Here is a 71,425-nt window from a genome sequence, read left to right as displayed (position 1 = left end):
TTCCCTTGAACCTGATTAGCCCATTTGAGAGTGTATATCCTGGGTTCCCAACTGGCTGAACAGTTAATAAGTCCTTCAGCCAACCTGTCTACTCATAGCTTTCAGCAATATCATTCAGCCAATCTGGCACAACAGCAGTGATGGTTGTTGGGTGTGCAAACTTAAGTCCCACATCGGCTAAACATGGGGAGGATCAAGGGTATATAAGTGCGGACAATATCTCCATTGGTATGAGGCTTTTTGGGTAAATTCCAAAAGAAAATCTATGAGGGCTTAAGCCCAAAGTGGATAATATCATACCAATGTGGAGATTTGGAAGGTCCATAGTCCCAATAAGTGGTATCAAAGCCCAAGCCCCAGACTTAGCCATGAGAATGTGTGGAGAAAATTCTCGGAATGCCAGACAAAGGTGGTGGGCCCCGATTAAGCTCACGATTGGATCTGTGGTTGGGCTCTATTTGGAGTGGGCTCTTGAGGTAAGGGGTACTCTGGAACTTCACGGACGTGTTGCTGGCCCACGGTGAAGATGAGTAATTAATCTCGATGAAGTAGACGAATGGATGATCGTTAGAGAGGAGGCCCGAAAAAATACCACAATGATGTGGTCCTTTATTTGAGGGGAGGATTGTTGGGTGTGCAAACTTAAGTCCCACATCGGCTAGACATGGGGAGGATCAAGGGTATATAAATGTAGACAATATCTCCATTGGTATGAGGCTTTTTGGGTAAAATCCAAAAGCAAATCCATGAGGGCTTAAGCCCAAAGTGGACAATATCATACTGTAGAAATAGAATATTCTATGTATATCTTAGATTCTATGTATATTCTATGTATATTCTTATTTCCTTTTTTGTTATTTCCCTTTTGTATTATTCTCTTCCTCTATAAAGAGAAAAGGGAAATCATTGTATTATTATCAAGAAATAGAGAATTATATTTTCTCAATCTTGTTTAGATAGTATCAGAGCAGGAATTAGGATTAAATCACAGCCGTTCAACTGTGAAACCCTAATTTCCTCTATTCCTCTGCCATACCCTAGAAGTCCCGCCGTTCTTCACTGACCACCCTCCAGCGGTCGCCCCCTCTGAGATTCGGCCATCCCGACCGCTGCTGCTGCATCTTCAGCCGCCCCCTCTGGTTCCCACCTCTGGAACGGTCGCGATCTCCTAGCCTCTCGCAAAGGTCGACTTTCATCAGTCGCGCCTGTTGCTATTCTCGGTTGCGAAGGATCGCGTTGCACTCCAGAGCCGCTCCTATCCGTCGTTCGTGCTGCTTCTCCATCGGACGTCCGCACTTGTTGCTGTCGAGAAGGTCGGCTCTGCATCGCGCATCAGAGCCGCTCCTATTCTTCGCTCTTGCTGCCTTGTTTGTGCTTAGTTCGTGCGATTTGTGCTGCTGTTCGTACTGGTCGTTCGTGCGATTTGTGCTGCGATTTGGGCAACTGGGTACCCAGATTCAAGGATCCAGATCCATGGGTCTTTGCTAGGGTCTCCATATTTGTACTGATCCAGATCCAGATCCGATCCAGATCCAGATCCAGCTAGTAGTGGGTCCTTACTTTTGCTGCCCTAATCCGTTTCTTCAACCATCATGAATGACTCTGCATCCTCAGTCACTCCGACCCAGCAATCTCAGTCTTCTCAAGCTCAGTTTCGAGTTTCTCGAAACTCCTCCGACTCACATCCGATACAGATTACGACCATTCGTCTCAATGGTACTAATTTCCTACATTGGTCGCAATCTGTTTGTATGTACATTCGAGGTCGGGGAAAGATTGGCTATTTGACTGGCGCCACATTAACCCCAGACAGCAAAGACCCGCTATATGACATTTGGGACGCCGAGAATTCGATGGTGATGACGTGGCTTGTTAACTCCATGGAGGAAGAGATAAGTTCAAACTATATGTGCTTCTCTACAGCAAAAGAACTATGGGATGAAGTCACTGCCATGTATTCCGATTTGGGGAATCAATCCCAAATCTACAAGCTCAACTTGAAACTTGGTGAGATTCGACAAGGTAGTGATACTGTCACCCTATATTTTAATTCTTTAAAGCGCATTTGACAGGACTTAGATCTCTTCAATACATATGAGTGGAAAAACACAGAAGATTGCAAGTATTATCAGAAAATGGTCGATGCTAATCGAGTATTTAAGTTTCTTGCTGGACTCAATGTTGAGTATGATGAAGTTCGAGGGAGGATCGTCGGTAGAAATCCACTTCCGTCTCTTAGTGAAGCCTTCTCTGAAGTTCGGCGTGAAGAAAGCCAAAGACTGGTTATGTTGGGCAAGAAAAAGAGTGGAGAAAGTGGGTTATCTGAAAATATGGCACTTGTGACTGCTGATGCTAATGAGGGTGGACGGCATATTGCGAGTCAACGAAAGGCAGAAGAAAAACCTCGTGTTTGTTGTGATCATTACAATAAACCACGCCATACTCGGGAGACCTGTTGGGTGCTTCATGGCAAGCCAGCCAATTGGAAGTCTAGATCAAAGCGATCCCAACCTACTGCACATGAAGCTGATACAGGACCATTCAACAAAGAGTAACTTGATCAACTTCTGCGACTGCTAAAGCCTAATCTGTCCCCTGGTACACCCAATTGTTCTTTGGCCTATTCAGGTAGAAACTCTTTTGCCCTATCTAGCTCTTTTCAATCTGTTCCATGGATCATTGATTCAGGAGCATCTGATCATATGACTGGTTTATCTCATCTCTTCAACTCGTATGTTCCCTGTTCTGGTAGTGAAAAAATAAGAATAACCGATGGTAGTCTTTCACCTATTGCAGGTAAAGGACTCATTAAACTTTCTGAGAATATTGATCTTCAATCAGTACTCCATGTTCCTAAACTTGCTTGCAATCTTCTTTCTGTTAGTAAACTCTCCAAAGATTCTAACTGTCGTGTTATCTTTTTTGATTCCTATTGCATTTTTCAGGCCCAAAACTCGGGGAAGACGATTGGCAGTGCTAGAGAAATAAACGGGCTCTATTATTTGGATGGGGATGTCTTGCGTAATAAAAAAGCTCACGGGCTGAGTGGTATTAGTTCTACTTCTGTTTCTAATCAAATAATGCAATGACATCTTAGGCTAGGTCATCCCAGTTTTCCTTACTTGAAATATTTATTTCCTACGTTGTTTAAAGGAGTGGATCCTTCTATGTTTCAATGCGAGAGTTGTCATTTATCCAAAGATCATCGTGTTAAATTTCTTTCAAAACCTTATTGTCCTTCAAAACCATTCTATTTAATACATAGTGATGTTTGGGGTCCTTCTAAAGTCTCCACTTTGTCTGGCAAAAAGTGGTTTGTTACTTTTATTGATGATCATACTCGACTTTGTTGGGTTTACTTACTTGCAAAAAAATCAGATGTGCCTAGAACTTTCAAGGATTTTTTCCATTTGATTGAAGCTCAATTTAACACAAAAATCTGTATTCTTCGAACTAATAATGGCACTGAATATTTTAATGACTCTTTGGGGGTTTTTTTAAAAGAAAAAGGAATTTTACATCAATCCACTTGTCGTGAAACTCCCCAACAAAATGGTATTGCTGAACGAAAAAATCGACATCTACTCGAGGTTGCCAGGGCCATCATGTTTTCTATGAATGTCCCTAAATACCTCTGGGGTGATGCAATTTTAACTGCTTCCTATCTCATTAATCGTATGCCCACTCGTGTTCTACAGTTTCAAACCCCCTTACACTCTTTAAAACAACTCTTCCCTCTCTGTCGTATATATTCTGAGTTACCCTTAAAAGTTTTTGGATGCACTTGCTTTGTTTATGTTCCTCACATTTTTCGTTCTAAATTGGATCCCACAGCTGAAAAATGTGTCTTTCTGGGCTATGCACCAAATAAAAAAGGGTACAAATGTTTTAATCTTGTTACCAAAAAAACTTATATTAGTATGGATGTGTCTTTCCTCGAAACTCAACCCTACTTTCCCAAAAATCATCTTCAGGGGGAGCATATTGAGAAAGAAGATAATTTTTTGAATTCTAATGTTGAGGATCCTCGTCCTACCATGATTGGTGCTCCCCTCCACTCTAATAAACAACTCAAGGATATAAATGTTCCAAATATTGTGGAACAAGGTGTGTCTGGTTCACAGGTGCCTAGCGTGATGGGATTGGAACCAAGGGGAGAATTACCACAAATGGATCAAAATATTCCAAAACCGGAGCTTCAGTTTTATACTAGAAGACAAACCTTGAAAAATACTATCAGTCCAAATATTCCTCTAACAATTGAACAATCGACGTCTTCGAGTGATGGGGTTTCCGATAGTTCTTCTTCTTCTCATGGTAACTCTAAACTCACTCCTACAGATTATTTTACATTTGATTTGTCTGATCTTGATGTCCCTATTGCTACTAGGAAAGGAGTGAGATCTTGTACCAAACACCCAATTGCTAAATACCTGTCATACCAAAAATTGTCCAATCATCATAAGGCCTTTCTTTCAAATATTTCTAACCTGCATGTCCCAAGAACAATTCAGGATGCCCTTGGTGATCCAGATTGGAAGTTAGCAGTCCAAGAGGAAATGAGTGCTCTTAGAAAGAATGGAACTTGGGAGATTGTGAACAAACCAGAAGGCAAAGCAACAGTAGGTTGTAAGTGGGTATTTACTATAAAATGTAAGGCAGATGGGAGCATTGAAAGATACAAAGCAAGGCTGGTTGCTAAGGGTTTCACCCAAACATACGGCATCGACTATCAAGAAACATTTGCTCCAGTAGCTAAAATAAACTCTATTCGAGTTCTCCTCTCCCTTGCAGTGAATCTTGATTGGCCACTCCACCAATTTGATGTAAAGAATGCCTTCCTAAATGGTGATTTAGAAGAAGTTTTTATGGATCTTCCACCAGGGTTTGAAAAGAGCCTCGGGACAAACAAGGTATGTCGTTTAAAAAAATCATTGTATGGTCTAAAACAGTCTCCGAGAGCGTGGTTTGAAAGATTTGGAAAGGCGGTGAAAAGTTATGGTTACATTCAGAGCCAAGCAGACCGCACACTATTCTTCAAGCACGCCAACGACGGTAAGAAAGCAATCTTAATTGTCTATGTGGATGATATAATAATGACTGGTGATGACAAAGGAGAGATTGAAGAGCTTAAGAGGAGATTAGCTCATGAGTTCGAGATCAAGGACTTGGGTCCTCTAAAGTACTTTCTTGGGATGGAATTTGCAAGATCTAAGGAGGGCATCTTTGTCAACCAACGCAAGTATATTCTGGATTTACTCAATGAAACAGGAATGCTTGGGTGTAAGGTTGCTGAAACTCCCATTGAACCCAACTTAAAACTTCAACCTGCCGAGACTAAGAATGTGGTAGAAAGGGAGAAATATCAAAGACTTGTGGGTAGACTTATCTATTTATCCCATACTCGACCAGACATAGCCTTTGCTGTAAGTGTTGTAAGTCAATTTATGCACTCACCTGGTTCACAACATTTTGAAGCTACCTACAGAATTCTGCGATACCTAAAGGGAACCCCTGGGAAAGGTCTACTTTTTAGAAAACGTGGACATCTTCATGTAGAGGCTTATACAGATGCAGATTGGGCAGGTAGTATAACTGACCGAAGATCTACATCAGGGTACTGCACCTTTGTGGGAGGCAATCTTGTTACTTGGAGGAGTAAGAAACAAAATGTGGTGGCCAGAAGCAGTGCTGAAGCTGAATTTCGTGCAGTTGCTCATGGTATTTGTGAGGTCATGTGGATAAAGAGGCTTCTATCAGACTTGAGGGTCTCCACTTCCCTTCCAACTAAAGTTTATTGTGATAATAAAGCTGCAATCTCTATTGCTCATAATCCAGTTCTCCATGACAGGACAAAGCATGTAGAGGTGGATAAACACTTTATTAAGGAAAAAATTGATAATGGAGTAATTTGTATGCCCTACATTCCAACAGTTGACCAAGTGGCTGACATTCTTACAAAAGGAGTACATGGAACTCAGTTTGAGAAACTTGTGAGCAAGCTGGCCATGGAAGATATCTTCAAGCCAGCTTGAGGGGGAGTGTAGAAATAGAATATTCTGTGTATATCTTAGATTCTATGTATATTCCTATTTTCTTTTTTGTTATTTCCATTTTGTATTATTCTCTTCCTCTATAAAGAGAAAAGGGAAATCATTGTATTATCATCAAGAAATAGAGAATTATATTTTCTCAATCTTGTTTAGACATACCAATGTGGAGATTTGGAAGGTCCATAGTCGCAACAATGGTCTAGCAGTTTCCCTTTTCTTCCCTTCTTGAGAGAGCATCGACTACTACATTCTTCTTCCCCTTCAGGTATTGAATGGTACAATCCAACCCCAATAGCTTTGAAACTCCATTCCTTTGTAATTGAGTGTGTAACCTTCATTGTAATAAGAATAGAAAGCTTTCATGATCTGTATTGGTCACAAAGGGGTTCCCTTCCAGGTAGTGTCTCCACTTATTGATTGCCACCAACACAGCAATAAGTTCTTTGTCATATACACTCAGATCTAAGTGTTTTGGGGCCAAAGCCTGGCTGATATAAGCCAATGGCTTCCCTTCTTGCATTAGTACAACCCCTACACCACTGTCACAAGCATCTATCTCTACTACAAAGGGTTTAGAGAAATCTGACAGCAATAAAACTAGGGCTTGGGTCGTAGCCCTCTTTAGTGCCAAGAAAGCAGCTTCAACCTTAGGGTTCCAATGGAAAATGCCTTTCTTGAGTAGCTTTGTTAGGGGTTTGCTGAACACACTATAGTGTTGTATAAATTTTTTGTAATACCTTGTTAGCTCCAAAAATCCCCTTAACTCCTTGATTATTGTAGGTCTAAGCCACTCCACCATGGCTGCTATCTTTTTAGGATCAGTGTTAACACCCTTACCTAATATCACATGGCCCAAATATTTCACCTCCCCCTTAGCAAAAGTACATTTCGATAACTTAACATGCAGATGATTAGATTTAAGGATCTCAAAGGCTATTCTTAGATGGGATAGGTGTTGATCAAAATTGGGGTTGTAGATGAGAATGTCATCAAAGAAAACAAGTACGAACTTCCTCAAGTGAGGGCTGAAAATTTGGTTCGTCAGAGTTTGAAAAGTGGTCAGGGCATTAATGAGGCCAAAAGGCATAACAATGAATTCGTAGAGCCCTTGATGTGTCTTAAAGGCTGTTTTTGGAATGTCGAAGGGTTTCATACGAATTTGGTGATATCCAGCCCTTAGGTCTAATTTGGAAAAAATTGTGGCATCGAATAGCTCATCAAGCTAGTCCTCAGTAATGGGTGCAGGGAATTTATTTTTAATGATGTTGGCATTGAGTTAGCGACAGTCAAACACAAAACCTCCATGTGCCATCTTTCTTTTTGACAAGGAAAACGAGTGAAGCAAATGGGCTTTGGCTAGGTTGTACTATGGACGTTGCTAGCATGTTCTAGACTTGCTTTTCTATTTCTGCTTTTTATATAGGGGGATATCTATAAGATCTAATATTCATGAGTTTTGAATTTGGCTTGAGGGGCATGGAATGGTCAAGTGGTCATGGGGGTGGTAGGGAATTAGGCTAAAAAAATAGATCATTAAATTCTATCAAAAATAAGTGCAAAGAACAATAAGGAGTTGGATGGCAACAGAGTTTGTGGCCAACTTGTGCTCCTTCTTGACAACTGCTTTTTCCTCCCATTCCATATCCTATATAGAGTACAGCTGTGAGATTCCTCCCCCCCCCCCCCCCCCCCAAGTTTTTTCTACATCAACTTTTGTAATTTCCTGCCTGTTATCATCTTACACTCCCCATTTTTTAGGCTTCCCGCCACCAATCTCCACTGTACCTCTAACTTGTTGAAGTCAAAAGTTAAGAAACTAACAGTTCTCATCCAATCTATCCCCAAAACAATATCACATCCTCCCAGCTCCAGGATTCTTAAATCTACCGTAAACTCTTGCCCTTGCATCAGCCATTTGAAATCAGCACACTAGTAGTGGTTGTTTATTTTGTTTCCATTTGCTACAGTCACCGAAAGGGGGTAGTGGCTATTAATCTACACTTCAACTCTGTGGTAGTGGCCTTATTTAAGAAGCTACAAGTGCTACCATTGTCAATCAACACCATGAACCTCCTATTCCAAACTTGTCCTTTCACCTTGATGATTTTTCCTACTGGGCCTCCTTTTAATGCATGGAAGGAGATCTCTCCACCTTCATCCACGTGTACTTCTTCTTCGACATTTTATGTTTCCTCCACCATCACCTCTTCTTCTTCTTCTTTTTCCTCATCAGACCCCTCCATATTCAACAACTGCCTCTTACACTGATGGCCGGGGCTGTACCTGCCCCCACATTTGTAGCATAATCCCAGTTGCCTCCTTTGCTCTAGGGTTGGATTTCTTGTTGCACTAAGGTTAGTGTTCACCTTAGGAGGGCCTGGAATTAACCCCACAGCTGCAACTCGAGGCTCTTTGGTTGACTAGTGAAGGGACTTGGTCTTGGTAAGACCTTGTGCTTCTTGAATATGGCTTCCAAGGCAAGTTCTTACAACCTTGCCTTTTCAGCCGCCTATTTCATTGTTGCAGGCATCTTCATCTTGACCACTGGTCTCAATTTGTCCTTTAAACTGCTAATAAAACTTGACAAAAAGTAAAGCTTCGTCAAGGCTGGTTGAGAGGTCCACATTAGGGACCTTAATTCCTCAAATCTAACTTGATATCCTCAAATCTAACTTGATAATCAGTCACCAATCCCTCCTACCTTAATTTGCTTAACTCCTCAATCACATCAGTCATGTTCTTCTCTCCAAAATGCTCACACAAATCTTCAGCAAAATCAGCCCACCTAGCCTTAATTCCCCTAGTCCTTGTCCACCTTTGGTACCAAGAGTCAGTCATATCATTTAGATGGGTTGCTGCCAGATTAATTTTATGCCCCTCAGCCATGTTGTAAAACTAAAAAAACTTTTCACATCAATTGATCCACCATCTAGACTTCGATCCTTCAAACACTGATATCTCCAACCTTGGCATTGGGGTGTCATTGGGGATGTGAGAGGATGATCCTCTTACCTGAATTTTAGGTTCCAAGACTGGTGGTTCCTCTATCTCCTACACTCCAGAGGTCCTAGGGAGGATGCCATGGCTGGACAGAATTGGATCAAAGACTGCCCAGGGAAGAAAATCCGATGATAACCGGAATTGAGGTAACGAGGACAGCATATTGAATATGTTGTTGATCCTTCAGCCATACTGATCCATTGTCTCCTGATGTCTCTCCAATTCTCTCTCATACTCTCTCAAGATGTAGCTAGATCCTCCCGCATGCTCTCTCTTATGGCCAAAACATCCTCCATGATATGGGTCACGCCTCATGCATCTGTAACACCACAAATTCCAATGCCTCCATCCTCGATTCCAGCTGTTTCATCCTTATGCCTTTGGCCATCAATAACCTGCATTGAATTCACCTTCAATTCTACAACCAAATTCCTCCTCCAAACTGCCCACCCAAGTCGCACCAGCAGTGGCTCTACAATTCCCCTCCGATCTGATCGACGAGGCTACTGCAACCGGTCATCATGGACCAGCGACCAGCGTGATCGCAATCATTGTGATCCCGATCTCTCTGATTCGCACCCGCTTCGCACCTCTCTCCTCGCTTCCGATCACAAATTAATGGTCAGGGATCGCCGACTCTGATACTAGATGTTAAGCATCACAATTGAGGCTTGGTGTTTGTGGGAATTAAAGATGATAACGAGAACTGGGTGGAGAATTTGAAAGAAAGGGGGGAGAATTCAGAGAGAGAAAAAGGGAGGGAAAGAATTTGTTATTAATCTCAACATAATTCCCATCCTCTCACATGGTACCCTTTTATAGGCTCTTCCTTTCAGTTGTAAAGCATAACTGAAAGGGTACAATCAGGTATAGCAGTAACTAACAGTTACAAGTAATCTATGTACTAACAACCAAAAGACAGATTTGCCCCTAGGGTCATAACAGCAACAAGACATATACATGCATGTTTGTATGTTATTACTTGTAAGTTCTAATCTACCACAAATAACATCGTTTTTGAATTGATATATAAGAAAATATTATTTGGCAAATTCCAACTAGGAAAGAATTTTTAACACCATACAAGGGAAATAGGTATCACTTTGCCAAAATTATGCAAAACAAGTCAAGCTACAAGGGAAAGGGAAATGTTTAATTATTTCATTATTTGCATTCATCAATAAGATCCATTATTGAGCGAACATTTGGAGTTTGGAAGGACAAATCTAATATTTTGCAAGATATGCACTCCTATCCTCACCAGGCGCGAGTGAAATTTTTTTTAGCTACCATAGCTCCTCATAATTTTATTAAAAGTCATGCCATAGATGATGAAGAGTTTCATATTGCAAATAAAGGGCCAAATGCATATATGTGTGATAATGGGTATGGAGATTACATGGATGACAATTGTACAACCATGTAAGAAAAGAGAACTAAAAACAAGATTTTCCATAATAAAGAGTAAGGCTGCAGGATCACTCACGAACTGCTCGAAGCTCAACTTAATTAGGGTCATTCATTAAGTTACATAACAAGCTTGAGCTAGATTGTTAAGCCTGTTTAGTGAATAAGCTGAGCTTGATCAGCTTTAGGATGCTCAGCTCGTTTAGGCTCATGAACTAGCTCATTCGTGGTTGTGTATAGGCTTGTTCTAAAACAATGTGTGCTTTTTTACAACATATATGCCAGATCCAAGAATTCTCTTAAGAATTCAGTAGAAACAGAGGGTTGAGAGGAAGAATGATGGAGAGGGAGAGTGAAAGAGGGAAAGAAGGAGAGAGAATTGGAGGGAGAATTTCAGAATTGTACTAAAATGAATCTTCTGATGCCTTCCAAGGGTGAAATAAGTTTATTTATACTGATTTTCCCAAGTCACATGGGAATCCTTTCCCGCCAAAAAGCCATAATCATCAAAGTATAACTACACAGCATTTTCTAAGTACAAGGCATATCAGCCTATAACTACCCCCCTTATTCACGTGTTTATCGTCCACAAGACAGGCACGTGACAATATATTGTTTTGTCATCCTATTTATATTATTCAAAATTTAAATATATATTGAAGTACACTAATTTTATGTGTTTTACTAGTTTAAAATACATATCAAAACATACTAATTTAAAAGGATTTAAATTTAGAGCTCATGAAAAGGCTTGTTTTAAAGGTCGTTTCATATAAATGAGCCAAGCTCAAGCCTCAAAAATTTAAGCTCAAAACGAGCTCAAGCTCAAAAGCAGTCTTAATAAACAAGCTTGAGCCTAGTTTATTCCCTAGTTTCTTCCCTAGTGTTAAATTGTTTTAACTAAATTCATGCACTGCTTGGGTTCACCATTCTCAAGAATTTGGATCACATTCCTTGTGAGCCAAGGATGCAAAAGAACCACCACTCAAATCGTGATTCCAAGGGAGAGGAGTAAGTATGAGCACAACCAAAAAAAACTTAGTAAGCAACCCTAAAATGTGATATGTATATAATAGTTTTACAAAAGATATGGTCATAGATAAAAATGATTCAAGAGTTCAAAATTTAAGAGCTACAAACTTAAGGCTTGTGATATTGTTGTTGCTAAAGTATAAATTAGCACTATACTTCAGCAAAAACAGTTTTATCATTTTGAAGTTAAATTTCATGGTCTTGAGAAGGCAATAAATTTTATACAGTTGAGCATGGACATAGCTACGAGATTCACGTAATATGATACTCAATTAGTGGATTGTTCATCTGCATTATATGAACATCCTCTAACTAAAAAGTGTCTCCAGTACACAAGATTCATCACTTTGTGTACACAACCTTTGAAGCCAATCTTAGTAGACAAAATGCAATAGAAGCAAAAGGCTAAGGCCCTGTTCTCTTTGCTATTTTTAAGCCGTTTTCAGTTTTCTACAACAGTGAAAATGTGTTTGCTTTCATATTTTTAAAAACGCATTTTTAAAAGTAAGGAAAAATTTTGTAAAGAAAATTCAAAACAATAAAAATTCGTTTTGTCTGTTTTCATCACAAATATGTTCAAAATTTTCAAAACACGAAAAACACTATAGACAAAAAGAACTCATTTTCAGCAATATCAAAACAGACACTCAAAATATAAAATTGAAAATAAATTCAAAACTCAAAACTCAAAACTGAAACACAAAGAGAACAGCCCCTAATATCCTAGAACTAGCTAGGTGATAAGCAATAACAGTATCACTTCCATGTCAAAGGTCCAAATGATCATGGAAAATTAAATAATTTCAAGCACCCAAATGGATTGAAAATTAGCCCTGGGAGCTTAAAAGATATTTGAAATTGATTATTTGGCAAGGCAAGATTACGCAAATTGTGAACATTAAGCATTGAAACCTGGAAGGGGCGTAGAAAAGGGAATGTAGGATCTAACGGTATAAGAAAGGTCATCTTCCAGGTTGTCAAGAGTTTGTACAGCTGCAAGAAAAGTATATGGATGAACAAAGATAAGAAACTAAAGCTATTATGAGTAATCTTATACTGAGAATGAAACCTTTACAATGTGATATAAATCATAATGCTTGACAAATATGAGATTATCTTTTACTAGGTGACCAAAGCCTGAGACTTGATGACCAAGTTCCAAAACCTGGTAACCAAGCTAGAAGAACTTGCCTTCAAGTTGTACAAACTATAAAATACTTACCGTTAGAAGCCTTGCAAGGAAAAAAGGGCAAGCAAGCAAGTTGCCGAGTTACTTTGCAGGTCTTTCCATTTTTAATTTCACTCATAAAATCAGCAACTCTCTGTTCTGTCCATGTGGGCATCTGATGGGTCATAAATGGTCCTCTATTTAACCCACCTTCCTTTTCTGCTCTTTACTATACTTTTTCCCTTTCTCCCTCTAAACATCTATTACCCTGTACCTTCTACAAGTCATAAATTATCTTTTTCTTAGACTTCCCTACTTTATTCCTGCTCATTCTCTCCTTTCTTTATTTGAAGAAGCCAAGTAGGTTAGATCATAAACTCTCAGAACTCAACCGTTATTTATATTGTAACAGTCTAATTTACTTTCTTCACTATTACATTCTTGGCCCTAGATCTGGGCCCACACAACTAACATGAGCCTTCACTTTACAAGCATGTAATATGTTTTGATTAAGACAAAGAAAGTAGAACCTATGACAAAAATAGAGATGATTAAATATGAAAATTGAAAAAGGATAAAAAAAAAAATAGTAGCAATAAGATCAGAGACACCGAACCCGCCATCTAAAAGCTCCCCATCTACAGCATATGTTGCCATCAAAGCAAGTTGTTTCTAGGAATAATGTAGGGAAGAAAAGTCAGCATCAAGCCGACCCAATTCTTTGACTTGAAAGTCGGATGGAAGATTCCCACCCCCAACACAAGATGTACAAACCATATAAGCTCAATTTTGAAACTAAAGATTAAGTTCTTTGCAGAAATATAATGAGAAAGGGTCAGTTAACAAGAAACCTGTCAATTGAAAAACAACTGAAGTAGGTGATAAACAGCCTCATGATCATGACTCATTCAGAAAACAAGTCAGGGTAAATTATCCCAGGAAAAAAAAACAAAAACAAAACAAAGGATAAGAAACAAGCATCAAAGTTTAACAAAATAAAAAAAAAAAAAAAAAAGGAAAACCCACGAAGGGTTCTCAAAGCATTACCTTTGCCTTTGTACACAACTTCCTTTGCTTTGCAAGAGACTGATTCCACGTCTCAAACTCATGAGGCGTGACCTTCGAGTCAAAAAGGAGTAATCTTAACATTGTTACATTGATGATAACACTTGGTAGTGAGAGTGGTAACAACGGTAAGGTTGCTCTTTAGTGACTAGAAGATCACGAGTTTGAGTTGTGGAAACAGCCTCATTGCAAAAGAAGAAGGAAAAGTTACTTACAGATGCTACTCTCCGAGTCCGACGAAACAGCGAGTCAGTGTTTAGTTTCCGTTGTGTTCAACTGCATAAAAACAAAACAAAACAAAAAGAATAACAAATGAACTTCGCTTTGTTGCCAACAAAAGGCAGGAAAAGGATTCTACTTTAAACTTTAGTTAATCTTCTTCTGGTTGAAATGGGCCCTTTCCGGAAGCAAAACGCATAATTAAACCCAAACACCACACCGGAAGAAACATTCAGAGTCATTATTTCTCAACCAAAGTAACAAATAAATAGAATACAAATAACCAATAATAAATCCCCTAATTCCGATTTGGTGTCTGAGAAAGCGTGTAACAAAAGAAAACTTGAAAATAAATAAAACGGAATTTTGCATCGCAAGCGACGACGAAGCGGATAAGGTTATTCCTGTGGCAACTGTTCTCTTCCCCCCACTTCTTCGCCCCCTGATTCCCTCCCTCTCTCTCTCTCTCTCTCTCTCCCCGTCGCTGTGTATGTGAATATGTATATTCTAGCTGCGCGGGAAAAGGAAGGATTTTTTACAAGGGAACCGGGAAGAACAGTGACATCCACCCAGAAGATTTTTGATCCAACAAAAAATAAAATAAAGGGATTTTCTAGGGGTCTGTTTGGTTGCAAGTACATGTATTCTCCAACCAGGAATAAGGTCGCCCTGCAATGGCTCGCGACATATCCCTTTTCCTCTTAAGGTAATTTTCTTTTTTATAAATTTAACTGGATATTCTTGAAATTTGGCAAAAAGAAAAAAAATGCACAAATTTTAATATGAAAATACCTCCCATGTCATTAAAATCAGTGGTAACCAAGTTCACAAGCTGGCTCGGTTGGGTCTAACCCAACCCAGTTTGGTTGCCCAGCAGCCGAAGTGGGCCTCACCTGCCCTGGGCCATGGCCCTTGAAAGTTTAAATCAGCCTAACCAAAGTAATAAGGCCCAATCATAAAATGCCAAACCCATTTAGATTAAAATATCTCCGGCCCAAATTCATAAACAACAGGCCCAGTGCAAAAACAACCCAAGGCCCAAATGTTTAAACCTTGAACACCTTAGCTAAACATGCCCTTAGGTTTAGGGTTTCTTGGGATTCTGATCGCCGTCATCGACCACCTTCCACAATGGTGTCGGCGATAAAAGATCATTGCCAAGTTGTTTCATGACCATACTAGTTCGCTTACACTTGATCAGTATTACCATGGACTAGTAGTCCACATAACTCACATCCACACTAAACCAATAGCTAGATCTCTATAGATCTGGGTTTAATCCCACGATTTAAGAGGAGTTTTTCAAAAATTATCAACCACCACGATGTCCAATGGTTCTAATGATCAAAATCGATCATCAGGACCCTTCGATTACAATAAGCAATGTATGCATCTTGATGCAATAGTTAAAAACCTATAGATCTAGGTTTTTAATAAGTTTCCAAAATTGATAAAAATCACTACATAAGTGCGCATACACATATTATCGAAAATTTAAACAGAATAATAGAAAGAAATCAAAAGGGTTTGTGGAAACCTTACCTTGAGGGAAAACCCTTGATATCATAGCATTATCGATGACAAATGTCTCTGGGTGTTGGCAAAAATAGTGTTGTTGGGAAGATTGAGGAATCCTTCACGATGCTTCTCAAGTAAAATTGACAATCAAATAATCAAGTTATTGAGAATTTGATTGACAAACCTTAATTCCAGAGAAGGAGAGAGAGAGAGGGTAAATGCACTGAACGAGGAAACCTTAGGTTTCCGCTTGTTTAAATACTCGACTAGATAGGTCAGGTCTAAGTACCAAATAAGATTTAAACTACTCAAACTCGGTTTGTTTATTATTTTATGTAGTTTTTGTTTTTTTTTTCTTTCTATTATTATTTTTATTAAATTTCCCAATAAAAATAAATAATATTTATTATTGAAATTTTATTTTATATAATTATGAATGTAATTATTAGAAAAAAAATAGATTTTACAGAAGAAAAAGATTAAATAAACCAGTGGTTGCCAGCATGGCCGAAAAGAGCAGCACGTGATTCTAGAATAACAAATGAAGAAATCAAAATTATCAACAAGAAAGGAAGCAAAGAGCCAAAATCACGTGGCCATCTCAAAGTTGCTCGCAGGATTCGAACATAGAAGGAGAGATTGAGTGGAACATGTGTCTGTAGAGATGAATGCAATTGAGAAGAACATTCCCACTCCATCAATTGGCAGAGGAATTCGATTTGAAATTTAAGACACTGATCAAATCGAATGATGAACGAAAAGGAATGGACTCGGGCTAATTTGTCGGGTAAAATGTGAAATTCGGCATTCTAATTTAAAAATGATTAAATAAATTATTATATTTTTAGACATCAAGCAATATTAATCAATAGAATAGATACAGTACCAAATTGATTGAATAAATTATTAGACACCATTTGATCTAATGACAGTACCAAATTGATTATTATATTCCCAATCTAAAGGCCAAATTGATAACTTTCTACTTTACGAAAGGACAAGTAAATAACTGTATTTTTATATCTAAAGCCACCATATGGTAAATGTTTTCTTAACGTTGTAGAGGGTTTTATAATTTCATTAATAGCATCAATTATATTTATGGAGCATTATTTGTAAATACACCCAAAATTACATTCTAAATTAATTTGATTGCGATCTAGGGTTATTGTGTTGTGAGACAATTTGCAATTATGGGATGTTATTTAAATCTCAATTTGGGTTTCCATTTAGTCACTTTGCTCTTGCTTCTTTTTGAAAAATCAAAATAGTCACTTTCATTTCTCTCATTTATTTCATAATGCAATCGTCTCACAACACAATAATCTTAAATCACATTTATGAAAATTTAGAATATAATTTTAAGTACAATGATTTTTATTTGAATTTTGGTAGATTTTATCATAGATTTGAGTTTAATTTATCTTGTAAATAGACCTTTAATCTTCATAGTTAAAATCTCTATCTTTCATATAATTATGTTCCAATAATTTTAACCATAAGGAGTAATCTAATACAATTTTTAAACAATAAAGGTAGTTTGTCAAGATACTCTTTATATTTGTATTAAACATTAAAGGTAATAAGTATAATTTACCCTAATTAAAAGAACACTCAACCTTTTGGCATGCTATGAAAAAAATGTACCCTTGGTTGGCCAATGGATAGCATGTGCTACTCAATTTTGTCTAACTCATGCCCCATTCATAAATTTAGGTACATTACAACTAACAACTTTATTAAGAATTCATATAATTGGACAATATGTAAGTGTTATCTATAGATCCAATAATACATTGTTAGGCCATTGTTGCAGTGTTTTTAGCCCCTTCACTCCATAAATTTGTCAAAACATGGCAGGGGACCATATCGAGACCCAAAGAGAGTGCATCTAAAGCTCATAGGAGTTGAACTTGAATCTCTAAACTCACGCTCAACTACCACACAATGAAAATGCCAACTTATTTTTTCGCCAAGGATAATGTCAACCTTTTAAAACTATATAAAATAATAGAAACAAATGATCGAATCTCCCATAATTTGGTACATAAAATTACAAAAGAAAAAAAGTTGTCACATATGTAAGATCTTAACCAAGACATGCTTAAAAGCAATTATTTTTAAGAAGTGAGATGGGGTCTTCTATTTTTAAATAATAAATAGAATGCTCAATCTTTTTAAGAAATCTGTATTATTCCACAAGTTCTCAAGGGTATATATCAATGTTTTAAAAATCAGATCGGAGAATGAATCAGTTTATTAATTGGGTCACGGGTCAGTTGGTCCAACTGGTTAGACCGGAGTGGCCGACCGGATGATATCATATATATATTTTATAATTAAATAATATATATATTAAATATATATTTAAAATACTAATATTTTATATATTATTATGAGAAATGCTATTATTAACTAATATACAACTAATATTTTATATATAATTGTTATATATGTTATTAAAGAATTAATTAAGAATTAAAAATTTAAAAATAAGTGTGAGGGTGAAAAAAACCGGGGTCAACTCGGTTTCCGGTTCGACCGGTTTTGATCGAGTTGAAGAAGATTTGAATTTTTATGTCAAATCGGACCAGATAGGCCACCGATTCCCAGTTAAATCGGTCCAACCAGCCGGTCCGATTTTTAAAATAGTGGTATATAGAGACTTATGAGAATTTATGGTAAAAACACAGAAAATTGTCTTCAAAATTTTGCATGTGTTCAGAACTGGAACAAAATATACAAGGATCGATCTTACGTAAGATTCTGGCTTTTGGGGAATCTGTTGGAAAGATGTTGTCACCATTTGGTAGCTGCTGCTGAATTAATGTTGCTTGTACATCCATAAACCCTTGATGAGAAGTGTAAGCCACTGCTTTGATACATAGCCTGTAGTGTAAGATAAGTCCATCTGAAGCTAAGGAACCACAAGATTCTGATTGAAAAGAACTACTCTGCTATTTCTTGTATGTGAGATATCTAAGTGAATTTCATTTCATCCATCATTTTTATTTTTATTTATAATCTCATCTTTCGTATGATGCTTATAACTCATATTACGGTAGATATTGAACACCAAAGAATCATTGTTCACAACAATCCCAACAGTCATTCGGTAAGCAACTGGGTCAAATGTCTCCTTCCAACTCTAACGTTTCAAGTCTTTTAACTGAAAAGGGTAGAACAGAAAACAACATCAAGTACGTAGATCGGGTTTATAAAGTTACCCTAAACCAAGATAAAAAGTGCAGACTTCTTTTCAATTCCTTGACATTAAACAGCAAAAAACAGAGAATGATGACAGGTCAGGTCAAACCACATAAGTATCATGTATGGGTTCACTTAAAGAGCAATCAAGGTCAGAGTCTGTGTATTCTTCCACAAAGCCATGTTAAGAAGATGGATGTTAATATAGTATTCAACATAAATGCGCATCAGCAAGACCACATTACAAGATTCCAAAAAGAACAGTTGTTTTATGCTGCACGGAGATAGACAGATGATACATCTTTGACATTGAAAGACAAAATCATTCATGTTTAATGAAGAAGCATCTATAGAAACATCTGGAGTGGCAAGAAATCGTGACACATGTTTCATAAGACAGCATTTGGCAGAACATCTCGATGAAATTTGAGTAGAGATTCAAGTAACTGAAATAAAGAATGTAACTAAAAATATACAACTCAAACATCTGAAGTGTACATGCGTAGAAGAAGAACACAATCAGTAGCCAAATTTCCTGTTCCACATAGAAATAGTATAGTATTCAGCCAAACTCATCAGCATCAAGGCCCATGGCTAACCATTTTCAAACATGATCTCTTCTCTTAACCCTTTTCTTCATCATCTCAGCCCGCTTTGCAAATGCATTTGAGACCTCAAACTTTCCTGAGAACTTCATCTTTTGGGCCAACTCCTCTAGTATGTCAGGTCTGCCTGCTCTAGAGAAATCAGCAGCAAACTTGTTGTAATCAATTTGAGGAGCTTTCATACCTTTCTCTATCATTTCCTCCAGATATCTACAAGCCTCCTCCGGTCTTCCTTGCCTTATGAGCCCTCCAATAAGAACAATATAAGAATTATCATCTGGACAACAACCCTTCTGAATCATCTCCTCCCAAACTGCAAGACCCATCTCATAGTTTTTTGTCTGGAAGTAGGATTTCATCATCATATTGTAAGTGTGGATTGTTGGTTGTAAACCACTGCCAATCATCTTTTTATAGATCCTAACTGCATCATCAGGCATTTGCCTATTTGTCATCAATTTAATCAAGGCATTGTAGGTTTGGGCATCTGGCGGACATCCTTTTTCTTTCATCTCCTTCAACAATCCATAAACTTTGTCCACCTTCCTTCGATTCCCAAACCCTGTAATCAAACATGTGTAAACAGCAGCATCTGGTTCACATCCAGAATCAATCATCTCCTCAAAATATTCAACGGCTTCTTTCATCTTCATCTGCTTGCACAAGTCCCTGATCAAGATTGTATAGCTTCGAGCATTAGGACTTGGGCCCTTGGCCTTCATGACCTCAAACAACTTTATAGCATCAGACTTCTTTTTACACCTTACCAACCCTTCGAGCATTGTGTGATGGGCCACGATATCAGGTTTAAAACCTTTATCAATCATCTCATTCCACACCCTCCCCGCCTCCATTAGATTCTTCACTCTGCACCACCCATTTAGCAACACTGTGTAGGTTCGCAAATTTGGTGTGAATCGCCCTTTCAACTTCTCAAACAAAAGTTGACCTTCCTTCCCAAGTTTTGCTCTCCCTAGAGCATCAAGCAAACAGTTGACGGTATCCACCCCAATTCTAAAATTATACTTCTTCATCAGCTCGAACATCCCAACCGCCTTCTTCCTCTCCCGTGCCTCGGCAAAGGCTTTAATTGCAATCTCAAATGTCTCCATTGTGAGTAGGCCTCTCTCACCCATCTCTTCAAGCACTGCCACCATTGTCTCGAATTGCCTCGCCTTCCCAAGTATCAACATCATCTTATTGTATGTCCTCGAGTCATGGGCGTACCCAGGCCTCTGCCCAGCCCAGCAGAAGAACCGAAGCGCCGGCCGCCTTGCATGGCGGAACCGCTCCAACACATCCACAACTAGATCATGAGATAGATTGACCCCACACTCATCCAAAACCGCCTCCATGTTCCGATCCAAAGCAAACAATTCCTCGATCACCTTGCATACATTATCAACGTCTTTCGGATCCGACTTAGTCTCCACATTCCCACGTTTACAAACCCCAACATTCTCATCATCCAACTCAACATCAGCATCAGAATCCGAATTCCCGTCTGAAATTGCACAGAAACCTCTACCTGAACTGGGATTTGGAGCTGGAAAATCCAGACAACCACTAGAAACCACAAAAAAACCTCTACTTTTACATGGAATCGGGGCTAGGGTTTGCAGTGTTTCTTGTACAAGAGAGATGATACAGAGTGGAGAGGAGTGTGGCACAAGATGTGGAACTTGACAACGAGAACAATCGAAACGACAATTAGAAGTAAAATGAAGCAAACGAGACAGGGGCAGAGAGCTACCACCAAAAACCCGGACTTGTTCCTCTCCTCCTCCTCCTCCTCCCAGCGGGGTGGTTTGCGGCCGGACATCGGCGGGGGAGGAGAAGCGGAAAAGTTGGGCGTGGAGGATGAGATCGGAATGCGAAAGGGTCAGAGTAACAGTGCGTTTCTTGAGTTTTGTGAGATAGCTAAGAGCCATGCGAGCTGAACTCTTATCTGTTGGATCAGATTAATAAGAAAGAAACCCACTGGGTCCTGGCTGGCTGCGGTTGAATCGAGTTTGGTGATACCATAAAATTGGTGGCGGGGGGGTAAATTAGGGTTTCACATCATAAATTAGTTCCAAAGGCTAGTTTAGTTTGGTAGATGCTTAGATGAAAATTAATATTTTTTAACATGACATTATCAGGTGTGTAATGTAAGTAATTTTTAGATAATTTTATCTAATTGAAGTGAAATAAAATAAAATAATACCACTATTCAACGAGGATAAGTTATTTGTAATATTTGGGCAATTTTTTTTTTTTCCCTTTAATCATAACAATCGGTGTCACTAACATTGTTCTGCAACAAATTAGTTTTTGGGTCGCCACCGTCCGCCACCATTGTATTTGTTGCCCGTCCTTCTCATAAATTTTGCACCCTTTGTGCAAGCCAAATTCTAGATCTATTATATATATATATATTTGTATAAATTTATAAAAGATAAAAAAAAATATTTATATTTTTTTCAATCATTTATAGAATGAGTTTCTAAATCTTTTGTGTGAAAATCTTATTTTCAAAATATTGAGACTGTGTGATAGGATTTTCTGGTAAAAAAATTTCTTAAACTATTCATAATCTTTAAATTCCTTAGATGAGAAGTCTAATTAATCGAGTATGTACTAATATAGGGGTTACTATCTCGTTCGAAATGGAGATACCAATGAAAGGATGGTGTTTCATGCATCATACAACGTGAGATGTCGCTAGTAAACCTATGAGTGGTCATTGGAAAACGATTATGAGTGGTTATTGAAAAACGATTAGCTGAATGTGACATCGATGACTGATCACATGGCCTGGTAGATAATGATTGAGTTATCAGGTTGTAATGGTGTGTTGATTATTAGACTTAAACATGTATTGTTGTTTTGTGTATTAGTGTGCGAGCTTTGTTAATGAGCCGGACCATCCAATTGGGAAATGGAAACATTCATCTATATGGTTTTATATTGTTGGTATATGAAGATAAGTGTTAAAAATATGATCCATCACCCTCGTCGGTATTTGATGAGATGAACGTCATATGCGATCTATTATTGATATGATGAATAGTCTTCGGCCAAGGCATATTGAAAATCAATAAAAGTGTTTTCTGAGATATCATCTGGTCATATTAATGAGATATGACATACAATTACTAAATTTGAAAGTTTGTCATTTCATGGCTCTCACTCAGTTAGGACGTTAAGTGATGAAAGGATTATAACACACGGTAATTGTCAACTATAATAAATTCACTTGAAGTGAGACTTCACTATTATTTATACTGTCCTGAACCGTTGTTATGCTATATTTAGGAACTCTCAGAATATCGTCGAGTTTTGGAGAAGTTTCGATAATGGATTAAGGGGTTGATCAATACCGAAAAAGGCTTTGGTATTATCTGATTGCTAGCGGATAGTGAACCTAAAAAGTCAAATATTATATAGTGTTGCATTTTGGTATTGACATCGTGTGCCTAATATGTCTTTGAAAATAGTTGGTTAAAAGTGACCATTGTCCATTTTTGCCAAAATTGCATAGTGCATAGTAATAATTTATAGTGTATAGTGTGAAATTAATTATTGATTGCACAATAAGAGACGAATTGCAAATAGTGCATAGCGCATAGTATATAATGCATAGTAAAATCAATTATTGAGTGCATAGTAAATCAATTATTGATTACATAATAATCAAGGGCAACATACGTGAAAAAGTATGAAATTGGGAGAAGAAAAAAAAAGAGAGGGAAAGAAAAAATTAATAAATATAGGGGTAGGGCCTCTGTCCCTTCATTTCTCTCGCTCTTTTTCTTTCCTTCACATTTTTTGTTACGCGTGTAATTTTAAGACACGGACTTTAGTGATACGTAGATCCTTTGTGTTTAGTATAGAAAAAGATGATCAGAATGATATCTTACTGTATACTAAGTGTGGATAAACTAGAACCACCATAAATCTCATATCGGGCAACAAGTATGTATTTATTTATGTATTCAATTGTTAAATATACATGTTGCTTAAATAGCCAAATTATACATGACGTGTATATTATATTTCGTTGCTTATTTTTGATACATGATAAAAATTTTATTTTTACTTGTACCGGCGTACTAGTGATTCTCTTCACCAAATTTATTAAAGTTTTTTACATTTGACAAATTTAATCTTTTTCTAGTTAAATAGCTTGACTTAGCATTGGATTGTACCAAGTTCACCATGAATTATGGTTTGAGCTATAATCAGATTAGAAGCACATGTGTGTGTAGGTTTGATTCAAAGGTCAAAAAGGTGAATTGGTTATGTTATTTAACAATCAATGAGTAGTAATACTTGATACGCAATTTAATGTACTGAAAATAGTGTAGTAATACCCTTCAAATAGTACTAAAACGCTTCAACTGTTATGCTAACACGCATCATATAATGACGCTTTAATATGGTTTAAACATCATATAATGACTCTTTGACAAGGAAGGATATAGCTCTCCAGTTCGATAATGAACCACACCCAATAGACAATAGTTTGTTTCCAAGGGGTAAATTGTTAACTAATCCATTAAATTGGCAGATTTTGGGGCCGACAAACATGGTTCCGCTTGCAATGATAAACATCACGGATCGTTGGAGTTGGACATAATATATATATATATGTATTGTGAGGGTAAAACAGCAATTCTACGGCATTAGTGTTTTTTATCCGGCAAATATAAAAATAAAAGTGTCTCAAAAGGTCTCGGAGACGCAAATCCCACCTCCTCTCGTTTTGCCTTCCGCCGAGGCCTCCCCGTGTTTAGGGTCGTCTCTGTGTCGGTGCTTCCCGCCGGCGAACTTACATAGTTGACCGTTCTGATCGTACAAATACAATACGACAATTCCCTCTTTCCTGATTATTCTACCGACAGATGGTAGAGGTGTATGCACATATATACGTATGCTTATAGAGGGGGGGAGGCATTTTTCTAGAGCGGTCGATTGTTCAACCCGTGCAAGATCGTAGCTTCTTGCTCTTTGAGGCTCAATTCATTTGGGTTTTTCCAGTTTTTGGAATATTCTCTGCTGAGCCGGAGAAAATACTGGTGGGTTCATTGATTTCTTGAGTGCTTCCCTGCATGCATTGCTGTAGATTTATTCACTTAGTTTTTTTCTTTTTCTGAGGAACGTAATTTGGTTTTTTGTTGGGTAAGAAAAGGAAAGTCGATCGATGTTCTATAGTTGATCGAATTGGGGTTCTTTATAGTCTTGGTTCTTCTGGTAAGGCTTCATTTTTATGGTTATGCTAACTTGAAGCTAAGTTTTTATTTTTTCAATTTTTTGCTCCTGTTTGATCTGTGGTATTTTGTTTACCCCTTGTTGTTCTCGCTCTGATGGTAGTGTATAGGAATTCTTTTCTTAAGTTGGTTTAAAATGTTGACATTATTTGTACTTGAGAATATATGCTTCTAGTATTGTGCTAAAATATAATTCTCTACGGCTGTTTGTTTCAGAGTTGTGGGTGCTTGATTTGTAGATCACTCCTGAACCTTTTCACATTGGATTGGTCCATTCTCATCGAGTATGAGATCAATTGTTCGCTCTGTTCAACAATTTCGATCGGCTTTTTGGAACAGAGGAGAAAATATCTTAAGTGGATTAGCAAGAAGCCGAAATTATTCGTTATCTTCTAGTGTTGGGTCTGTTTACAAACTCACGTACAATGTTGAAATTGGTAGATATGAACATCCCTCTTATATGATCTCAAGAGCCCTGTCTGTTGATGCTTCTGAATTAACCAATGGAGGTGAGAATCCTGTACATTTCATTATAGCTGAATAATCTTTAGCATCTTTTTCTGGTTTCTTTGATTTGATTTGACTCGGTAGCAGAAGCAAGGAGAGCAGGGCCTCTGGTTGAGTATGAGCGTAGAATTGCTGCAGGGGAACTCGTGGATGGGGATAATTCTCAGGTGTGAGTGAGAATCCTGTGCATTTCTCTCCTTGCTGGTTTACTATTTCTCAAAAGAAGAATTAAGTAGTTTGTTATGTTTCTTTAATCTATGTTATTTTCATGAGTATGACTGGATACTTGCAGCTTGCTCTCTACCAAAATTTTCTCCAACACCAGATGGTTAAGTTTATCAACTTTGATTGAAATGGATTAGTGTTATGGAAGTACACATGTTTCTTTTGAGTCCCAAAAAGAATGCAACTTTAGTTATTGGACTTCTGACTTGTTATGAAGAGGATGCTTAGAAATTAGAATGTTAAAGGGGTCTATTATCTTCTTTGTTTGGTTTCCTGTGTCCTTTGGACATACTGATAGTGCAGGTAGGCACCTTAAGGGAGCTTCAGAGGCTTTATGATGAACTTGTTGAGTCAGCTGAAGCATGCCGGTTAGATCGATATGCTGCTTCTCAGAAAGCTAGCAGGTAAACGGTTATTTGGCTTCCAGACTCTAGCATACTGCATCACTTATTTGTAAGGCAGGTCTCATGGTGTCCTTGCTTTGAGTTTTACTTAATCTTATGAACTGGTTTTGTTCCATTTTTAGTGGTATTTGTTACTATGTCGTTAATTATTCACTGGACCTTTCATTTCAGGAGGAGGTGGTTGTGGTCCCGTTTGATTCCTCAGCCTTTGTACTCACCTGTGAAGGGACTCTATCTCTATGGAGGAGTAGGAACAGGAAAAACTATGCTGATGGACTTGTTTTTCAATGAGTTGTAAGTTTGATGCTCGAAATAATTTACTATAATTACCTTGTAATAACCTCATTGACTTAATCAGAGAAACCTATATACCAACCTCAAAAGCAAGTAGCATACCAGCATGAACAAAAAGCAATTACCATCTACTGGTTTTCGGTCTGATTGTTGTTGACATTTTATCAGGCCCAGCAGCTGGAGGAAAAAGAGGATTCATTTTCATGACTTCATGCTGGATGTCCATAGTCGATTGCGGGTAAGAGTGGTACAACATGCAATGTTTTGTCTGTGGCTGGTCATGTGCACCATCAACTAATTCATTGAACTATTAATCAGGTCAAGGACTGTTTTAACTTTTATTTGTAAAAGAAAAAGAGTATTCAAGGGGCATTTTCAACTCAGTCTCTATTAACAGTCATTAGATCAATAAAATATGTCTAATAACATAAAGAAAATAATTAAAATTCATGAACCCTTTGGTCCATTTTCCTATCGTGCTGACCCTGCCTAGTGGGATTAAGGCTTGGTATAGTGTTGTTGAATTTCTCTATACTGAAGATAGCATCCAGATTTAGTTGAAATATCTTTTTGTTGGACCACTTTCCATGTTGTTCTCGATGACTTCATGTCAAAGCAAGTGTTGTGTTGGTGCTGAAGTGCAATAAATATTTCATGCTGAATGTGTATAATTGCAGAAGCACCAGGGTGTGGAGGATCCCCTTGAAGTTGTTGCAGCAGAGATAGCCGATGAATCAATTTTATTATGCCTTGATGAATTTATGGTATGTTACTTGGAAAGAGCAGCACTGTTACTGTTTTTTGTGAAAAAATGGATTGCTCCTGCTAGTTCTTTTAAACACCCCAGGGTTCTCTCCTGTTCAGTTATATTTCTTTGGCCTTTGATAGGTGACTGATGTTGCTGATGCATTGATACTAAACCGTTTGTTTGGACATTTATTCAGTAACAGCATAGTAAGTGTTTTAACTTTCTATATTTTCTATTTTCCAAGTCTTCTATGTAGTTCAAAATGTAAAAAATAAAACTTAAGTGTGTCTGCAAATACAGATTCTTGTTGCCACTTCAAATCGTGCTCCAGACAACCTTTATGAAGGTGGATTGCAGAGAGATCTTTTTCTGCCATTCATTTCCACTTTGAAGGTATGCCCGATAGTATTCTTGATGTTTGGAGCATTTGTAAGAGTAGAAGCACAATTAACGCTTTGCACACATCAAGTATGGTGAGAGCAACACAAAGTTATAAAAAGCCAAAGATGGTCATGAATTTTTACCTCCTAAAACTTTTTGTTCGTCTAGAGAAGAAAGTAGTTTAGACCTGCAGATTTCTCTTAATGAGAAACTTAAAATCCTCAAGGACTGTTCATTTGTTTCTTTAACTTCATTTTTTATTTAGTTAATAACCCGGAACATTTCCTTTGATCTAGGAAAGATGTGTAGTTCATGAGATCGGATCATCAATAGACTACCGTAAAATGACATCGGTAACATTGTGACTAGTTTTTGAATTTTGAATTACAAAGTTGCAATTTCCTTTTAGTTCCTCTTATAAATAATTCTTCCCTTCAACTGCAGGCTGAACAAGGTTACTACTTTGTCGGAAAAGAGTTATCTGGCCTTCTCAAGGAAAAGTTTCAAGAGCTACTAAGGGAACACACAGCCCACCCACAGCAGGTGGAAGTTGTTATGGGGAGGACACTGCAGGTACATGGTGTAAACCCCTTCCCTTCACTGATGCACAGCGAAAGCAGTTCACTTAGTTGTTTTATACATCTTTTATATCCTTTCCCTCTTCAGGTTCCATTGGGTGCTAATGGATGTGCATATTTTCCTTTCGAAGAGCTCTGTGACAGACCCCTTGGTGCTGCTGACTATTTTGGATTGTTCAGTAAGTCATTTCTAGTTTGAGCTTGTTCAAATTCTTATCCACCCTAAAAATCATTGCCGGGCACCAAATAGTTTGCACGAAGCCTTATTCATTAAATTCAATGTAAACATGAATAAAGTCGAATAGTTCTTATGTGATGCGTTTGATGTTTTGATACAACACAAGGAGGGAACACACGTTTTTGATTTGCCGAACCTGTAACTTGTTCCTTTCAATACGTTTAAGTACAAGTTTTTTTTGTGGTCGTATGAGACTTGCCAATTCAGATGGGTTTCATTCCTGAAGTTGCTAGTTGTTGCCTTGATGGGCCCTCTCGGCTCTCATATCCCTGCAAAATTTGTCGTCTATCACTTCTTTTGCATATTTTGTCCTGTTACCATCCTGCAAAATTGACAAATGCTATTTCTTCCTAGCAGAGAGCTTTCATACACTGGCTCTTGAGGGAGTGCCAATTTTCGGAGTCCACAACAGGACAGCAGCATACCGGTTTGTTACTCTAGTTGATGTTAGTTCTTTTCATCCCAAATTATTTTTATTAGTTATTAGTTACCCGTACGCAGCTTTTTCTTTGCCTTTTTTGCATAAAAATTATTTTCACTGACTTGAACAGATAACCTTTCTGTCTGAGTCAGTGAGATCTACCTAACCCTTCAACGTTCATATCCACACTTAAACACCTGTACCCGAGCCAGTCAGCCTCTCTAGGATGGCCTAGTGACTGCTATTTTGTATGGGAAATTAACACGCAATTGATGCTTCTTTTGTGTCCTATTCTACGACTGCATTTGCTGCAGGTGATGTATGAAAACAAAGCCAGACTGTTATGTACAGCTGAGGGGACTCCTGTCGAACTTTTGGAAAGGATCGTCACAATCGCCGATGCCGAAAAGATTGCACCGAGGACCTCTTCAAGATCAAGGAGAACCGATGATTTGGATCTTTGCGTGGACAACGAGTTAGGGTTTGCAAAGGAACGCACTATTAGCAGGTATGGTGTTTTCCGGGTTCATTTTGTTGATGGACGCACCAGAACTTGAAGGGTTGCAGATGGAAACTTTCTCGTGTGTTCTCCTATCGGTTTATGCCATCCAGCAGAATTGTTAACATACATACATACATACATACATACATTGTCGTCACAGATGATCATACATACATACATTGTCGTCACGGATGATGTTGAGAAGCATTGCGTCTTGCAGGTTAACAGAGATGAATAGCAAAGAGTATTTGGAGCAACACCACGTGATGCTAGTCGAGAAACAGCAGGTGCTGGAAGATGCTAATGCGGGGGCTTTACGCGCTTGACAAGGAAGAACAAACCATTGGTTCAGCTGCCATGGAGATGGGATTGGTTTTAGCCGAGCCCAAAATTAACTCCCACTTCCAGTCACTGTTATGTAGCTCCCCACCAAATTCAGATAGAATAAAGACTATTTGGGGAATGAAGTTCGTTTTTCTTTTTTGAAATTCATATCCTCTTAGTTCCAAACATAGCATCAATGGAAGAAGGGAAACCAGTCGAAAAAAAACAAGAACCAAAAGTTAAGGAATTTCATGGGACACAACTAGGCATTTCCTCAGTTCATTAACCATGTAAGCAATGCATGCAGAGCACCAAAACCAGTCTGGAGTTACTAATATACTTTGTGCAGTTACAAGCACTTCACCCTCTGAAACTCATCAAGGGCATCCGCATTCATTTTACCGTTTTCCAATGCCTGACAAGATTTGCATCAAGATGACTACGAACTATACCCCATTGTTGGCATCCCTATAGTGTTTTTGAGTAATGACAAGAATGTGTGAGATGGGGACGACCAGCCATAGTTAGCGTTGAAATGAAATTGAATAGGAACCAGTATTTGGATCTTTGACAGCTTTGAAGTTGTCAACGCTCATCCCAAATCGTCCCAGAATGGAGTTGCCCATATCTTTTAGCTTATCTGCTCCACACACACAAAAGGTACCATGAAGTTAACTTTCTTTATAGTCGAGAGTATAAAATTGCACGGTACTATCATTTGCAGCCATAAAACAACATTTGCTATACCAAATGTTTTCAAAAGAATTTCAACAGTTCTCTAAGGGTTGAAGAAAAATACTCGACTACAACAGAAATTAAATATATCAAACGTCAGCGGAACTCATGGTATAAAGTCTTGGTTAGAGCAGAAAGGAAAGAATGGAAATGCAATCATGGGGCGAGTTTGTATGCAAACTTGGAAAATAAACTAACGAGTACTTGAGTGCAAGGGATATTGTAAAGTCTTTTGTGCACAAAATAAGCATATTCAAAGCAGAAACGGTGCAACGATTCTAGCAATTTATTAACAATACTCCAGTTTCTAGATATCAAGTGCATCCACACAAAATTTAATGCTGTCCAAGCGTTCGTGTTCCTTTACATTTTTTTTGCAATCATGAGAAGAAAGAGACTACAAGAAAGACTAAGATAGTAGGGGTGTCAACAGTTCGGATTGACCCAATTCTATAAGAATCCAGTAATCGAACTATTTTTAATAGTTCTGAAAAAATAAGAACCGTAACCGAATCATTACATATATAAAACCAAACCATGATCAATCTGTCACACTAGACCGGTTTTGGTTCTATCCGATTAACATTTAACTTCTAAATATTTTCGCAAAATATGAAATTACAAACAAATTTGTTAATTAAAATAAACCCATAACTTCATTAATGCTTTAAGTCTTGAAGTAAAAGTAGAATAAAATAATTCATAGACTACCTTATTAAATGAGATTATATCGACCATTTAGTATAGCAATAGCGCATAAAAGTTTAGAAATAAAAGAATTCATAAATAACAATAACCAACAACAAAGAACTGATATATTTGATTTTGTTACTGATTTTTTTTTTTCAAACCGTGGTTTGAACCGAACCGAAACTGATATTATACTTATATCAGTTCCGGTTCGGTTCGAACCACGATTTGAAAAAAAAAATCAGTAACCAAATCAAATATATCGGTTCTTAATTTTTTAGAACTAGAACCTAACCTTTGAACTATAGAACCAATCCAAAAGGCACAGTTTGGTCCGATTTACCGGTTTTCGAATATTTTTTGACACCCCTATAAGATAGGCAATAAACTTAATCCATCGAGAAAGTTGATAATGATACTTCACTCTTTCCCAAGGTGTTGGAAGGGAAAGAGAGCATTCAGTTTAAGAACAAATTTAGGCATTAAGATGGAAGAAAATATTTTTAACTATTTCATAGTCTCATATCTTGTGTTCCTCTCTACTACATTGCTGTAAATACTGAAATGGACAAGGTATTGAATTTATTATTGGTATGGTACAGTGCTGGTACTTGAGTACTGTCTTGAATATGGAGCTTTGGCCTTGTTTGAGCTCGGTTCATTTACATTTTGAAGTGCTCAAGCTTGGCTCATTTAAGAGCTGATCCCTATGAGATTGTTTGGGATTGATTCAATAAAAAATGAGCATGTAATCGAGCTCAACAAATACGTCAAAACCTTTCTTAAATCTAAGATTTATTCAAACACAGATCTAGTCTAACCCAGGTCAATGGTTGAACCCAACAAATCTAGTTTCAAACCCAGACCTGGCATGGAGCACAAAAAAAGAGGGGAAAAAAAAAGGAAAAAAGAAACAGATGAAAACAAGGAAGATGAAGACCAAAAAACAGAGTCAAGGTGAAAACACTAAAAGAGAAAGATGACGAAGGGTCTCTGAAGATGAAGATGAAGATGACATCGCAGAGTTTGAGTCAGAAAGAGAGAGAGAGAGAGACACCTTTCTCGAAGATGAAGATAATTTGCAGAAGTTGTTTGAATTGATTTTGCCTGCTGTTTGGATTAAACTTAGATTGATTTTGATTGTTTGGATGGTGTGGTGTTTGGATTAAAAATTTGCTGCTAGGTTGTGGGTTTAGGTTGTGGCATCTGTTTGGTTACAGGGAAGAGATATTAGCATTTTTTATTAAATTTCACATACACCACTGATAATTGGGTTTTCTCAAGGTCACCCTACATAATTTTAATTTTGTATTATAAAATTCTATATCTTATTTTTAACATAATTTTAATTATTATATTTTTATTTAATAAACTATAAACAAGTTTTAAACGAATCACAAACAAGCTTATATATAAACAATATACGAATTTGTTCATGAACATAAACAAGCAGAGCTAATCTATGCTCAAACTTGGTTTATTTATTAAACGAACTTCAAAATTTCGTTCACTTTCGTTCAATTATCCAATTAATAGACATAAATGACCCAAAATTGAGCTTGTTCACGAGTGGTTCAATGAATGTATTCTTTCATTTACTCCCCTACTTGAATATATCTTAGTAGGCAACATTGTACCAGGAAAGGTATTGGATTTATTGGTATGATACAGTACTGAGTATCTAGGTAACCACTGTCCTAACCAAAATCAAATGACAGAAACTATCAAAAATGATTTATTAAAAATATTCTGCCTCAGTGGGCCAGTACCATCCCATACCACTTTAAGACAGGCTATTACCATCTGGTACTGCAGGTATGGACTGATATCCTAACCAATATGATACAGAATTCACAAGTATGCTATGCAACACCAGCACCTTGCCTAATCCAGTTCCATCCACGCCTCCTAGCTACATGGCCTAAGAAAATACAAATCAGAAGATATCTTGTAAAAATCTTGAAGCCTATAAAGTATTCTTGAAAAAATCTAGGCCAACTATATTGCACATTTATCCAAATATCAATTGTGCCTTGGACCCAGACATCAACCTTGTGTTGATGTGGCATGTTGAGCCATCACACATCTCCTCGTGCTCCACATTGTTGGTTGCCCCACATTGACAGTGGTTAACAAGCAGTACTATAATCTTGAGCCTAGGCACTCAGAAAAATCTCCAAGATGCACCCCCTCAAGGTTGCTTGGTAAAACTTGAACAGGTAGCCCTCTCAACTTGGCCAAGCAAACCTCTATTCAAGCACACACTAGATGACTTACTTGTAAGACACTCGATGCCCTAGTTCTAGTCAACCAAGACTCTGCCTAAGCATTTGATTCTAAGTCCTTATGCCACAATCCCACATCCACCTTATGAATGGTGCAACTGTTGGGGGCTGCAACTTGTTACATGAGCTCTTCTATTCCCCAGTGTACTTGTGTCTGCATCCTTTTCATTTAACCCTTGCATGCAACCTCTATCCATTTTCATGGCTCCAATCAATGTGCTCAATCCTCCCGAGAAACGTGTTGGTCTAATTCTTCATGCATGAGGATAGCAGCCTCCCTCCTCTAAGCTTAGAGATTTTGGTCTCTTCCTGATAGAGATTATAACTTTTTAAAAGGATTAGAAATTAGAAATTTTTTGTTCTACTTTAATTTCAAATTTAAGTTAGTTAGGATTATGATGTTATATTTTTATTTCCTAGTTTAATTTGGATTTCTAGTTTGGCAAGATTGCAGGAGTGTATCAATATTATCTCACAACTGTAGAGATTATTCAGATTTTAGATTTTCTTGGGTATTCTTCTTCAATTCTCTTCTCTCTATTCATGTTCTTCTTCCCTCTTTCTCTTCTTCTTCTTTGGCTCTGCTCCACCCCACTTCAATCTCATTCCTCCTTCCATGACTACTTTAGCTATCACCCCATTAACCTTCATAGTGCCACATCAACTGAGTGCTTACAATACTAGATCCACACCCAGACTGCTTACTCACTCAATCATAATATCATCATTTTTTTTCTTCCTTGAGTGATCCTCCATGCATAATCATCTTACCTATGCGGTAGTATATTGAATCCTTTCTGCTTTCAAACAGAAGATGGGATTTGAAAGCTAGTATATGCTTAACATTGGGCCCACATACATATGTGCAAAAGAAGAGGCTGCTACACATGCTTAAGCACAGAGAAAAAGCACTGGAGGACCAACATAAAAGGAAAAAAAAGGAACTCAAAAAAATAATTTAGATGTTAGGATCCAAATCAATTTTTTACCAATGCTTTTGTTCTATTAAGGAGATCATCTTGGATCTATTAGTTCCAGTTATTTCTCCAGAATCAAAAAGTATTTCACAATCCAGAAAGTTGAAATAAGCATGAAGCATGAAAGGAGAATGCCTACAGACAGTACAGAATTCCTGGAATGTGAAGTAGTATATTTTTGGGGAACCAAAGGGACACATCCTGCTTCTAAAACAACTACAATGCAGAAGAGGCCTAAAGATACTTTTTACTAATCACAGGGGCCTTGTGGAAGATGTAATCATAGACAAAAATAATTACAGAACTAGAATTTATGTAACCAAACCCCACCTAGTAGGATCAAGGATTGTGATTGTTGTTTACTGTTCACAGGGAACGGAGGATAAGAATATTCTATCAATTGAAAAATGTGAGCTTAGAGGCAAGAGAGGATAACCAAATATGCAAAAATATTATTTCAACTGACCAATCATTTCTTGTTTCATCCGTTCACGCTTTTCTTCAGCCAATGGCTCCAAACGCTGAATGGTTCTCCTAGCTTGAACATCTGATTGATCCAATTCCAAGATTTTTTTCAAATCTGCAGTGCAATCGAGGAAACAGTATAAAATGGAGTAGAAACGAAATACCAAGGATTATAAAATCATCTATGCTATTATTAAAGGTCAAGAGCCGAGTTTTCTATGTGAAGCCTTGTTATACTTATACCCTTAATGTTAACAAGTAAAATCTACTATATTTTTTATTAATTGAAGAAAAGATGAGTGAGACGCAATTGAAATGGTTAGGTCTCAAGAAGACCAAAAGAGGCTTTTGTGAGGAGAATGGGTGGAATGGAACAAATACTTAGACAAAAAAAAAAAAAAAAAAAATTCTAGGAGACACTACTTAAGTATGACATTAGTTATAAGGGCAGGCCATAGACAAAAATGAATGGAGAGTTAGAATTCATGTAACCAGATCCATATAGTGGGAGAAAAGGGTTGTATGTTGTTGTTCTATATTTTTCATTAACTGAAAATCACAATTTTCTAATTTAATTGCCTAGAAATTATACCTGCTCAAAATTTTAGTTCTCATCTATTGACATGCTTACACTTTCCTACTATATCAAAATATTTATGAAAAAATCACATGCATCTTGTGCTCACACTATCCTAGTATAAGGAAATTGGTCCCAATTAAGGTAGCTAGGGCTGCAAGCGAATAGAGTCACTAACAAACTACTCAAAGCTTGGTTCAATTAGGACTTCTTCAAGCTTGAGCTTAATTTTTAAACTCGTTTAGTAAACGAGCCAAACTTGAGCTTTAAGGTACTCGACTCGTCTGGGATCATGAACAAGTTTGTTTGAGGCTTGTTTGTAAGCTCGCTTATAAGATCATTTATAGGCTCGTTTATATGCCTGTTTGCAGTATATTTTGAAATAACATGTGTTTCATATAATTGATCATTTTTGTCACTATATTACTTATATTTTTCAAGATTTAAAAATATATCAAAATATACTAATTTTATATGTTCTACATAAACAAGTCTAAAATAGAGCTTATAATGACCTTTATATTTAACACTTATAAAAAGGCTTGAATGAAGCTCACTTGAAGCTGGTTTAAAGCTCGTTTAATATAAATGAACTGAGCTCGAGCTTGACAAGCTTTAGCCTCATTTTTTAGCTCAACTCAAGCTCGGGCTCAACCTTAAGCCTGATAAAATCCTTAAAGCTTTTATCGGCTCACTCAGCTCATTTGCAACCCTAATAGCAGCCTGGCAGTTATTGTGTGAGAGTGTGTGTGTGTGTGTGTGTGTGTGAGAGAGAGAGAGAGAGAGAGAGAGAGAGAGAGAGAGAGAGAGAGACTCTGCGCCTCAAGATCAAAAGTGAAGGCAAACAGCATATTCACACATCAATAATGAATACAAAAAGCATTGGACTTAAGTTTACCAGCAATAGCTTCTTCATAATGTTCAAGCTTTTCATGAGCCTCTCCCCTTCTAAGTAGTGCTTTCACATAATTAGGATTTAGTTCCAATGCTTTTGTGCATTCCTTAATTGAGTCTTCATATTTTACCTGATATAAGGTAGACACCAAAAAAGCAGCTAAATTAGGAACTACTTGGGATAGAAAAGTCATCAAGGAGCTGAGAAACAACTGGATTGAACAAGAAAAGGCAGAGATAGTACATGAAGAAACACTTATGATATATGTGATGTAAAATCTGTTTAGAGAGTTTGCCAACAATCACCTAGTTCATTATCTTTTCTTCAGCACAAAATCTGCCATCTCCATGTAGGCTTTTGGTTGATATATTTGTTTAGTAACTAAAAACCAAACTGTTTATAAAAACAATATACAAGATAACTACAAATATGGAAACCTAAGTTTCTCGTCTCCTTGTTGGAATTATTGGGCTTTACAAGCAATTCACAAGACAACTATTTCATACATGCTACCATTTCCACACAGGGTTGACATCTTAAAAAACCAGCCTTCAGACAATGAAGAAATCAGAAAGAGCATATTAGAGAACTTCCCAAGAATATTAGCAACCTCTGAGAGCTAGGGTAATTTTGGACATCTTAGAAAAGATCAACTTTTTTGCCTCTTCAAAAAAAAAAAAAAAAAAAATCAATCATTAAGGTTTTCCCTTTGAGACTGGAACTGGAAGGTCATGGATTCTAGGTGTGGAAACAGCCTTTTTACCCTTGCAAAGTGTGGAGACTCAAGCACTGCAGTGGCCTTTAAATATCAACCATTAAGAAAAACAAACCATTTCTCCATTAAAATACCAGATTGACCAAAACCTCCACTGTAACATATCTTAAGGAAAGCCTTTTTGAAATTAGAATGGAGAAATGGAAGAAATCATTGATGTCACCCTCCAACAGTATGCTACATAATATTAGTGATTTTTTTGCCTTTTATCTCACAAGAAAAAGAAAAAAAAAAAAACATTTTATTTTCTCTGGGGGTGGGGGAATTTTGGGCATTATTATAGGGAAAAAAATCGACTCCTGCACTGTGCCAACTTTCAAACATGCTCATTAGCTGTACTGTAGGTCACTTCCCACATCTTTTTATTTTTTAAAGACAGCTTCCTCCTCAGAGAAAAACTGATCATGCAATAACCAAGGAATAAAATAATGTAATTAGTATATGCAGAACATACCAGTTTTAAGAAACATAATCCTCGGTTTGCATGGCATATTGAACGTAATTCAAGGGATGAAGGTATGTTGGGTATGTCCGGTGCAACTCTTAAAGCAGCCTCATAATGTGACAATGCCTCTTCATATTGCCCACCTCCAAAGAGTTTATTACCTTCCATTTTTGCTTCATTTGCTTCTGCCAGGGCTTTCTGTTTACCAGAAGACAGCAAAGATAATAAATTTAACCTTAAAATGTTACATAGACAAATGCATGAGCGTGACACAGCTGCCTGTACTAACTCATTCCCTCACAAAGACAAATACAAAGATTTTATTTAGAAACAAATACTCAAATACCAAGTAAGAATACTCTTGATTTTAACATTGTTTATGAAAGGTGGAAAATACTTTCACGACTGGTACAGACATAAACCAAGTATTTTCAACAAGAAGGGTAGTAGATCTATCATATTCTCAAGTATAGCCTTATAGATTTACTTATCAAATATAAATAAACAATAAGCAATTCAAAGTAGCACAGCCCTGTAAAATGAATATTTGGAATCAAAGAAGCTCATGTCTGGAAGGACACATACAATGCAAAAAGTTTAATGTGGTTACCATTGATCAATAAAAATCACCAGACCAACATGTTGAGGATGAAAAGATAAATAAATAAATAAATAAATTCTGAACACATTTTAATAAACAATAAAATTAGCATTGAGAAATAGAAAAAAGGATATCAAGCAGAAAATAACACCTGAATTTATTTTTCTGAGAGAAATGGAAAAAAATTATTGTTTTGTGCTTTAGGGAAGCCAACTTTTACATAAAGAGTTACATTAAGAAAAAACTTTTACTTAAAAGAGAAATCACTCCCTGCAGGAAATTAATTCAGGTTCCTTCATCTCCAATAACAGCATCAAATAGAAGCCCTATTTATTGCTCTCGTCCTTTTATATATCTTTAATCTTCTAACTTTAAATGGTCAATATTGGGTTTCTGGTGGCATCAATATCTTCTTTATACAGCCATTATGTGACAAAATTTTTGACTTATCACCCGTGACCTTTCACAATTGCCTGAAGGGGAAAAAATCTATTGCGATTGTGGATAGAGTAATCTTCTCAACACTTCTAGTGTTCAAAGTACATCACCTTATCACAACCGGCTCCAAGTTTGGATAAAAAGTGGGGTTGTATTAGATAGCTGTCAAGACCCTAGTCCTAACTAATGTTTTCTTTTGAAGATAGAATTGGAATTGAGGGAGAAATAGGAAGAATTGAGGGAGAAACACATAGAATAATAGGGAGAACAGACAGAAATGAGGGAGAAAACTGATAGAAATGTAGGGAGAGATTTGAGAGTAAGAGAGAAACTGAGTTTTGATATTTCAATAATTCTCATGTCATTCCTGGAACTGTGCATAGCCTTATATATAAAGCTATCTAGCAGTTACCATTACGCCATTACTTCCCCATTACTCTATAATTGTAACTTAATTATAAATAATACCCAATTACTCCTAAAATATAACTGTAAAGAACAACTAAATAAATATATAACATAACTGCCTAATTTACTTGGGGTCGTGACATTCCCAAGCTCGATTAACATAACCCGAGCTCGAGCTCGACTCGTTAATTTGATTGATGAGCCGAGCTCAAGCTCGAGTGAGCCCCAGCTCGAGCCTAATTTGATTGATGAGTCGAGCTCAAGCTCGAGCGAGCCCCAACCCGAGCTCAAGCTCGGGCTGGAATTTATCAAAGTTTTATTTAAAAAACTTAATAAATTGATATACAATAAAAACAAATATCAATCTAATAATCAATAAATATACCTAAATGAACTCAACTTGATAATCAACAAATATAACATTGACATGAAAATTAAGTAATAATAATTTCAACAAATTACAATAAGCATAATATCATTTATCGTACAAAAAGATAATCAAATTACTTGTTTAATTATTTTCAAAATACAAACATAATCAAAATTACAGCACAACAAAGTTATTTAACTAATGTACCACTTAGTTAATTAACTATTTGGTTATTCAATTAATGTTATTCCATCATATATTCGAGTAAGACAAGTATATAATCAATTAATTACTTAAATGTTTAGGTTTTACTTGATTAAGAAAAAATCAATAGAGTATAATATTTATTAGTTGTTACTCAACTAAACATTTCCTTACTCGATTAAAATGATAATTCTTCTATTAAACTCATACATTAGTTGATTAATTTTTAAGTCACAACAAATCTTTTTATCAACACATTCTTATTATGATATTATTATAATAAAGTAAAGTCTAATAATTTTATGTTAAATATATTTTTATAAAATTGTAAATAATTTTATTAATGTATTTGTAAACAAGACTATTTACGAGCCAACGCAAGCCTCTACTCGAGCCAGCTCATGAGCCTATAAGCGAGTTAGCTTGCGAGCTTGTATTTGAGACAACTCCCAAGCCTATAATTGATGCGGTCACCAATCAAGACTCGGCCCAAGGCCGACCCAACCAAACCGGAACAATATCACCAAAATAGTAGTGCCATAATGTTATTTTAATACTTTTTAGATTTTAGAATTCTGCTTGATTTAGGATTCTACTTTATATTTCTACTTAATTTAGAATTATATTTCATATTTCTACTTGATTTAGGATTCTACTTCATGTTTGATTAGGATTTTATTTTTATTAGGATTCTAGTTAACTTTTATTTATGATTTATTTCTATTATGATTCTAGTTGGATTTTGTTTTCCAAATATTAGATGAATTTGGATTAACCAAATACTATAAATATGCATAGAATTTAGAGTTTGTAATCAAGTTTTAATCAATCAAATTTCAGCAACCTATTTGGGTTTTCTTAACAAAACAGTCTTGTTTTTGCGTCTTCTTGAAAGTCAAACTTCGGCCATTGAAGTTTGCTCTTTCAAGGGTTTATTTTGGTGTGTGTTTTTCACACACGCGCTACACGCTGCGTCAGGTGGTATTAGAGCGGTTAATCAACCAATTAGATGGCCAATCTTGAAGGTAACGGTAGCAACCAGTCTCGTGACGGTGATCAGGGGTTGTCCGCAGTTTGGAGAGCAATCGAAGAACAGCGGGAAGTAACTCGTACTATCCAGCAGCGATTGGAGCAACATAGCAACCAATTGAGCACCTTACTACGAGTTGATGATGACAGGAACCTGAATAATGGGGTGAATCAAGCCGGAACGGGAAGACTACCCATTAATCATGTCTTTGTTAATCCTAGAAGACCAGTGATTGAAGATAACGATGAAGAGGATGATTTTGGTCGAGCAATAGCTAACCCTGGTGGTAGAGGGGTTAAGAGGAATGCGCATCAGCACAACCACTAGGGCAACGATGAGTATAAACCAAAAGTTGATATTCCTACCTTTAGTGGAGATCTTGATATTGAGGGGTTCCTGGATTGGATCACTGAGGTTGACCGTTTTTTCGAATACATGGAGATCCCAGATGAACGACAAGTAAAGTTAGTGGCTTACAGGTTGAAAGGCAGTGCATCTGTTTGGTGGGAGCGATTAAGAGAAACGAGATTGAGGGAAGGCCGACTGCCAGTTCAGACATGGAGACGAATGAAGCAGCTGTTAAGAGGTAGGTTTTTGCCCCCTGACTATGAATAATATATGCTTGAAGCTTATCAAAGATGTGAACAGGGAATGAAGAGTGTGAATGAATATACCTCTGAGTTTCTGCGATTGGCGAAGAGAAACCAATTGTCAGAAAGTGACAATCAACAAGCAGCTCGTTACTTGAATGGATTGAAACCTGCTATTCGTGATAAAATTGGGGTTCAGATGGTTCTGAGTGTGCAAGAAGCAAGGAACTTAGCTTTAAAGGCTGAGTTAATGTTGAGTGAGAGATCTTGTAATAACAACTATCATCGGTATAGTGGGAATGAAAATAAACAACCAGCTTTTGATAAAGGCAAATCGGTTCAAGGAGCGCAACCCTCCAATCCACCCCATACAGTCAACCCTAATAAGGCTACAACGGGGGAAAACATTCGAGGTACTACTTCTAATCTTCCAAAATCCCCTAATCCTTATGCAAAGCTTATTCTTTTAAAATGTTTCAAGTGCAATGAGGTTGGGCATCGATCTAGTGATTGTCCAAGGAGGAAAACAGTTAACATTGTAGAAAAGGAAGAGGAAGATGTTGCTGGAGAGGAAGTATATTGCGAGTCTGATAGGGAGGATGACGAAGAAGATTATGGACATGGGCAATATACCTATGTAGTGAGGAAATTAATGCTATCTCAAAAGAATGCAGATACTACTCAACGGCATAAGCTTTTTCGCACGAGATGTACGGTGAAAGGAAAAATCTTTGAGTTGATTATTGATAGTGGAAGTCAGGAGAACATCATAGGAAGAGACGTGGTGGCAAAGATGCAGTTAACTCCTGAAAAACATCCAAGCCCCTACATGATTGGATGGATTAAAGAAGTTGGTGGCATACATGTGGATGAATGTTGCAGGGTGCCTTTCTCTATTGGTAAGTACTCCGATGAAGTCTATTGTGATATTGTTGATATGGATGCTTGCCATATTTTATTTGGGAGGCCTTGGCAATTTGATGTGGATGCTAAGCACTCGGGTAGGAAGAACACATATCAGCTTGAGAAAGAAGGTGTGCGTTATACTTTGTTACCCATAGTGGAAAAGAATCAAACCAAATCTTCTAAAATGGAGCTTGATTTCGAAGATTATGTTGTCCCAGCAACCTCAACGTTTGCAAACTCAGGTTTGATTTATACTGCTAACATGACAGAAACTCCAAGGTTATTGACTCATACTGGGGTATTTTCCAGTCCCGATGGCTCAAGCATTGCCTCGCAACCCAAGGATGGTAGTGTTTCTTCTGATCAACTTGCGACTGTAAAGGAGATGGAGGTCATGGTAGCAAATCCTTCTACAGTTTATTCAAGCTCTGGCATGGTTGAATCTAAGGCAATAAGAACATATTCACCTTTGCAATTGCAAAAGCAAGATGGTCACATGGGTCTCTTTGTGGATAGGGGTGTTGGATCTCCTAGGCTAGTTAACTCAACTGCTGCTATAGCTGATCAAGTGCTTAGACCAAAGGAGGATTCAAGTATCAATATTTTAAGTGATGGAGAGACTGCTGGTAGTCATGAAATAAGCTTTTATTCGAAACAGTTGCAAAATAATACTTCTCCAGGCAAGAAAAATCTACAGATGAATTCGGAAGCTGATGAGGAGTCAAAATCAAGAAAGCTGATGAAAAGAGAAAGACCTATGATAAAATTTACCATATTAGAAAAGCACTCAAGATGGAATGTTCAACGTCCTCAATCTAACAGTAATAATACAGTGAAGGCAGATGGAAACAAACATGGCGATGGTTGGACCCATGCCAACCCAGATATGGCTAAGAAGGGGAGGAATGTCTTTGCTCATGTTCCCTTAGCAAAAAAGTTCAAGCGGTTCAGGAAAATGTCAAGCAACGGTTGCACAAATAAGAAGTACAAGGCGACAGCTTACAAGCATAGGAAGCACAAGTTATTTGAGGTTGAAGATGAAGTCATGATATTCTTGAAGAAGGAACGGATTCCAGCAGGAAAGCAAAACAAGTTCAAATCAAAGAAATATGGTCATTACAAGATTACGAAGAAGACCAATGATAATGCTTATGTTGTGGATTTGCCTAATCATATGGGTATTTTCTAACATTCAATATGGCTAATCTCTCTTCGTACTTACCGAATGTGGATTTGTCCAAACAGAATCAAAATTCGAGGTCGAATTTTTTCTCAAGTGAAGGTGAATAATGCGGTCACCAATCAAGACTCGGCCCAAGGCCGACCCAACCAAACCGGAACAGTATCACCAAAATAGTAGTGCCATAATGTTATTTTAATACTTCTTAGATTTTAGAATTCTGCTTGATTTAGGATTCTACTTTATATTTCTACTTGATTCAAGATTCTATTTCATGTTTCTACTTGATTTAGGATTCTACTTCATGTTTGATTAGGATTTTATTTTTATTAGGATTCTAGTTAACTTTTATTTATGATTTATTTCTATTATGATTCTAGTTGGATTTTGTTTTCCAAATATTAGATGGATTTGGATTAACCAAAGGAAAATGCTATTGGTACACCTTTGTGTACACCTTGGGCTACACAAAGGTGTATCAATGACAAAAATATCCCTCTGAGGCGCATAGAGGCGCGTGAGGCGCATGGAGAGGCGCAGGGTATTTTGGTCATAATACCCCTTGTGTAGCTCAAGATGTACAAAAATGATGTACATGTAGCATGACTCTTAACCAAATACTATAAATATGCATAGAATCTAGAGTTTGTAATCAAGTTTTAATTAATCAAATTTCAGCAACCTATTTGGGTTTTCTTAGCAAAACAGTCTTGTTTTTGCGTCTTCTTGAAAGCCAAGCTTCGGCCATTGAAGTTTGATCTTTCAAGGGTTTATTTTGGTGTGTTTTCTTCATACTCGCGCTACACACTGCGTCAATAATCAAGCCAGCTCATGAGTCTCTATTCAAGCCAACTCACAAGCTAACAAGCTGAACTTTACTGAGCTCAAACTCAGCTTGTTTTCAAATCGAGCTTCAAAGTTAGGCTCAAGTTCGTCTTGTTTACCTTAACAAACGAACTCAAACGAGCTTCTATCTAGTTGAACACTGAGCCGAGCCCGAATAGCTCGGCTCATTTGCACCCCTATCCCCAAGAAATCCCAGCAACGACCATTCTTCTTCGTCCAATCTCAGCTTTCACTATCTGCTTCGTCCTTCTTACACCGTTCTTTCTAGTGATGTCACTAGAAATGCCTAAGAGATCAGCTTGTTACTAGTCAAGGATGAATTTTTATTCCTTTTTCCTCCTCGCTGGCTCTATCCAGTAAATTCCCAATTACTAGCTTTGCATTGATATCAGGTATTGGAGAGGTACCTATTTTTTCAAGAATAGCAGGCTTGAAATCTCTAAAATCCGAAGTTGGTGTAATAGTAACCTTCTCCAACTTCACAACATCTTTTGCTTTCTGATCCAGTGTAGGTAATTCATTAGCTTTTTACAGACCGGAGGATTTACGTAGGATTCCAACTCCTACTGGAATCAGTTTTGCAGCAGATCTTGAATAAAGATCCACTGGTATACTGACCTAAAACTTCTTTGAAATCAAATTCAGTAAGTCATCTAGCTTTTTATTGAATTCTTCCTTGAATACTTTCTCCAACGATTGCATTCTCTCAAGAGTTCCTCTGGCAATCATTTCCTCAGTCAAATTCTTCCGACTTCACTCTGAACAGTAACTAGAACTACTTCCAATAATCAGTAACTGCCTTTGAAATTGCTTCCAGAAATCGTCTTGTACTGCTCGCCTTCAAAATCTGATTGGAAACATCCAGATCCAACCAGGAACCGAACTACTATGATACCAAATGTCAGGTCCATAGTCTTAACTCATGTTTTCTTTTGAATATAGAATTGGAATTGAAGGAGAAATAGGAAGAATTAAGGGATAAACAAATAGAATAATAGAGAGAACAGACAGAAATGAGGGAAACAACTAACAAAAATGTTTGGATAGATTTGAGAATAAGAGAGAAATTGAGTTCTAATATGCCAATAATTCTCATGTCATTCCCGGAATTGTGCATAGCCTTATATATAAAGCTATATGGCAATTAGTAGTAGTTACCACTACACCACTACTTCCCTATTACTCCATAATTGTAAATTAATTATAAATAATACCTAACTACTCCTAAAATATAACTGTAAATAACAACTAAATAAATATATAACATAACTACATAATTCACTTTGGGTCGTGACAATAGCCAATAGCCAACAAAAATGTTGTTGGATTCAAATTCAAGATAAAGTAGATAAAAAAAGAGTTAACATTTATGTAGCCAACCTTAACAAATGGGATTAAGGATATGGTAATGATGATGAAGATAACTTGCTAAGATTATAAAAGCAAAACTGTTCTGGTAAGTAGTGGTATTTCAATCTGGTTCAGGGAGCAGCTTCAAATAGTCTCAAACAATAGTCACAATGCACTTAAAACCAATGTTTTAAAATGCGCTAGGTGCTAGTCGACGCTAGACTGGGGCCTAGTTCCTAGGAAAACTACTTTTTTTTTTTGCTGTAAGTTGGAAAGACAAGTGAGAAAAGCTACAAAAATCAAAGCTTCTTGAGAAGAGCTGCAAAAATGATAAAAGAAGCTTCAAACCTAAAAAAGAGCTGAAATCGAAGCTTCTTGGGCTTCATTTGCTTTTTTTTTTTTTTTTTTTTTTTTTTGAGCTTTTAAGTTGGGTAGTGTTTAAATTATTTAAGTTGGGTCATAGTTGTTAAAGGCGCGCCAAGGTGCAAGGTGCCTTAAGGTGCAAGTTTGGCTCCTCGCCTGGGCCAAGGCGAGGCAATTTCAGCGAGACCCTCAACTTGCACGGTGAGGCGTCGGGGCGTGAGGCGCGCCTCATGAAACCTAGGTTTTAATTAAAACTTGGACAGCCCAATTCGCTCCTCACTCCTCCCGACTCTAGCCGCGCTCGCATCCTCTCCAGCTCACCCGATCTTCCTCTTCCTCTCCAGCCCCAGCCCCAGCCACGCCGGCCCGCCTCCTCTTTTCCTCTCCTCTCCAGCCACGCCTGCATCCTATCTTCATTTCCAGCTCGGCCCGATCTTCTTCTTCCTCTCCTGTCTAGCTGCGACCCCCTCCTTTCTTCCTCTCCTCTCCAGCTCGGCCTGATCTTCCTCTTCCATTCCTCTCCAGCCGCACCCGCACCCGCCTCCTCTCTTCCTCTATTCTCTTCTGCTCACACTCTTCTCTCTTCCTCTCCTCTTTTCTCCTCTGCTTTTCAAACTGTTAAGCAACCCGCTGCCCACAAAAAGTAGCTGCCAATCTCGGTTCCAGGCTTCCAACCTCTCATCTTCTTGGTTCCAACCTGCACTTGTGAGTTCTTTACTTGTTTTTTATTTGATTATTTCTTGCATTCTTGCTTAATTTCTCTTGTTGGTTGTTGTTCTCTCTTTATAGTTTATACGGTTGTTATTTTTTTGTTTTCTTTATAGTTTATCAACGTTGTCGACAACTTCCAAAACTGACCCGGTATGGAATTATTTTGAAGCTGATCCTAATGATAGAAATATCACCACATGTAAATTTTGTCGTAAAGTAACAAAAGGTGGTATATTTCGGGCGAAACAATATCTTGTGGGTGGTTTTAGGAATACTAAAGCATGTCCAAAATGTCCTCCATCAGTAAAAGAAGAGATTGGAGAGTACATGCAAAAGAAGAAGAATAACAAGGATGAGTGAAATATGGCACCGTTAGATGATGATTTTCAATTTAGTGAAGGGTATGATGATGATGATAAGCTGCCGCCTCAAAGTAGAAAAAAACCCAATGTATCTACCGGAAGTGGAAGCGGTACTGGTAGTGTTAGTAGTGTTAAAGGGCCAACACAAAAGGGTCCACTTGATGTTTTTCTTAAAGACCCAGAAGTTAATGTGTTGAAAAGCAAGGCCAAAGAAAAGCAAACAAGGTTGGGTGAGAATGATTTTGCAAAAAAAGAGTTAAGAGCTCGAGTTTGTAGAAGCTTTGCACGATGGATGTATGATGCGGGCATTCCATTCAATGCAGTGGCATATGACAGTTTTAAAGTCTTTATAGAAGCAGTTGGTCAATATGGTCTGGGTGTGAAACCGCCTAGTGACCATGAAGTCAGGGTTCCCCTTCTCAAACAAGGGGTGGAAGCCACTCGTGCAATGATGAAAGATCACAAAGAGGCGTGGGCCAAATATGAATGTTCCATTTTGTCAGATGGCTAGAAAGACAATAGGTAAAGGATATTGATTAACTTTTTAGTCAATTCTCCTAAAGGAAGTATGTTTTTGGAGTTTGTTGATGGTTCTAGCTATTCAAAGACTGGGGAAAAGATGTTTCAATTATTAAGTAAATGTGTGGAAAAGATTTGAGTAAGAAATGTGGTGTAAGTGGTCACCGATAGTGCTTCAAACAATGTTTAAACAATGTTTTAACAGGTATAAAATTCATTTTTGTAATTTGTATTATGTTTATAAATAGAACAATTTGAATATTCATTAGATATTTATTATTTACTAATATCTTGTTAATTTCACTCTAAATAATAACAGGAACATTTTTTGACGCAAAATATCCTACGTTGTTTTGGACACCATGTGCAGCGCACTGCTTGGATTTAATGTTGGAAGATATTTTCAAGTTGCCTAATATGAAGAAGACATTTGAGAGAGTTGTTATGGTGAATAGCTACATCTATACTCATTCGAGTCTAGTAAACATGCTTAGAAGGTTTACTGACGAGAAAGAGTTGTTGAGGCCTGCAAAAACACAGTTTGCAATTGCCTTTATCACTTTGGACATGATGCATAGTCTGAAAAGCAACCTTAGAAGGATGTTTACCTCCGAGGAGTGGATGACAAGCAAGTGGGTAAAAGAAGCGGAGGTTAAAAAGGTTGTAGAAGTGATTTTGATGCCTTCATTTTGGAATAATGTTGTATATACTTTAAAGGTGGCTGGTCCATTGGTGCGTGTACTGTGCTTAGTGGATGGTGAGAAGAAGCCGGCTATGGGATACATATATGAGCCCATGGATAGGGCCAAAGAAGCGATTGCTAACTCTTTTAATGGGGATAAAAAGAAGTATGCACCCATTTTTCAGATCATTGATAATAGATGGGATGTTCAGCTTCATCACCCCTTGCACGCTGCTAGTTGGTACTTGAACCCAGAATATTTCTACAAGGCTGAACATATAGATCTAGAGATCATGACTGACTTATATGAATGCATTAGAAAGTTAAATCCAGATGTAAAGGTTTAAGACCAAATTGATGCTGAGCTTTCGATGTATAACAAGGCAGATGGGTTCTTTGGAAACTATATGGCTATTAGAAAGAGAACTGAGAAATCACCAAGTACACATATATATATATATTATATTATATATATAATCATTCTAGATAATAGATAGTAATTAACCCATGAATTTTATTGGACAGTTGAATGGTGGGCTTCATATGGAATGTCAACACCCACGTTGCAAAATTTTGCAATTAAAATTCTTAGCTTGACTTGTAGTTCATCTGGGTGTGAACGTAATTGGAGTGTGTTTGAAAATGTAAGTGCATTGTACATATAACACTTACAATTTTTATTAGTAGTTGGTTTGTTTCATGTAGCTTATTCTTAGTATGTTTTTGCATAAATTGTTATAGCTTCATACCAAACGGAGAAACAAGCTTGATCAACTTTGTTTAAACGACTTGATGTTTGTGAAATACAATAGAGCATTGAGGCGTCGGTATCAAATGCGTGATAACATTGACCCTATCATATTGACCCATATTGATGAAAGCAATGAATGGTTGATTGGAAAACTTGATGAGGAGAATGATAAAGATGATGAAACTGTTTTTCCAGATGACATTGGGGATGGGTTGACATGGAGTAATGTCGCTGCAGCTGCAGGAGTTGGAGAGCCTAGTTATCGATTTAGAATTAAACAAACTCGATCACAATCGGGTTTAACTTCGGCTTCGACTTCAAAGCGGCGAGTAACTTAGGAGATTGAAGAGGAGGAGGAAAGTGAGGCAGAGACCGAAGATGATGAAGACTTAAAAGAGGGAGAAGAATTGGGAGATGAAGAAGAAGACGAAGGGGTGACTGAAGGGGATGATGAAGATATTGACCTTGATGTTGATGATCTCCTTGATGATGATTGATTAAAAAACTTCTTTATATTGATTATGGACTTGTAATGTTTATGCGTTTGTTTAGAACTTTGCATTGTGATTGGTACTTGTTTGAATTTGAGATTTTAAGTTTGAACTTTAATGATGTTTCTAGTTTAGAATTTGCATGATGAATGAATCAACTTTGATGTTGTTAGTTTATAGAATTTGAAGATAATGAATCATGAATGATATGAATGTGTTATTATTGATAATTTGATAGTTGTTTATGATTTTACAAGATTTTGAGTTTTTTTTCAGAAAGGTGCACCTCGATTCTCAAAGCGTACCTCACCTCGGGCGCCTCGCGCCTTTTAGAACTATGAATTGGGTAGTGTTTAAACTGATAATATATTTGAATAAATGTGCTTTTAAGCTATTAGTTAATAGTTATGTGTTTAGTTTGAAAGAGCTGATAAACTATCAGAATGTGATAAAAAGATGACAATAAACATGTTGAATAATACAAAAAAATGCATCAAATACTCATTTTTTACTTTTATTTAATTATAAATTGTCATTATATATATGTTAAAATTAATTAAAAAATATATTAATACAATATATATGTATATATAGGTTAATATTGTTGTTATATATACACACACACACTGTTTTATACACACACACACAGAGCGATGAAGGAGATGGACAGCGACGGGTAGTGGCCGATGGGGGCGGTGGACAGACAGATGGCGGCGAGAGCTGAGAACGTGGCTGAGAAGGATGATTGGCGACGACGATGAGAGAGAGAAAGCGACAAAATGATTGGCGGCGACGACGAGGAGAGAGAAATCGATGAGTCCACCAGAGATGAGAGAGAGAGATCGACGAGAGGATATAATAGTGAAACGGAAAATCCAGGTGTCCGCCCCCAGCAGCTAGGCGCCACCTAGGCCGCCAAGATACCGATTGGGCCCAATTAAACCGGCCCAGCACCTAGGGGTGCCGATTTGTAGGAAACTGCCTAGGTCGTGTTTTAGAACGCTGCTTAAAACATTATATAATGTACCCAAACATTAAACGGGTGATATATTGGTGAAAACAATAATATTCTGGAGAAGTTTAGGCTTTAGGCATTAAATAATGCAGCATAATAGACCAAAAGGGGATTGTTGATGTGGCAGAAACATTGGCAGAATGAATACATGAAATGTGAAATAAAGGGTCCTAGGTAGGGAAGGCAGAACTGCAGCATGGGTGATAAGGGTGGATTGCAGGTTAGACAGAAGCAAAGGCTATTGGTGCTGGTGGCAGCAATAACTGGTAATGCTGATTACCATATCCTGGCTGCGTAAGTATGATAAAAGCAGGAAGGTAATTATGCTACTTAAACAATTCAATGGTTTCAAGTATTTCCCCACAACTTCAAGAAGTAAGATATCCTTGCTTCTACAAATCATCAAATTTTTTCACAAGTCCAAGTCATTCACCTAAATTACAAAATTAGAGAGATTTAAACGCCGAAGGCAACTATGAAAATATTAAAAAAGCAATCAAAATGCATTTACATTACCAGAAATCATGAAGACCCACCTTTCGTAGGACAGAAATTTTCTTTTTTATGCCCTTATGCCAATTCACAGCAAAGAGTGACGAAATAATACATCCACGCCAACATAGTCAAAATATCTCTAGAAATAAAAACTAAATGCTTATATATCCATCCTTCAGCCGTAGAACCCAATCAATGATTCCAATTCCAACAGCATTAAACAGGCACTAGGGCAAACATTGACGCCGAACTAATTAACAAATTCCAACAAAATCAAAACATAAAAATAAAAAAGCACGAAAACTATCAGATTGTAAACACACGCATATAACCTATTAATAAACACAAGGGAACCTGTCTCAATTCGTCATCGTTGGAGGTAGCTTCAAGAGAGTCATCTTTTGGAGGCACAGATTGTTGTTTCTGTTGCTGTAATTGATGTCGGTATTCGTCGTCATTATCATCGCCCCCGCCGTTAAACTCGCTTTCGCTGGCGGTCTCGAAGCCTTCCGAAGCGTCCTCCGCCGCCGATTCCGCAACCTCTCTCGAACTCTGCTCTGCCGCTTCTGTTCTTACAGCACCTGTTGGCTGCTCTTCCTTCGGTGTGGGAGCGACGTCAACTCGGCTCTCCTCTGCACACGGTTCGATCGCCACCATTTTCGAGCCCTCTTCTCCTCCCCTTCCCACCCTCTCTCTCTCTCACAGAACACAAATCTTGCCATTCGAGAAACCTCTTTAGTCTCTACGGAGAACAACGGCGTCGTTCTGCATCCCTTGTAATTGGCGGGCCGGGTACTGAATTAATGTTAACCGAAACAAAACCCGGAGATCCGAGTCCGAGTTCAATTTTAAATAGAAATTAGAAATTAGAAAGTATTAGTACCTAGAAAAAGAAACAAAAAAGAAATTAGGAAGTAAGGGGATCAAAATAACCCCCCCCCCCCCCCCCCCCCCCCCCGTAGTTTCGATTATTGAGACCAAAATCTCCAAATTCATTTTTCAAAAGATAAGTTAATATATATTAACAATATTGTTGAAATTTAGATTATATTAACTGACTCAATTAATATTATTATGACTGTTATATCAATCTAGTTGCACAAATAACCCATCAGTTGTCTCGGAAGTTAGAATACATTGTGAATGAGACAGATCACCCATATTGAGCATTCAATAATACCGATTTGCAAATTAAAATGTACATAATTAGAATTTACCTGAATATTTATGCATGCGTGCTTCGAATTTGATTTGTATAAAAATAATTACTAGTGGTTGGAATACGAGTCAGATTTGTGTTTTAAGCCATTCAGATGTTCAGAATCCATTTCTTAAGATCAACTATGCAGCAGAAGAGATTTCATAACAGAGAGCTCAGCTGAATCCCAAAGCAAAAAAGTTCTTCCAATAGCTACTACTCTTCTATCTATCAACAGTAATACCAACTACTACAAGAGTTTGCATGAAGGAAGCTCTACTGACTAGGATCACAGAAGCAGCACCAAATGAGATGAGCAAGCAACTTCACCTTCCTTTCTTCTTCCAGAAAACTCCCTTAATGACCAGAAGACGGGGATGTAGAACGTGTCTAATAAAGGCTCGAGTTGTTTAATCCCGGCAGCATTTGTCGACTTCACAAACACTCAGGAGCAGTTGTTGTCGCAGCCTTCCAATTAAGGGGAACTCCTGGATATAACAGCAGCTTCGTTTTAGAACCAGATTGGGGCGAGGGAACAGAAGCTTTAGACCGGCATTTTAATGGCATTACTTACCAGAGTGAGTTCGCTGAAAGAATCGTCGGTCATGCTGTGAGGAAGATTCTCCATTACAACGTTACAGCCCCTGATATGTGCATAAACAGGAAGTTAAGTTCAGCTTTGTACATGAATTGGAAGCAGTTAAGAATTTAAGACAACAATAAAAGGCTAAACTGGTGCAAGGTGGTTAAGGCATCATGAGTGCGTTTATAACGGCATTTTCAAGATGATATTAGATTTCAACTGGGCAATAAGAGGATATGAAAGTTTAGGAAAATAATAGTTGATAGACCCTTGCAATGGCCTATAAACAGTGCTGGAATACCGTAAGCCTCAGAATGGTAGATTACCTAACATGGTTACACAGGAGAATATAGCAGCGAATGATATGAAATAGGAGGCGGGGAGAGAAATCTTGGTCCACAGCCAAACAAGTAACCTTGTGGATGAAGTCGAGAAAGAGAGCATTTAGGACGGATGAATTATTGTAAATACAAGTAAAAAGTTCCAATAGTGAGAGAGCACCATTTGGGATATATACCAGATGAAAAAACGTCTTCATCAATTTCTTCAATAGATCATGACAAGTTGGACTACATACATAAGATAGCCCTGAGTCAACTTGAAGAATGGCTTCAAGAATGTGCATTCCAATCTGTATGCACATACATAACATAGGCAATCAGCAAATTGTCATCATACATGCACTAATGGGCAAAAATTTTTCAGGGGCTGTATAGAATCTAGGAAGCAACAAAAGTTGTGAAAGGTTGGATTTGACAGCTACTGCTGAGAAAATACTTCTGAGATTCTGAGGGGCTTTTAACATAGGATATGGCAAAGAGAAAACTGAAAAGTCATTCCTAAAAAATGAATACTTCCGTATCAAATGGAAGGGAAAGGTAGAATGAACCATTTTCTAAATGGTTTAACCCATTAGACAACCACTTTTAGATTGCAACATTTTCATGGGTGAATATGCATCAAGATGAAATCTCAAGAATTGCCCAATTCCACCAGTTTATGTTACTTTCTGTCAAGAAAATCTTTACAACATGGATATCCGTATTCCACAAGGCAGTATCACTCTGTCAGTTTATGGTGATGAAGGGTCTAGTTCTAATTCCTAGCATTTGGCTTTGCCAGCTAAAGGAGCTGAACATGCAAACCTACATTCTCAAGCTTGAACAGTCCTGGTCCTTGGACCTGTCACAAGAGACGGGAAATAATTGCCATACTTTCAGTTTAAAATTGGATTGAAACTAAAAATTTTGTGCCCCAGAGGTTCAGCTTAATTATGAGGGGGTGAGCTTTGGTAGAATTGATAAGGTTGCTCCTTTATGATTGAAAGGTCCCAACTTTAAGTTGTGAAAACAAGCTCTTTGCAAAGGGGAACACCACTCCCACCCCCACCGCTGCCAACAAATCAAGAATTTAAGTGTTTCAAGTCATTGATACATAAACCTTATGTCAATAACATATTTTTTGTGTCTTCCATATATAAAAATTGGACTTACTATATTATTATTCATGCACAATTATTCAAATTTCTTGCTATACAAAAGTTTTTAGCTCCCAATCAGTTGGATTACTAATGATTTTAAATCGATATTTTATGAAGCACATGAGTCATAGCTTGAGAGGTTTCTTAAGTAACTGAAGTTCATAGTTTTTTAGCTCCACCTGTGTATCCTTAAACACCAACTTTTAGCACAAGAACGCAATACACAAGTATGCATAAGGCTTGTCCATCCTTGTTCTATCTACAATGGGAAATTGGGAAATTTTGGAAATAGAAAGAGATTCAAGCATAATATATGAAAGCAAGTCACACCACTTTGGAGAGTTCGCTTCCATTCTTGATGCTGATCTGACATACTTCCACCATATGGCTCTCGAGAGCCCATTGGATGACTGTGGGTTCTCTACCCTTCAAAACCAATGAAGTCAGTTACTGACGTTCACTTTCATTACCAAGATAAAGTACATATGGTCCAATTGAAACATCTGAAAGGAAAGTACCTGGCAGAGGATGCCAATCACAGACAGGGCGACAGCTTGGACATTTTGATAATATTCCAACTGGTTTTCAGACAGTATCAGCGGTATCACGAAATTGGGCACACAAGCTACATTAGGCACAGAATAAAAACGAGGTTGTCAGAAATTTTCCATAAAGACCAGTGGTTAAGCATGCTGATAGTTTTAGGTGACCTTACACTTAACAAATTTTAATCTTGTTTCTTTGTTTGCTGCAATACACTACAAGAATGACAAACTATTAAACCAAATGAAATCAAAACAAATTCCTGGAAAGACAAGGAAATGACAGAACAAGTTGAAATCATAAGCTAGTGTTGATAACCTGAAACAGGGTGAGAACATTAACAACGCGCTTAGATGCTCTAATAGTCAAATTTCCATCTGCCAAAAAGTGAAAAAATGCCAAAACTTCCTGTTTCAGAGGACCCAACATTGTACTCAGAGTCTTTCTTGGTCCTCTAGTTGTATGTTAACAACATGAATCACAAGAATCTACAAATACAAAACAAAAAACAAAAAACACAACAAAAGTTGGGATCATTTTGTTACATTATGCTTCCTGTTCTTTTTTATTTTAAGAAATGTTCGGTTGAGTTTATCTTAGCCATGCAGTCGTATTAGGTTCACGGAGCCAACTTTTCACCTATTCCCAATTTCCCAAAATCTGGAATAACGTAAAATCAAAAAACAAATATTAATTGATATATTTTGAACCTGTAGCAGAATGGCCATGGTGCTGCAAGAATGATACAAGAAGAACCCGGTCCTGTGGTAATTCGCCATATCTTCTTCTCTTTTCTGCCAACGAAAAAGAGAAAATGAAAATAGAAATGCAGATTTAAATTTGAAATAAATTTGAGTGTACTTAAATTACCCAAATGAGCAAACCAATTAGGAGAGAAAAAAAAAATAGTAGTAGTAGTAGTAGTAGTAGTTTGATCAGTGAAATGATTGGGCAGAACCTCAAGAAGGAATGTACTGAGAGAACGGAGAGCGGATTCTCTGAGGGTTTGATCTTGCAGGTTGACGATCACTTCTGGGATCGCCATTGGCCTCTTCATCAACCGCCGCACTTTGTGCTTCTTTTTTCCACTTTTCAGAGCTTTGGTTCTCGCAAAATCTAAAGAAGGAAAGAAAATGATCAAGAAATTGAAAGCGCCATGCTTTTCTGTGAATTTTAAGAGAGAGAAAGAGAGACCTTGGTCGATCTTGGAGTGATGGAGAAGGTTGAGGGTTCTTTCTTCCCAAGGCTCTTCTTGTGGGTTGCGAATTTCTTCGTCCTCCATTGTTGCTTATTCAATTCCTCTGGTCCTGATCTTGAGAGGGGGAGAGAGAGAGAGAGAGGCGTTTTGGCGGGAAACAGCGGATGAGAAGAACGGCGGTTGATGTGAACTCGTAGCTTCGAGATTTCGGATCTATTGATAAAAGGAGGAGGATGAGGAGGAGGATGTTTATTTATACATAATTAATTTTTGCTTCTTGTCTCAAAATAAAGGATATGTTTGTTTATAAATCTGATAATTTAAATGGTAAAAGTTAACGACCTTAATAAAATGGTGAGTAATTTTGTTTTTATGGGTGTCCCATCCTTTCACTTGTGATGGTCGTCTAATTGGTTTCTCCCTTATACAAAAATATATAAAAATTCAAAAAGAATAGAAACTTATTAAAGAAGTTGATATTATAAATTTTACCAACATGCATACATAGATAGTGTCATAAGTGTGACTCTCTAATGTTACATTACATTACGGACATTCTTTAAGTTTCTATGAATTTATATATATATATATAGTCGTGTATGTAGGTATATTCTTATTTGGATATCTTAATTTGTAAAGTTGTGTGCTTAACGCTCAAGGGAGACAACTGGGCTTCACATGGTCAAGTGAGGCACCGCAGCATGAGGACAATGGCCGACCTTGTAACAGATAGCATAGCATGGCATAGTGAGATATCAACATTTTTCTTACATTTTTTGATATTATATTTATATATTTTATAATTAATAAAAATAATTTTTTCTTTTACAAATGCTGCTAACTTATTTTCTTCTTATTTAAGTATCCGAACAACTAATAGAACCATGTATTCCAGCTCCTCACTTATTGGAAATCTGCATAATTGAAAAGTTCAAATTTTTATTATTTGATAAAATTTTACAAATGAATTGAATTCCTCTTTTTAAGTTGATTCCAAATTTGAGAGAAGAATAAGAAATACTTTTAAGGAATCGACAGTAATCCATGTAAAACTTGTAGAATCTAAGAACATAAATCATAGACAAAAGTAATCCATCAAACAACATAAATCATGCACAAACAAAAACAAAATGCATTGGATCATACTATCTCAAATATTTTTTTACATCAAATAACAAAATCCCGAATGGAATGATGGGGATCTCTTAACAACGAAAGCAAACATGTGAAACATTTCTGTTTCTAAGTATTCCAAGAGATCTTCCTACATTCTAGATACAAAGACACCACATATTATAGGTAAGATGCAAGATCGATGGGAAACTACCATTTCCAAATAGGCTAACAAAGCACTGATAAAAGATCAAAAGAAGAAGAAGAAGAAAGCAAATGCTAGCTTGTTGAGATAGCAAAGCTGATGCTAATAGGCAGTGAAGCAAATGCTAGCTTGTTGAAATAGCAAAAGCTGATGCTAATAGGCAGTGCCTTCAACCAGCTTGTTCAACTTCTTGTTCCTCAGTCTCTCAGCTTGCACTTCACTCTCTTGGCATTCGTACCTGCACACAAACAAAACCACATGAACCCTTAGCCGAAAAGGTACGATTCGGATGAATTTAGAGATCAATAGCCATACTAAGTCTTCAACCCTATCACGATCTAGACATTAGATGAATCGGTAGTTTGCTGGAACGGTCCTGGATATGAGGCTTTGACTTACGAGCCCTAACTTTGACTACTTAAGCTAGCATTTATGAGCATGGAGTGATGTTACAAGGGGTGCTGGTCCCAACACTAACAATGCTTCAGAAATTATGAGCGAGTGAGATTTTTGGGCTAGCGAGGATACCAGGCCTAAAGAGGATAGCTTGCCAGAATCCAATTTCACAGCCATTCCTGGCGTTACAAATCCAAGATGGCCCTGACGCTTTGCTCAAAACAAGTATCCAAAACCATTTAAAACATGTTTTCTAGACGTGTCCTCGAAAGTAATGGCTTTGATCAAACACTTTCTTGCCACATGAGGAATTTATAGTAACGGTGAGAAATATTATAATATATGGATCCTAGAACAGAAACGGAACGGTGGAAATGAAATCACATTTTAGGCACGGAAGAAAATGGCATTGTCCTACCTAGTTGGTAAGGAGATCAGAGGACTCAGGCTCTGGGCAAGTTTGACAGCTTCTCGTTCAGTATTCACTATTTGGCTGAAGCAGAAGTATCGCCCACAGGTGGACTGATCCTCAAAAGCTCGGATATTAACATCAGCCAGAAACTTTATGTCCACCACTGCTAAGACGCCATTTTCATACATCTGAGCAGCCCCTGTTTGGAGATGTTATTAGCACCAGAAGATTAAATGTTAAAGACTGCAACGAAGCTCTTGCTGCCAACAGAAGCAAATTAAGAGAAGACGAATTAGCTATGTTCTAAATTTGCACCTTGAAGGTAAGACATTGTCACCCGGGGATTCATCTGAGCAACACTGGATCCAAGTACCAATCCACCGTTCACAGACACCATGTTGAGCATTCGGTCCATGGCTAGAGCCCACGCAGCCTGCTCCGAGAGTGTCTTTGCCAATGCATACCACAACTGGAATGTGCACAAAGTAGAGACTCAATTTAGATGTTGCATTGATTCTCTAGTCTCTTGAAGGCCTTTTATTAAGATTGAAACAGAGAATTTCTTTTTTTTCTTTTTTCAATCTTTGTTTGCCTTTGGAAGATCACTGCCTGATGGGTTCCAAGCTTCAAAGCATTCCATTAAAAAAAACAAAAACAAAAACAAAACGGGGCAACCATGCACCAAAGTTGTCTCTGATGCCACTAGAGTTCAAATTTAAACTTAGGGTGGGACCACACGCAGATTTCTGGATGCATGTTTGTGAGCTACCCCATAAGTTTACTCGGCGTACACCGAAAGGTAGTGGATAGGGTTTTGCCGAACAGGAAATGTAAAATGAAAAGGAGACCCACGCACCTTCTTTTTCCTGCAGAAGTCTTGATCGCTCCAAGCCCTTTCATCAACATCCTTCTCTGAGCAGATATCCTCTCTCCAGATTGCTGCAGTCAAGGAAGAATTGAACATAATCCTCTTTATACACTCTGTTTGGGCACATGCCTCCACCACATTGATAGCTCCTCTCACTTCCAAATCCACCATTTTCTCCTGTTTATTCGGCCCAAAAACAAGTAACGCCATTGAAATGTTCTTAAATTGTGAGTTATTACAAAATACGGCCCATTTTGTAGAAGAAATTAACTTACATCATAGCCATCTTGACTGTCCAGACAGCAGAACAAAGAAACACAGCCCTTCAGAGCTTCCTGAATGCTGTGATAATCCAACACGTCCACCGCAAACACCACCAATCTCTCCTTTTCCCTCTCCAAATCCTTTATTTTCTTCACTATGTCCGTCTCTCCTGCACCAAAATCAAATCCATCTTCAACACCAATGTCGTGTTGAACCGCATAAAACTCAAGAGAGACCCCCAAGGTTGGCTCCTGGTAAGAGGATCGGCGACTAGGGATGATCAAGCCCCTTTTGAGACGAGGTCGCATACAAATTTGTGTGTGTTTAATTAATGCGCATCATTTGTGGGTTATTAAGTATTCCACTAAATTTGCTTAGTGAACATAAAAAATAAATAGTAATTGCCAGTTTTTAACGAAAAAATAAAAATAGAACTGACAGAGTGAGAAGGAGAGGGGGAAAATCTTGCCATTTTTTTGGATAGCTCCATGAACTGTGTACCCTTTAGACAACAACCCTTCGAGAATCCAGAAACCCACATAGGTTGATGCATCAAGGACACACACTGTGGGCTTTTTCTGGTCCACCTTTTCACTTTTAGCTTCAGTTTCCTTCATTTTCGTCTGGTTCTTCCTTCCTCCTCTTCTTCTTCTCTGAAATATTTATAGATGCACAGGTAGAAGGGGAAGCTAATAAGGAAGATTTGGTGAACTGTATTAACTTCACGTTCTCATCTACTCATATCTAGTGCTTTCCATTGAGAGCAAGTTTAAGCGGATGTTTGGCTTACCGTTTTTTAGGATGGCTTTTAAAATTTTCTAATTAAAAGTTGTGTAAATTTTTTAAATTAGATAACATTTTAGTCGATAATATATTCAAATAAATATATTTTAATCTATTATTTATATAATTACATATTTAATTTAAAAAAAATTAATAACTTATCAAAACTTAATAAAAAGATTAAAATGAATATATTACTTAATAATATAAATAAAATTTATAAAAATATTATTTTTTAATAAAAATAAATTATAAATTAATATTAACTAATAAAATTATTATAAGTACATGTTGATAAATTATATACGATTATTAAAAAATATATTAATATAATTATTAAAAATATATGAATTTGTTGGAATCTAAAATAACGATGGACAAGTTAGAGGCGACGAGTGACAGTCATGATGGAGGAGCTGGAGGTGACGCCACAACGACGATGGGGTCGGAGGAGAAAGGTGATGATGGTGATGGTGACAAAGGAACTAAAAGGAGGCGACAAAAGAAAGAAGATAGAGGGATAAAATTAAAAATATGATAATTTTTGAAGGATAAAATTATAAAATATTTGATCAATTAAATAAAGTATAACAAAGTTTTGAAAAAAGTTAAAAAAAAGTTTTTTTAAAATATTGTTAAATAATATTTAAATTCTTTAATTTTTAATAAATATATAACTAAATAAATTATATAGATTTTAAACAGATAACTTATAACAGTAAAAATTATCATCTAAGTCTTTATAGCGTGATGTTGCAACAATATTGTATCATCAAGTATCCAATTGAATAAATTAATTTTAAGTATGTAAAAGTGACTCAATTATGGTAAGATTGTTTTTTTATAATTAAAAACAATATATATCTTTTTATTTAAAAAAATCATACATTTCAATTATGAAAATAGTCATTTTACGAACTTAAAAAAAAAAGAAAATAGTCATTTTATAAAAGTAATGTTTGTTTTGTAGATAAAAGTACAAAAACAACCATTCACAACATAATTTAAAATTTTGAATAAAAATTCACTGAGTATTACTTGATAATTATAATTCAATTTTTATTTTTAAATAAAATAAATTTTAGTGCAGTGATAAAATTATTTATAAATTAAATAAAATTTATTTTTAAATCTTATTAATGTAATTAATCTTATTTTCATATTTAATAAAATTGATATTTATATATTTTATTTTACTATTTAGGCAATTAATCAAAAGACGGTGATATTTTGATACTTATTACTTAATGTTTAGTGGGCGATGGCCCATGGGGCCCACTTCCTTTTGAACAATGGGCTTTGCCTCCAACGTTGTCACAAGCAAGACCACGTGTCAATCAAAAGAGGTACCGAGAAAAACCCCGATTTGCCCTTGGCTATATCTTAGCGGTTTATCCTCCAAAGATCTATAATTTAAAAGTTAGGCATACGTTAAAGAGTTGCCAAAACAAAATACAAACCCAACAAACAAAATAAGTATTGTGAATACGTGCAAGTATAGTAAGAAGCTACGAGTGGTCTACCTGGTCAAAAGAGGAAATGTGAGGGATACTTAAGAAAATGAACCAAGGCAGAAACAGAAACCCAGAGAAGAGAGAAGTTTCCCAGAAAAGAGAGAAACTTGAAAGAGAAAGTGGGGCTTTGGGTTACCGGTAACCAAACAGTTTCTGGGGGGACCCTTTTTTTGTGGGGTTCTATTTAATAATATGCATCCTGTTTTGGGTTAGGCAATCTACTAACGCTATTACCCATTTGACTCTCCCCTCTCCCTTCTAACATCATCCACATGATTTGATCAATTGATTCCTCTGTGAACATGGACAGACACAGAGTGTGAAGGATCAAAAGTTGGAGCAAAGGAAACCCATTATTTTTCTTTTTATGTACAAAGGTTGTTTAGTTTCAATTTTGAGATAAGTATTCATTATATCCTTGAACAAACTCAAGCTCTCATCTATAAATAGCTATTAATTAAATCCAATGAACACATAACACAAGAAGAAAAAAGAAAATGATAACTTATTACTGGAAAATCAAAGATAAAACCAAAACTACTACCCTAAAAAAACATATCATCTCAAATGTGTGCTCATCTTCACCAGTAAGTTAATATTGGAGTCTTATCTACGTAAAGCCTGTCGAGGGAGAGGATTGAAGATGAGGGTTCTAAACCACGGCCATTAAAGATACCAATAAAAATTTATGATACCCATTAAATACGAGCTGCAGCTGAAAATGACTTGATTGCTGGTGAGGTTCTGCTGTGTGTTGACGCTTGGTTTGAGGGTAGCTTTCTTTAATGTCTCTTTTGTGGCTCCTCCACACTATCCCCTGTTTTCCACTACAATTACATCTTTCCACACATAAAAGCAGCTCATGTCACTCAGACACAGCATATGCTTCTTCTATCTAACATCACTTCTCGACGCACATTCCATGGCACTGGCATCTACAAAACACACAAAAGGACAACACTGAGACTACAATGTAAAAGATATTTTGAAAATCAGATACTACCAAGCATCAGCAGCTTGAGTTAGAATAGAATGCATACCACTCGCATCTGTAAATGGATTGGATTTCTTGGATATGGTCTGAATCTATTTATAAATAGATTGGATTTCATGAATTTGGTTTAGATCTGACTCGGCAATAGTAAAGCTCATGTTGCACCAGTATTAGTAATGTAAGCACAGCCCAGTATTGAAAAGACAGCTTTCCCTATTCCAATAAATTTTTCACTTATACATGCCTCATTAATATCTGCAAACTAGAAAGAAAAAACCTACAGCTCATTATCATACCTACAACAACAGAATGATGCTAGCATATTATTTTTCATAATAAAAATAGTGTCCTCAGGTGACCAAGAAAGTAAAAGGTTCCTCCTGCATAGGTATAAAGCAAGCCAGCCTGCTTCACCTACTGTTGTGAAATTTCAAAAGTAAAATAAAAACATTTAATATAATAAAATAGATATAAACCTATAATCTGCAAAATAAAAGGTATAAAATTATAAATGATACACAAACAATGCATATGCTAAATTGCTAAAATGCCAAAATGCAGACTGCAGAGGGTTGATATTTATTACAAACCATCTGTTAACCGATCATAATTGACAGGATTGAACCTACAAATGGTCACCTCTTCCTTGAAAAGTTTTGTTTTGGGACCATTGATGAATTATTAAGCAAGTTGTCAACTGGGCTAAGCAAAAAGTTTCCTGGAAACCTTTACATGAGTGTGACAACTCCGCAGAAGGATGCATCTCCTAGACAAGGTCATCTTTCACCTATCAATTACCCGTCTTTCAGTTATCAAGCTGCGAAATCTCTATTATGGGCATGGCCGCATACATTGGACAACAAATGCCTCTATACATATCCAAAATGGGCAATGCCAGTAATAAGTTCACCTTACCCTCTTCTTTCAACAATCTTAAGAAAAAATGAGGTTACTTTACATTTTCCACTTTATGTATGTACACATCTTCAGATATAAAACTTCTTCTGAGCAGGACTATGCACTGCTCTAATTCAAACATAGTGTAACTGTCACGAGTTGTTTAGCAAATAATAATAATAATAATGATAATGCATCACAGTTCTTGAATTTGTGATTACCACATGCTTTTTCTTTTTACCCAAAGACGCTATTATGGAAAGAGACCAAACATGTTAAACGGGCTCACTGAGCTCACACCGGGCTCATTGAGCTCACACTTGCCTTATTAACGAAATACAAGACCCAACTTAGCTCATGAACCCACCCAGGGTGGGTGGATCCAAGCTTAACGTAACAAAAACTTATCACACCAACCCATTTTTAATATAATTTTAAAAATTAGTGTTAAAAATTATATTTATTTATTTAATGAATATGATATAAAAATATTTTTAAAAATACATATTTCACTTTTAAAAATAAAAATTTATAACTTAGAAATTAAAAATTAAAAGTTTGAAAATTGAAACTCTTTAAAACTTTTCCACTTTCTAGTTTCTAATGATCTAATTTCACTTTTAAAATTATATTAATTTTTATAAATATTTATAAAGTTATAAAATGTCTAACCATGCACCATCCAACTCGTTCAAGAAATATATACTTAGCATTTGTTTAAGATGATATGACTTTTTGTGCATAACTATATATCATTTTAACATTTGATTTGAAAATTGAGACTTGACACATTGAGATTGTCTAAATTAATCATAGAATGTTTATATAATTTTTATTTATTTTCATTGTGTTGTGACATCTTTTTTGTAATTTAAAATTTTTAAAGTAGTAGAATTATTAAATTATATATTAAAAACTTAAAATTAAATGGCAATAAAAAATATAACTTTTCTATTTTAAGAAAATGAAAGTTAGGTTTAGCCTAAAGAGCTAGACTTCCCGGGCTAAGGGCTTGGCGAGCTCCAACCAGGCCAAACTTTTCTCAAGTCTAGTTGAGTCACAAGCCTAGACATGCAACCTTATGAAGGGAGAAGTTTTCGCCACATGCTGTCTCTTCTTTTCTCCTTTCTTAAGCGACGCAGGGGCAATGCCCGCTCTCATGCCTAGCTGGCCACAGAGCCGGACCTGGATTTTCGGATGCCCGAGGCAAATTTTTTCAAGTGTGCCTTTTTTTATAAATTAAATAAAAAATTTATTAATTAATTAATTTTATTAAAATGATAAGAATTTACAAAAAATAATTTGAGACCTTATTAAAACCTTATTTGAAGAAAATCTAATAGTACAAAATCCCAAATGAAGGAAAAAGAGTACCTTGCATTGTAAATATTGCATTAAAAATCGAAAACAACATATTTGAGTCTACATACTTTCTCCCGAATCTCAGTAAGCATTTATTGATTTGATCAATCTTCCTTTCATTTAGGGTTGTCAAAAAATATCCAAAAATCGGTAAACTAGATCAAACCGGACCGAACAATACCTTTTGAATTGGTTCAATGGTTAGGTTCTGGTGTTAAAAAAATTAAGAACCAATATATTTAGTTTGGTTACTATTTTTTTTTTCAAACCATGTTTCGAACCGAACCGGAACCGATATTATACTTATATATATTATAATTTTTTGAGTATATATATATATACATATGCATAAATAGTATCACTTCTTAGGAAACTAACGAGATTCATGAACTCTTCTATTGCTAACATTTTATGCGCTATTGCTATACTAAACGGTCGATGTAATCTCATTTGATGAGATAGTCGATGAATTATTTTGTTCTACTTTTACTTCAAGACTTGAAGCATTAATGAAGTTATGAGTTTATTTTATTAAAAAATTTATTTGTAATTTTATATTTTGCGAAAATATTTAGAAGTTAAATGTTGATTGGATAAAACCGAAATCGAACCGAAACCGGTCCGGAGTGACAGATTGATCATGGTTTGGTTTTATATATGTAATGGTTTGCTTACGGTTCTTATTTTTTTAGAATCTTTAAAAATGGTTTGGTTATTGAATTCTTATAGAACCGGATCAATTCGAACCATTGACACCTTTACTTTTATCCTCTACGATTAATCGAAGTAAAAACAATCATCACATATACCAACAAAATAAAAATAGCAATGAAATCTTCTTTTGACAAGGTGTAAGTGGCAACTTCTTTTGTTAATTTTTTTTAAATTTTTTATACACATATATACATATATTTAAAAAAGAAAATTGTGCCCCCCTCACTTATGGGCCCTGGGCTGTGGCCCTGGTAGCCCTGGCCCAGGGCCGGCCCTGGCTGGCCATCTTCTCTGGGCTAGCCACAGTCTGCAAGTGACATCCACCTTCTTCAAGGTCCCCCGGGCTGTGGCGGAGGTGATAGGCAGCCTTCGAGGGGCTCGGGCTTTTTGAGTTTGGGCCCCAAACAAGGCTACCGAGGTCCCCGCAGAGGTATTCAGGAGCCTCGTCGATGGGCCAATTGAGTGTGCAAGCCCCCTGTTGATTTTGCTTCAGGTTCAATTGGGCACATTTGGGTTTGGCTAAAAAGGAAACAAGGTCCAACTCAAGATCTTCTAGAGGTTGGTCCTCAAGGAATCTGGACTATATTGGTCCAATCGGGTCTAGCCCAATGAAGGCCCAAGACTTCTATCGGTCTTCCGGCTCGATCTCGATCCCATGCTTGCCTATAGTAATCATTATCATCCTTTGTACTTATAACACTCCTACGCTCATTATAGTTTTCATCGATATTTAATGCAATATTTAATGGAGATCCTGTCAATACCACACCTCTATCAGAGAGTCTCTCAATTGCCGGACATCTCCATCCCATCCCTGTGCAACATCCAATGTCAACTTGCATGTCAAGGAACCCCATTTTTCCCTCTATATAAGCCAGTTTGCTCCCAGGTCAAGGTATATTCTTTTCATCTTATTAACATTTTGTCAACTCAATCCATTACTCACTTCACCATCAGAGTGTTTTGCAGGTGTCGTCACCTCCCACTCCAATCACTGGACCTAGTTTCGATGTTCCCAGAATCTCCCTATTTGGTATCTCTTTGGGATGGAAGGAACATAATCGTTCCTCAAGGTAAGGATCTTATCGTGGGAGGCAAGGAGGCTCACGTCGTGCAGGTTCAGGGGATGCCGTACCTGGACAGTATTATAATAGGAGGAAAGAAGGTTGTTCCTCAAGGTAAGGATCTTGTCGTGGGAGGCAAGGAGGCTCACGTCGTGTAGGTTCAGGAGATGCCGTACCTGGACGAGCCACAGGTGGTCTGGGTTGCGGCGAGAGGGCCCTAGAGATGTCAAACGACACTTCTCGTCTACGTCATTTGTTGATAGAGAAGATGTTACACTACCCAGTTTCTTTGGTGAAAGGTAAGCAAGGCCAAGGAGCTTAAATTTCGTCAGAATGTCATAGGGAATTGGTTCAACTAATGGTGCACGCAGTTGGCACTGAAGGAGCTATGGCTAATCGACGGTCGTGGGCCGAGGTGATGCAGTCAGAGCTGGAGTTGGCTTGATTTTTTGCATATTGGTGGTCTCGATCAAGGTGAAAGGGCTAACTTTTAGCATTACTCCTTATCGGACATCGTGGGGGTGGTGCCAGAAATTGCATGTCTACCGAATATTGGCATCGTCGGTTACTGCGTTGGTGGGGCGATCATTGTTATGGGCGGGCCCCACGCGATCACATCAGGACCAGCCCTTAATTGGGAGGGCTGTCCCTCTATTAACTTTAACCCCCAAAACACGGGGGGTTAAGGCCACCCTCGTTAAAAAGGGTGAACAAAATCGCACTTCTTAATTGGAGCATTTAATGCTCAAGCGGTGGGTGAAAGAGTTTCGACCTAGAGGTTCCATTAGCAGGACGAGTTGCGTGAAGCCTTGGAAAGCTATTTTATGGAGTGCGATTTTGTTCACCCCTTCTAGAGCATCTCTAATTAGAGTTGCTATTTTGGTGTTAAATTGTTAATTTATAATTTTAAATAATATTATATTATTTTTGAATTTTACATCTATTCTAATGCCAAGTTGATAATAGGAGTGTCATTTTAATTTTTTTTATTAAAAATATAATTAAAAATTATATATATAACTATTAACTAAAATAAAAATATTTATATATATAATTAATAATTAATTAATTAAAATAAAAATAATTATATATATAATACATACCTCCACCTCCAAAACCTTTTTCTCTACACTTTTCTTTCTCTTACCCCTCATGGCTCACCCTTGTAGCTCGTCCTCACTAGTCGCCGCCTCGCCTTCGCCCTCATCAGTCATTGCCTCTCCCTCGCCCTCGCAGGTTGCCTTTTTCTCTCTGGTCGCTACTCACCCTCGCCTTCTTCTTGCTCGACACTGCTTACTTTCTTCTTGCTCCGTCACTCGCTGCCTCGCCCTTACTTTCTTCTCGTCGCTCCCTGCCTCATTGAAAATTGTTGTCTCTGGTTCTCTTTTACTCTATCTCGCTTCTCCTGTTTTAGATAAATATATGCATATATACAATGTCAAATATAGCCGTTGAATTTTTGACCGTTGACAAATGCAACCTTCATTTTTCTTTCTCCAGGAGTTGTAAAAATGGCACCGGAGGAGAATTGTTGTAATTTTACAACTCTATATGCCACTCTCGTTGGAGTGAAAATTTTGTAATCCGGGGTGCCATTTCGGCAATTAGGGGATGGCATCCTGGATGGCAACTCCCATTGGAGTTGCTCTTAACTAGGGTGAATGTGACTTGGATAAGTGTTTTTGTGGGCCTTCGTTTTCTTATTCTCTCTTTTCTCTTGTCTCATTTCTCATTTTTTCTCCTTCTCTCTTCTTCTCCAAGAAGCTTTTCGTTACCATCGTCGCTAACCGCCTCACAGCCTTACCTTATCGCCCATGCGTTGACCATCACTGCATCCTCCCTCATCATGGCGAGTGATAAGTGTCTTTCATACACTTATTTTGGTCTATAAACTTAGCATTTATGTAACGCCCCGTTTTCCCACAACGTGCATTACCTCGAGATTTTGAAAATATTTTTTTTTTCTTTTTTTCCAACATCAAACACACAACATAAGTCTCTCGATACATATACCTTCATCATATTCATTTCCCGTCAATCCCTATCGTACCTTCTTAGCATATCAAAATTTAATAATAAATAAACTAAGACAGGTATTAACAATTACATCAGCGGAAGCAAGATCGAAACCTCGATGATATATAACCGACAATTCCTTTACAATAACCAAATCGATGTTTCACATGAAAATATCAAAATATTACATAACCTCTGAACATCGTAATCATAGAAAAAACCCTACGATGACTAAACATAACAGCTACATCTCGATGATATTCTTTCCCTTGGCGCCATTGCTTTCACCTGGAACGTTTGAATATTCCAGGGACATAGTCCTAATTAGATGCTGAATCATCTAAGTGAGAGTTCAAAAACGTTTTCATGCAGATATGAAAAATCATATACAAAATCGATAAATCCCGACATGCACCAGCCTAAGAGAATCCCACATAGCACTTAACCCTAACCGGGAAAAATGCAATCTCTCTAAAGGCGACACAACCATTTCGACCCATTGGCAAAACAATCCTACTTAAGAAGGACAACCTCAACACGTGAACCCGGGAATCACCCCATTGTCATTGTTAGGCTTTACGCTCCAACTTAAAAGCAATCCAAAACCCAATGCAACCCTAGCCCCAAGAGTGTCACATCAGCACTATCCTCGGAATCGACGTCACCTCGGCATTAATGCTATCGCTCAAAGGAATCTGGGGTGGTGTCCACTCGCAGCCCCGCCACTTGAGCCAACAACTGGAGTGGTGTCCAATCTTAGCCCCGCCACTTGGGTCCTGTAGGGTGAAGTCCGTCTCAACCCCGTCCCAAGTGGGTCACCTAGCATTAATCCTAGGTACGCATCCCGAGTGCTGTCACTCTAGGCTACGTCACAAGTTACCAACCCACATCCCACATGGACGACACAAAATAAGCCAATGTCGAAAATCATAACATGCATAGCTTAAAATCAACATTTCGATGTATGCAATTTACCGTACGAAACATAATGCATGTGTATATAACCGTTTGGACAATCCATCACAATAAACCAAGCCATATGGATGAACACTCACAGTAAACCATTAATATGTCACTTAAAGTCTTTTCAGGTAGAACCACTCACCTTGGGCTAAATTTAAGATTCCTCGAAATGCGAGCCCGATCGACCTCGATTATTGTGCCCAGCGCTCTCTAGTTCAACCTCGAGCTTTAATGATACCCTAGACATCGTATGCATTCAAAGGGAAATTAATATCTATTTTCCCAATTTTCTCATTATTTTTCTCTAATTTCTCCCTATTTTTCTCTCGATAATTTCAAGTAAATACCTCTTCAAGCATTTTTTTCTAAATTTTTCTCCAAAAAAATTCATAAAACAATATTTATAAGCTTATGGAATTTTCTGGAAATTTTTCAGATTTTTCTCAAATTTCCATAATTACTTTTCTTTGAGAAAATTTATTTCTCATCGATTTACTTCGAATATACTTCAAGAAAAATCACTAAAACTCATAAAATAAATTCCTTATCCTTCTGGAATTTTTTCATAATTTTCTAAAATCCCTCCTATTTATTTTCCATTTACCTTTCCTTTCAAAAATCCAAAATAATTATCTCCTCAAGAAATTTCCAAGATAAAATTTTATCAAAATAAACTATTCATTTTTCTTGAATTTTTGGATATTTTTCCAGAATTTTAATCCCTTTAATTCTATTTTTTCTCTAATTTTTTTTTTATTTTTAGTATTTAAAAAAATACAAAAAATACCTCTGGTCATCTTCTCCGGCGACGGCGACCGGCGACCTGCTCCGATGGCTAACCCGACGACACCATCTTGAAGCTCTTCTCAAGTCGATCACAATGGAACCATCACATGGCCGAAAAAGTCACCGGAAATAGCCCGATTTGATGATTTTCAGTCTGGCTCCGGCGAAGCTTTGCGTTTTCCGACTAGCCAAATTGACCTTCGATTCGAATTCCGATTGACACGAAAATTTTCAAATCAATTACTCATAACCTTACGAACAAAAGCCCCTTATTAGATCCCTCAATCGATCACTCTACAACCCGATTTCACCTTCACTCGATATATATATATATATATACATACGGCCGAATGCAAAAACACCCCTATACCGCTCCAAAAATTCCCAAAATCTCCAGAAATGATCCTCTTCCCTCAAGGATCAAAAGCCCCTTATTGGTTTCCCTCGATTCGCTCTCAAATTTGAGCGATTTGATGATTCAAATTCGGCCGAAACCCTTGGATATTTATAGCCAAAATCCGACCCCCACGTGGCCAATTTCCGGCCAAAGCTTCATCCCCACGCCTCCTAGACTATCCTAGGCCATGCCCTGACGAACCTAGGCTGCCAAATCGTTGGATTTTCTGGCCAAAACGGCCATGCATGTACAATTTTCTAAAAATTACAGTTTAGCCCCTTGGAATTTCTCTTTTTCATTTTGGCCCTTATCCTCAAGTCCCTGATCTTTCTAGCACCATCACTAAGACTCTCAAGATTAGAACTTCTCATTTCTCCCTTGAAATTTCTGAAAATTTACCGTTTTGACCTCCCTCGGGCATTTTTAGAAAATTACACTTAGACCCGATTGATTGATTTGACCTCAAATCCATTCGATTCCACCTGAAACCACTTAAGGGTTGTTCTATACCCCGAATACTAGTCCTTGACACTCTCTGTTGACTTTTTGGACATCGTCTATAACAATTCGGTAATACGACCTAATTGGCAGCTGTATTTTTGCTGTATCGAAAACTGTTCCCGATCTCATTTCTTTTATCACTAAAAATCATAATTTTAATTTCTCATTGATACTATACCATTTTCCTTGGCTATCTAGGGTCCGAGGTACTCCCTCTGACTAATTCGGTCGTCCAAAGCTGTGCTAGTGTACCCTATAGTCTTATTATTATTATTTTTTTCCAAAATTCCATTTATGCCTTTTACCAAATATCATTTTTGTCCTTAAATTATTCTCAGGTATTACAATTTATACATTCAATGAGCATGATTTCTACTTGATTTGGTTCTATATATGGTTATGTAGATGTTGAGCATGTGTTGAAGATAATTGGAGCACAAAGTGATGATGATGTCACATTTTTTGAGCTAAAATGGCAGTAAAGGCAAGGTCAAAGGTCCATTTGGGGTCGAGGATGATGATGTCGCAAAGCGCTGGAAGAATAACGTCACTAGTGAAGTGTTGGAAATTAAAGAGAAATGGCTCACGACTTTATTACAGAAAGCATTCCGTGATAAAGCCGTGGTTGAAGAAGTATTCTGTGGTTCACGACCTTACCGCAAAAAGCATCATATGGTAAGCCCGTGACAAGATTTTCATTCTATGGCTCACGACCTTACCACGGAAAGCATTCTGTGGTAAGGTCGCGGTAAAGCTTTAGGCTTCGTGAAAAGGCCGTTTTGAGCCCGTTTCCTTTCAAATCAAGTGGAGATGGGCTCTCTCAAGGGGCACGACTTTGAAGACCTAAAAAGCATTATAAAAAGAAGGATT

The 71,425-nt window shown here is 37.2% G+C and overlaps 5 protein-coding genes across 10 annotated transcripts; 1 reads left to right on the top strand and 4 right to left on the bottom strand.

The window, feature by feature from the left end:
* Positions 1-18,971: 18,971 nt before the first annotated feature.
* On the bottom strand, positions 18,972-21,261 carry LOC127807009 (pentatricopeptide repeat-containing protein At3g62470, mitochondrial-like). Its single transcript, XM_052344671.1, has one exon. It carries the CDS (start codon positions 21,203-21,205, stop codon positions 19,274-19,276), a length of 1,932 nt encoding a protein of 643 aa, XP_052200631.1. The 5' UTR covers positions 21,206-21,261; the 3' UTR covers positions 18,972-19,273.
* A 2,689-nt stretch (positions 21,262-23,950) lies between these two features.
* LOC127806127 (uncharacterized) lies at positions 23,951-29,521 on the top strand. Of its 6 annotated transcripts, XM_052343190.1 has the most exons (16): positions 23,951-24,334; positions 24,443-24,509; positions 24,743-25,035; positions 25,118-25,200; positions 25,562-25,662; positions 25,834-25,956; positions 26,125-26,194; positions 26,634-26,720; positions 26,845-26,910; positions 27,005-27,097; positions 27,382-27,438; positions 27,530-27,658; positions 27,752-27,842; positions 28,259-28,347; positions 28,637-28,830; positions 29,045-29,521. In XM_052343190.1, the coding sequence occupies exons 3-16, from the start codon at positions 24,813-24,815 to the stop codon at positions 29,148-29,150; spliced, it is 1,512 nt and encodes a 503-aa protein (XP_052199150.1). In that variant the 5' UTR covers positions 23,951-24,334; positions 24,443-24,509; positions 24,743-24,812; the 3' UTR covers positions 29,151-29,521. The 6 variants fall into 6 exon arrangements, with proteins under 6 accessions (XP_052199150.1, XP_052199147.1, XP_052199148.1 ...); XM_052343187.1 differs by lacking the exon at positions 24,443-24,509; XM_052343188.1 differs by having other exon boundaries at positions 24,443-25,035.
* Positions 29,396-51,020, bottom strand: LOC127806129 (uncharacterized). The gene is made up of 5 exons (XM_052343193.1): positions 50,659-51,020; positions 37,002-37,190; positions 35,776-35,902; positions 34,302-34,415; positions 29,396-29,788 (listed from the first exon to the last, which is right to left on the bottom strand). The coding sequence occupies exons 1-5, from the start codon at positions 50,959-50,961 to the stop codon at positions 29,673-29,675; spliced, it is 849 nt and encodes a 282-aa protein (XP_052199153.1). The 5' UTR covers positions 50,962-51,020; the 3' UTR covers positions 29,396-29,672.
* Positions 51,021-51,476: 456 nt separating this feature from the next.
* LOC127806629 (cell differentiation protein rcd1-like) lies at positions 51,477-55,509 on the bottom strand. The gene is made up of 11 exons (XM_052344030.1): positions 55,303-55,509; positions 55,067-55,224; positions 54,819-54,902; positions 54,427-54,516; positions 54,281-54,323; positions 54,084-54,190; positions 53,896-53,991; positions 52,603-52,716; positions 52,412-52,500; positions 52,077-52,146; positions 51,477-51,990 (listed from the first exon to the last, which is right to left on the bottom strand). Exons 1-11 carry the CDS (start codon positions 55,388-55,390, stop codon positions 51,913-51,915), a joined length of 1,017 nt encoding a protein of 338 aa, XP_052199990.1. The 5' UTR covers positions 55,391-55,509; the 3' UTR covers positions 51,477-51,912.
* Positions 55,510-56,418: 909 nt separating this feature from the next.
* Positions 56,419-59,306, bottom strand: LOC127805878 (cinnamoyl-CoA reductase-like SNL6). Its single transcript, XM_052342704.1, has 6 exons — positions 59,034-59,306; positions 58,576-58,733; positions 58,289-58,477; positions 57,748-57,901; positions 57,439-57,631; positions 56,419-56,862 (listed from the first exon to the last, which is right to left on the bottom strand). The coding sequence occupies exons 1-6, from the start codon at positions 59,179-59,181 to the stop codon at positions 56,778-56,780; spliced, it is 927 nt and encodes a 308-aa protein (XP_052198664.1). The 5' UTR covers positions 59,182-59,306; the 3' UTR covers positions 56,419-56,777.
* Positions 59,307-71,425: the final 12,119 nt, after the last annotated feature.

The sequence above is a fragment of the Diospyros lotus genome, chromosome 7 (assembly GCF_014633365.1).
Source record: "Diospyros lotus cultivar Yz01 chromosome 7, ASM1463336v1, whole genome shotgun sequence".
Classification (NCBI taxonomy): domain Eukaryota; kingdom Viridiplantae; phylum Streptophyta; class Magnoliopsida; order Ericales; family Ebenaceae; genus Diospyros; species Diospyros lotus.
This window is presented reverse-complemented; position numbering and strand designations above follow the sequence as displayed.

Excerpts from the sequence above, each read along its gene's own strand:
- LOC127806127 (XM_052343187.1), top strand. The coding sequence starts at position 24,813 with ATGAGATCAATTGTTCGCTCTGTTCAACAATTTCGATCGGCTTTTTGG. Across the intron at positions 26,195-26,633 it reads ATGTCCATAGTCGATTGCGG|AAGCACCAGGGTGTGGAGGA; the intron begins GTAAGAGTGGTA and ends GTATAATTGCAG. Across the intron at positions 28,348-28,636 it reads GGTTTGTTACTCTAGTTGAT|GTGATGTATGAAAACAAAGC; the intron begins GTTAGTTCTTTT and ends CATTTGCTGCAG.
- LOC127805878 (XM_052342704.1), bottom strand. The coding sequence starts at position 59,181 with ATGAAGGAAACTGAAGCTAAAAGTGAAAAGGTGGACCAGAAAAAGCCC. Across the intron at positions 57,632-57,747 it reads GACAATGTCTTACCTTCAAG|GGGCTGCTCAGATGTATGAA; the intron begins GTGCAAATTTAG and ends ATCTCCAAACAG. Across the intron at positions 56,863-57,438 it reads CTGATCTCCTTACCAACTAG|GTACGAATGCCAAGAGAGTG; the intron begins GTAGGACAATGC and ends GTTTGTGTGCAG.
- LOC127807009 (XM_052344671.1), bottom strand. The coding sequence starts at position 21,205 with ATGGCTCTTAGCTATCTCACAAAACTCAAGAAACGCACTGTTACTCTG.
- LOC127806129 (XM_052343193.1), bottom strand. The coding sequence starts at position 50,961 with ATGGTGGCGATCGAACCGTGTGCAGAGGAGAGCCGAGTTGACGTCGCT. Across the intron at positions 37,191-50,658 it reads ACGATGACGAATTGAGACAG|AAAGCCCTGGCAGAAGCAAA; the intron begins GTTCCCTTGTGT and ends TCTGGTAAACAG. Across the intron at positions 29,789-34,301 it reads GATGAAACAAGAAATGATTG|ATAAGCTAAAAGATATGGGC; the intron begins GTCAGTTGAAAT and ends TGTGTGGAGCAG.
- LOC127806629 (XM_052344030.1), bottom strand. The coding sequence starts at position 55,390 with ATGGAGGACGAAGAAATTCGCAACCCACAAGAAGAGCCTTGGGAAGAA. Across the intron at positions 52,717-53,895 it reads GAAGCGAACTCTCCAAAGTG|ATTGGAATGCACATTCTTGA; the intron begins GTGTGACTTGCT and ends ATGTGCATACAG. Across the intron at positions 52,501-52,602 it reads TGAAGACGTTTTTTCATCTG|GTTACTTGTTTGGCTGTGGA; the intron begins GTATATATCCCA and ends TTCATCCACAAG.